Source organism: Hetaerina americana, unplaced genomic scaffold (genome assembly GCF_022747635.1).
Source record: "Hetaerina americana unplaced genomic scaffold, ioHetAmer1.1.p SCAF_4, whole genome shotgun sequence".
In the NCBI taxonomy this organism is placed as follows: Eukaryota; Metazoa; Arthropoda; class Insecta; order Odonata; family Calopterygidae; genus Hetaerina; species Hetaerina americana.
Window position 1 is genome coordinate 76,788,759 of NW_027286985.1, and position 72,089 is coordinate 76,860,847.

At 40.5% G+C, this 72,089-nt stretch overlaps 2 protein-coding genes across 2 annotated transcripts in view; both read left to right on the forward strand.

The window, feature by feature from the left end:
• Window positions 1-350: 350 nt before the first annotated feature.
• Window positions 351-51,372, forward strand: LOC139692483 (skin secretory protein xP2-like). The gene is made up of 3 exons (XM_071590700.1): window positions 351-586; window positions 49,548-49,997; window positions 51,290-51,372. Exons 1-3 carry the CDS (start codon window positions 412-414, stop codon window positions 51,370-51,372), a joined length of 708 nt encoding a protein of 235 aa, XP_071446801.1. The 5' UTR covers window positions 351-411.
• Window positions 51,373-63,994: 12,622 nt separating this feature from the next.
• The window catches only part of LOC139692623 (E3 ubiquitin-protein ligase HECW2-like), a 172,927-nt gene continuing 164,832 nt past the window's right edge, over window positions 63,995-72,089 (forward strand). The window contains exon 1 of the mRNA XM_071590916.1: window positions 63,995-64,588. Coding sequence (XP_071447017.1) covers window positions 64,384-64,588 — 205 coding nt within the window. The 5' untranslated portion in view covers window positions 63,995-64,383. The remainder of the gene's footprint in view (window positions 64,589-72,089) is intronic.

The window sequence follows — 72,089 nt, forward strand, 5'->3', positions numbered from 1 at the left end:
AAATATGTTACTGACGGGATCGGAATCCGGGCCTCTCAATTGCCAGCCGAACGCTCTTCGTACTGTTACGCATTTTTCTGTCTAGTGTCAGATCCGTTGCGTTCCGTCACATTTTCCTAAAATCAATACTTTCTATACCTTCCTCTGTACCTGTTTCCTATTGTGTTTAGACATAATATTAAATATATTTTTTACTTTCCCAATTGTGCTCCCGCAGCTTATTTAGTGGACGAAGGAGCACCATGGCGCGTTGAGGAGGGACCCCTCCGGGGAGGGGGCGGGACGGGGGGGGTCGTAGGAGGGGGGCCGCAGGAGTGGAGGGAGGAGGTGGCCTAGCGGGAGAAGGAGCCGCCGCCGGCAGCAGCAGGGGGGGCGGCGGGGGGCGCCAGGGGTCCCGAGGGGGAGCGGCCCATGTTGGCGGAGCTGCCCGCCGTCCCCGCCGCCGCCCCACCACCGCCGCCTCCGCAGGCCTCGGGCGCTCCGCCGCTCCGTCCCGCCGCCCCCGAGGAGGACGATGCGACCACCGCCGCCCTTGACCACGGCGTCGCCGCTGCCCCCGAGGACGACGGGGAGATATCCCCTTCAGGTTGGTGCCTCCCACGGCGGGGCAGGGCCGCCGGGTGATTAATTCCAATCGATTTGGTTCCCTCCGCGTGGAGTTTGGGAACCATGGGGGGTGTGGGGATCGTTCACAAAATGAAGGGGGGAGTGGAGAGAAGGGGACAAAGGGCCTTTTCAAGAAAAAAATATATAACTTGGCTACACATTATGTGGCTAGCTGAACCCCACGAGTGAGGTGGAGGCCCCCGCTCCCCGAATATCTAATATAATCATCTGGGATTTTTTTTATCATCTTTTGTGTGGGGGTACTCCAATGGCGTTAAACGTATCAATAACTCATTTTTTTAAGCGATATCCCTATTTCAACAACCCTTTCTGCTAACCTATTCAATCCGTCACCTTGTATTCTCATCACTTACGACCCACCTTTCTCCCACCTTGCCTTTCAAACCCCGAAACTTTAATTAAAACCTTACTTTGTTTCGATGTCGTAATTTTTTGTTAATTTGCAGACCTAAAGCTGTCCATTGAAAGAGGTAATGAGGGCTTTCATCACGTTCTCCTGGCTCTCTTTAACTTTAGTAGATAATTATTCGACTATTGTCGTCGGTCAGTATTTTGTGAAAGTGGCTTGTAAGAACTTTTTCCGCCAGATGCCATGCTTTGAAAATTTTGTCATGCGTGAAACTAAATGGTCATTATATATTCGTGGGAAACCATAACCGGCAGAGGGTAAGGCACTGGCCCCCTACCCAGATGTGTGAATTTCAGGCACCATTGGGCTTAGTACTGGGTGAACTCTACCACCGACCTGAGGGTTGATTATTGTGTTTATGGTTATATATATATATATATATATATATATATATAAATATAAAATATATATTATATATATAAATTTATATATTTATGTATATATTATATATAAATTTATATGTATATATATATATATATATATATATATATATTCATTCACATGGAAATAGATATAAGGAAAAGGGTTAGGAACGCATATAAAGGACGAACATAGGAGAGGTGGCGAAGGCTGAATAAGGCAAATCACAAGAGCAAAAATATTTCCCTAAATAAAAATTAATTTCTAATATGTGTTCCTATCCCTTCTCCTCATATCTATTTCCATGTGAATGAATGAATATTTGTTCGCAATATGGTGGAATTTCGTGTTTGAATGTGTATTTGGCCAGTGTGGCTCGTCTCTTTCTTCTGGCAAGGCTTGCCACGAAACGCACTGTTCCTATCCTTTATGATGTTGTATGATTGCTTACCTACTTTCCTTCCTCTTTTGGCTCGTGTTTTTCTCCTTTGGTGGGTGAAACTGCCCCCTGGAGCCATCTCTTGGCCAAAGAATCGGGGAATTTGGTTAATATATAAGACCCGCAAATCTCAGTGTAAATTGTTTCCTCGATAGCTCAGGTGGTTCGAGCACCCGCCCGGCAAGTGGAAAGATCCGGTGTTCCAGTCCCAGTCATGGAAATATTTTTACGCTTGTAATATGCGTTTCCGCTTTCCCCACCTCTCCTGTGTTCGTCCTATGTGTCCCTTCACTTTTCCTTATACCTATTTCCATGTGAATGAATGAATATATATTATATAATATATCATATATCTATATATGTATATATAAAATACATATTATATATATTTAATATATATATATATATATAATAATATCACTAATTTAACCGGAGAAACGAGATGGCGCTAGCGAACAAAAACACGGAGACACACATACAAATTAAACGCACGTATTCCGAATTTTCGGAAGGACTCCTCTCCCTAGTGAAAGTGGTTTCATTTAAATGTCTCTCTGTGTTTTTGTTCGCTAGCGCTATCTCGCTTCTCCGGTTAAATTATTGTTATTATTATTCACAACCGTGAGACTTTCCTTCGCTAGATATATATGTATATTTTTTTAGAGACATTCTATTGGCATGAGAAAAGGAAGTACGCTCATGGGCACATCATAAATCCATGAACGATTTATAATTCATCGGTTTGCACGTTAACAGATGTCTCAGTCTAACCGTTGGTGCCCGTGCCTCGGCGAACTTCCCATCGTTATTGGTGAATGACGACGATCAGTTATCAATGGCGACGCTACTAACTGATTGCGTTTCTTATTTGCGAATCTGTGAAAACAGCACCTAACGATGTTAAGTGAAAGATATATTGGCACACATGAATTGAATGCTCATGCACCTGGATGGTTTCGGATGTGTCCTTTCTTCGTTCGCCTTCTATTCCCCTTCTCATTGACCCCATTGACCCGTGCTTGAGCCACGTGCTCCATAGCATGTCTCTACGAAAGCCGCACGTCCTAAAAAAAAAAGGCTTGACGTCCCAGCCGCGTTGCTTTCCTCCCAATTGATGGGTTTTGATCGGAGCCGTGGTGGCCATTGACCGTGCTGTTCAGAGCACGTAGACGACCGACCGGCGCCAGTTTTTCGCACGTTTTGGCACCGCTCTTATCCCACGGGCGATGGAAAGGTTCCGATCACGTTTCAGGACCGGGAGCGATCGCTCCCGTAAGAGATTAATCGAGCAAATGACTGCACGGTCCGGGAGGAGGAGATGAGCGGGTCAGAGGGAGGCGGGTATCGGTGGAAGTTGGGATTCCGCAAAAATAGAGACGAGCGGGAGCTCCCCTCGCGGCCTTTGATTTTCCTCCGTCGCAGCCTCTCAGCGATCCGCCCGCGGTTTGTTTCCCTTACCCCGAGGGGTAAAAAAAAATCGATTTCCGCGTCCCTGTGATCCGCAACAGATGGAGCTACACGTCGGAGCAATCGTGTGAGTGCCGCGCCGGGGACTACATAAGTGTATGTATGCATTCAGTAGAAGAGGCTTTTGGGTAACCTTTCACTCTTTTCCTCAGAGGCTAGCTCTCGGTGGATACCGTGTGTCTGGGAGCGGTTCCGCGCACTTGGCTCCTTGGAGATTATTCAATACGAGTGAAAGTAACCAGGAAGTTGGGCAGGGTGAAGCGCAGATGAACTTTTCTGCAGTTGAACACTGATGCTTATATGTGGGTAAATAGCACTGTAACCATTCGGCTCCCATAACGTAAACTGCGAGACAGTTGACATCTCACTCTGTAGCGATAGTACTACGCATTCTGAGGTTGAACCAGTAATATGATAGTAGGTCCCGATAATCATTTGATAGTTACTGGCGCCAATTTTTGGCTTGAGAATAATGAATATATGATTTTGTGTCATTATGTATTCTTCAAAGTGTTGGTGTTTATACCAGCATTATTTTTTAATTAAATATTGTGAGAAACTCGACTGAACGCGGAAGACAATCCTGTTGATCTAGTGTTATTTTATCTGGTAACTCACATTTTAGTTATAGTCCTCGTGATTATGCTAGCGTGTGATTTAAACTTGAAAGTTTTTTTGGTTGAAGTTTTAAATAATAAGATACTTAGCCGGAAATCACTCCTAAGCAGAATCCACTATAGTATCTAGAGTGGAATGCTTAATGCACGGAGTACATCGTGTTTGGATCTTCCTTTAAATCCCTTTTATTTACGGTTGTTAATTAGTTGACCATACGTTTTGGGGAAAGTTATTTGCTATAGCAATGGATACAAAGCACATGGTGTGATAGGGATTCTACATAGATTTTTTATCTTTCTTATTACGGTCTGTAATCAATTAAATCTTGCCTAATTTACATTGAGAATTTTGCGAGGACATTTTCAATTGCGGTTTATTTTCGCGTATTTTCTGAAGATTCTGATTTTTGTCGTGGCATTCGTGTGGTAAATGAAGTAATTTCAAAACATATCTCGGGCATAAATCTGAATTTATGTATTCAATTTCAAAGTTAGAATGCCAAAATGCGCTAGTTATATTTGAAACCAAAACAGAACGTATTTTGGCTAAATAATAAAAAATTCGTTGCAATTCTCCACAGTTAAAACTTTATTCCGACCATGGTTTCGATACACTGTATCATCATCAGGATCGATCCTGATGATGATACAGTGTATCGAAACCATGGTCGGAATAAAGTTTTAATTGTGGAAAATTGCAACGAAGTTTTTATTATGTCTCGATTCCACAACATCACGCCTGACTCTTCACTTTTTGTATTTTGGCTACTATTCCATTACCATACATACTATTCTGTGCTTTGTGATTGTCCGATTGTTAATTGGTTGTCGCGGACGAAATTGACGTGTATTTAAAAATATAGAGGCACCTCGTACTTTTAAAAGCACCGATTTTTTCTAGTTTTCTAGTCCCCCGTGTGGTCAAATCGGCGCCACACTATAACGTAATTACTAATAGCCATCATCATCATCTGTGATCATCACCCTTAAGATTAATTTGACGCAGCATTCCACTCACTTCTTCTATCCCTTTGCACATTTTGGCGTCGGTCATCCTAGAGCAGTGCGACAGTCACTTTCCATTATCTACCTATCTATTATTTCTGTAGTATCGAGTATTATCGATCATATCCGGTCGTAAGAGATATCAACTATCGTCCATTAAAGGTGGTTGGATTAACATCGTCCGTATCGTGTATCAACACTATGCTTCATTTCTTTATATCAACGATAATCATAGGCCTTCGATGTGTCGTATCCATAAATTGTTGGCATTGATCTTGTTTCTACAAGTTGTTTATTGGCAATCATTTCATGTAGTTTTGACATATTTTCATATCGCATAGACTCACTTCGGACTTCCGAAAGTCCGCCGACTTTCGGACTCACCGTCCGAAAATCGGCGGACGCACTTTGCTGCTTTATTGGGAACTCCGAAACCTAGTGATAACAAATGAATTACACAAATTTAGAGCAATTTCAATGTCTTGGGAAAATGCTAGCGGTCCATTGAGAAGATCCATTAAGAGATCTTATAGAGAAACTCAGCTGCTCCCTCGAGCGCGCGTCAGTGAATGCTCTCATAGCAAATTCCATCCCCCCCTTCCCACTGCAATGAGGACACCACCTTTCCCTGCATGCTGTATTCCTCAATGTCACTAAAACGGTTGCCAATTGGTTAGGTTCAGCACCACACACACACACGTACGCACTCACCCCCTCCCCAACCCGCGGACATTCTTTCGGGATCCGTGAACACGAAGGTAGAATTTTCCCATCGGGATGGGGAAACGCACGCAGCGCCCTTATTGATGTCATCCGCGAACATCTCCGAGGCCGCCGCGTCTATCAGTGAAGCGGCTCGATACTCTCCAGAATCCCGTGCGTTTTGTGAATTGGAAGGGCAGTTGTGGTTCTATAGCCCTCTCTCTTCTCTCTCTCTATCAATCTATCTATCTCTCTCTAACCTTCGGCTGCAGGAATCTGAGGGTTAGAAAAAAACGGAGAGCGAAATATGAAAGCACACTCTCTGATTATTTTTTCAGAGACCGTACCAATCCTACGTTCTCTCTGTTGAATATCGAATTCGTACCGTGTGGAAAGATAACCTGTCCTCATCCTGGGATACGGCGGGATCTCCGTTGGAGATGACATCGTCGGTCTGGCTAGGTTTGCGGTTCAAAATATAGTGTACTATTCGTGAGTTTCATTTACAGTTGAATACTCTGAAAAGATATAACCCCCGCAATTCATCTTTCCCGTTAAACTCAACACTTAATAGCAGCGAATAATTTTCACCCTAATGAGTTTTCATTGTTACCCTTAAAGGAAGATTTGATAAATTAATGAATATGTGATATCGTGTGTACTTTTCCATGAGTTAATATAAAATGGAAACAAAAATCCGCGAAGAGTTTAGCCCATAAAAATGTGTGAAAATTTTGAAATGTTTGAAAATGTTTAAGTATCAAAAGTGGCTGACATTTTCGCAATTTCAACGACTGTCTGGCTGATGCGTATTCACTTCTCTCGAGCAAAACAAGAAAGTTGAGGTAAAAAATAAATCCGATTCGAGATCGCACCGTGGTCCGTCTGTAGCTCTCTGACATCATTTCAATATGGACGGCACGTCAAAGAGTTTTAACTTCGTTTCCATTCGATGGCGGCGCCTAATTGGGAATTTTTTTATTCAATACGCATCGGATGGAGTGCGGTTCATTGCTGCAAAATTTTGCGCGTCATGGCCTTTTTACCTCGAGGAGAAGCGGGTTAAGGGTTTTCTTCAGAAATGTGGCAACACTGAATACCGTTTCACTGCGTACTTATTTTACGGAAGGTTATGTTATAGCTCAGTTTATCTCGGAATCCAAAAAGTGATTTCGAATCAAAGACACAGTAACATGTCTCATTCAATATGCTATGGTAGTCGTTACCCATGATGCGATTTTTCTCTGTCGAGTTATTTTGTGTTTCGTATCGCGAAATTTGAAGCAGGTTGACAGAATATTCGCAATCCAACGCTTAAATAACGGTATCGACAATGCGAGCGCGTTATGAAGACTCATAACATCCATCGTCCCTGGTCTCAGCCTTGAGCCTTGTGTTGCCATAGAATAGATTTTCCTAAATGGATTCCTCGCTGCGATGTGACCTCAGAGATGGAGACACTAAAAAAACTATTTTTTTGTACCATTCGATTTTGTTTGTGATTTTACGATATGGGAACATACAGAAATCCTAGGTTTGGAAATTGTGCGATGCACCGACGGAACCTGTCACTTCTCTCAACTCTGAAAATCTAATAACTATTGTTATAGTTTTTAGCATGGAAAAATATGGAGATATTATGTGGTTTGACCACTCTTTCTGGAAATCTGTTAAATATAAGGATTTTTGACGATTGGCTGGCAAATATAAGCAGTGGTAATGATCAGAAGGATGTTATGATAAGTTAAGGAACCGTGCACTTAGGCCCAAAACCATACGAATAAATTCCAAGAAACTGTGGGAGATGCCGCGACAATAACTTTTTGACGGAATTCGCTAATATGAATTTAAATGCAACACATAGAGAGTGTTAAAAATCATTCTTCTTGACCGGGATTCGAACCCGGATCCCTCGATGTCCAAAATTCGGAGTGTAAGTGTACGTCTTGATAGCTTAACTAACTAAAGTACTCGGCCGAATCGGTTACTTCCTTTCCATGTTCCACCTGCGATTTTCCAAACAGTCGCCACCCGTAAAATGCATTCTGGGAGATTATCAAGTTTTGAACCCGAGACGCGGGTGCGAGCTATATCCACAGGATACCTACTTATTATGAGCAATTTTAATATGATCTTGGCATTTTAAGTTTATAAGTCTGTGGTGGAAATGTTCGAGAAATTCACTGATGCTGCTCTCACAGCCATACTAATACGTACTTAAACTGTTATCAGTATGTATCGTCTCTGCCTTTTCTGTTAGTATTTATCCATATGTATTTTGTATTGATCAGCATATTTTATTTACACTATTATTACTCATATCATCGATAATCTGCCGATTGAGTTAGGTTTTGGATGGACACAAGCTACCAAACGGTACTGTGACAATGTCCTCGCCTCTACCGACAAAACACAAGTCAACATCCAACACTACAATTAGCCCCTAGTCAACTCCGTATACTTCCTTCCGCACTTCTTTCCGTCCATCATTCGTATCCTATTCCTGCCCCATCCTCGTTTGCCCTCTATCACAACCTTCAACATCCTATTGTTATTCAAAATGCTCTGCAGTCATCTTTCCAGCCTCATTTAGATCACCTCTTTTCCCCCACCATACCTAGTACTTCCTCGTTTGTTTTCCTTTCAGTTCACTTCACCTTTTCCATGCCTCTACACCCTCCCAGTTTTACACCCACATTACATCCAAACACCTACATTTCAAAACCTTTCAATCCACGCCTATCATCCTGCTTCAATTATTAAGTTTCCGCACCTTCAATGAAGTTTCCACACCGTATATAACCACACTCCATGTCAATGTTTTAACGAGCCTTTTCTTAACATTCTTGCTTAAAATCCCTGTCATCAATTCCCTCCTCCTTGTGAAAGCTTCCATGCCTTCTCCTTATGTCCCTAATATTTTGACCATTTTTTTCCAAAACACTTTCGAAGTATGTAAACTGTTCCGCCTGCTCTAATTTTTGCCCTCCTATTTTAACGTTTAACATAGCATTTCCTTTTATGGAAACCGCATTACCGTTGTTTTATTTACATTTATTGTCATAATATACCTATCGCAATGACTTCCCAATGCACTCAGCAATGCTTGCGTTCCTCTCTTAGGACATAGGACATCCCTTGTTTGAACACCCATGTGTTACTCCCCTTCCTAGCACTGCTCATTCCGACTCTCCATCCCCCACTGGCGCATGAGCAGTCGGAGACATATACGTGTACAGATTGCGAATAAGTGTTCTATCCCTCCAGCATACTCCTATTTCCTGGAATTCATTCATTAATTTTTCCCAATGCGTTCTATCAAACGTATTTTCGACATCTATGAAACAGGCATTTACGTCCTGATTATATTCAATGTTTCTCTCTATTAATTACCTCAGTATTGCATTGGCATCACACGTGCCTAACCCCTCCCTGAACTCAGACTGATCAATTCCTAAGTAATCAATTACCCTGCTCTCCATTCTCTTATTGACGATCCTGAGAGTCATTTTAGCTGTGTGCGAAAAGAAACTTATTTTTATGTAGTCCTCTCAAATTGCGGCCTTTACCTTTTTTGGAGTGGGAACTAACCCTGATCTGATGAAGTCCTCCGGCCAAATTTCTCTCTCATGTATAAATATATATATGTATATGTAAATATATGTATGTATATATATATATATATATATATATATATATATATATATATATATATATATATATATATATATATATATATATATGTATAGAAAAAATGTTTCCATGTAAAATGAAGGAATATTCTGAGAATAATTTTTTTTAGAAATTTAGGTTTACACGAAGTGGACCCATTAAGTTGCAGCGTTGTAAAATTATAGAATAGCAATAATTTTTAAATGAGCCAACTGAGAACGTGAATACGTTATTTACAGCTTGTGGACTAGATCCATTGTTACGTAAATCATCATGCATTTATCCGCAACCATTGGTATAGTATGTCACCAGACCTCAAGCTAGCGGCACGAGAAGTTGACGACAGTGCGCGCATTCTACCACGAAACCTATATATCGAAAGGCACGCCCACGGTGCCCAGTCGTGCTATTCTGTAATAATCTAGCTACTAATTGTACCATGGTTAAGGTGCCATTTTTCTTAACTACTCTGGCTGGATCCTGCCAAAGAATGCGTTTCCGGTGAGAGAGTTCCGTTACATGCTTTGATTGATGTCCATTGACCAATCACAGGGTGACGATACGGAATGGTGCGTGGAGTACCCGATTGTGGAAAAATAAAAACGAGAATTGAAATTGGAGGCCCCGTCCCGCGCGACGACTTGTCTCATTGCGAGTTCCACGCTCTTCCACAGGATCAGCAAAGGACTCAGCTCTCCGAAAATACGACATGAGCGTGGAGATAGGGGCGACAGATAGTGGGGAGCTTTTGTCAACGCGACGTGGGTGAATCGGTCAAGGTCGTCTAGGTCGGTTACAGTGGACCCAGATAAAAATCAGCCCGAATAGTGCCTACCCCCACCCAAAAGACTTCTTTTTTTGTAATGACTTTCCCTTTTATTACCGCGAGTATCCTGTTTATCAGAAAATGTCACGGTTGGCGTTCGGCGTCGCGTCCGCCTTCAACACCCCAGACCTCGTCATTAGATATGGGGGGCGCTGTAGTTTCTGTGTCGCAGCCATTGGCGGGTAGGGGGTCGGATTCAGGCATATTCCCTATTCTTCCCTATTTGTTTGTTGATTTTTATAGGCGTATCGATTTGCGGTCGTGTCCCGTACCCGTCCATGGACGAGTTGTTAATATTAATGCAGTTACCGCAGAGTACTAATAAACGATCGCCGTGACCGACGAATGGGTCAGCTTCGACGTGAGATATTAAAAGGGCATGGACGAGTGATGGGGGGCTTTATCATTTTCGCGTGTCAACTTTGTTCGGTTGTATCTACTCGAAATCGTGGCCACCGCAAAAGCGTTCCTCGGCGGAAGGGGGATCAGGATAGTGCGGCGGCTAACGCACTGGCTTCCCACCACGAGGGCCCGGGTTCGAATCCCAGCGGTGGCAGATATTTTTCAGTGGTATCCCGATCCCTACTTGAGGTGCTTTGCGGAGGGTACTTACAGTGATTACGCCGTCTGTCGGATGGGACGTTTAACTGTGGACCCCTTGGCGCCTTTCGTTAAGAGTAGGCCAATACCGATGCCGGGTTTCTCTCCACCCTTCATCCTTTCCTGTCAATCCTTAATGGCGCAGATGACAGCTGTCGGTTTGCTCCCCTAGAAACTACTGCTACTATTCGGGGGAAGTTATGGCCTCGGCCTCCCGCACTATTTGTTTGTAAATATTCTCATGTACATAAATATGCTCTTGTACATAGTCTTACACACACAAATTCTTATCTACATCCTACAGTAATAGGCGTGTTCATGTAAAGCTTAAAATTTTGCCCATCCGAATAAAAAGGTAGGGATGCTTAGGCTTAATTTTTTATGGTTGTGTATCGTGTAAAGGAAGAGCCAGTACTTGAACCTGTAAGTGATCTTCTCTAACTTTATCCTGGTAGTCTAATCGGCCAATGTGATGTGGGTCCTCAATAATTTTATAATTTTTAATACCAAAAGTAGTCTGGTATGTAATCATCCCCCTGCCACACATTCTAGCGGTGGGTTGCAGGATTCTATGCAAAGAAAAGTAATCTTGGGTTGCCTCTACTTTTCTAAAAGTCGTAAACTACTCTCCACGTGACTCAGCAGACTCCCATCCTGATTACTCATGCACCCCTGTAGCACTAACTCTTTTCTCGTAACATTTTTTACGACTCAAACGCATTCTCTTTGAAATTTTTCTAATGCCATAATTCCTCGTATTTATTCAGAATAATTTCCGAACATACCGAATAAAGCGTAGTCACATCCCTCTTTTACATTTTCATTATACTTTCCTGCCTTAATTTGATTTCTGTAACTCATCACTCGGTCGAAATATTCACTCGTGAAGTACTCCGCGAGATTTTATTTTCATGGTATTCTAATTTATTTTAGGGAACTGAATTCGTTAAATATATTAGACCTTTTCCAAGTTGTCCAGGTTTTCCAAGTGATACTGTCAGATATTTCAGGAATGGCAAGTTGGCAATTGTTGGTTTCCTCTAGTATAGGTATTATTCAGAGGTTGAAAATGTTTGTGTTGACTCTCGTATCAGGCAAATTTTTCGGCTGAATTTTCGAAGGGTGGAAGTTGTCGCTGTTTGGGATCCCGAATGCCGATTGGGTGGATTTTTCTCTGCCCAGGGTGCCACATTCCAGAGGTGTTTAATAATTTAATTGCGCTTTTCTTTCGCGAGTACATTCTTACAAAAAAAGAGTCTCTTGTTACCATGCACGGAAAACGCCCACGTTACAGCGTACTCACGTTGTACGCATGAGCATAAAGGTAGGTTAATTTGATCAAATTGAACCGCATCGTCTGACATTTTTATTCTTGTTAGCTGCAGAAATATAATTCAATTTGGTCACGAATGAGCAAATTACGATCAAATACTTCACGTCCTGGGTTGCGGCTTTAAAATAAGAGAATTTAATCTCCGGAATCGTTGGATAGAATTTTTTGCGTTACTTCATAAAGGGAACTTGACACCATATTATTGGGGGAAAATATCTGAACGCATGAGTTAAGATGAGGTACCATTTTGCATTAGCCCACGTCTCAAATGCATCTCAATGCTTTTGGTATCCTGTGTGGAAATTTAAATTTCTTAATTAAAATACCAATAATACTGGCCGAGTTGGCACATTCATCATCACAGAAAAACTTTGAATGAATAGTAAAAACTACTTCCAAAGAAACTGCGGGAGTGTTTAAAAGTTGGCTTTAACTGCGTGGACTGTGGCGCGTCGCGCACGAATACGAATGCCGGTGACATTGTATGTACGGTATTTCGTCACAACATCTTGTTCCTTTAAAAGCCCCAAAATTTCAGTTTAAGAGGACGCCTCGATAGCTTAAGTGGCTAAAGCACTCGACCGGATATTGAGGGATGTGGGTTGGAATCCGTCAAAGCGAATGTTTTGTACACTCTGAAATTGTTGCAGTAAAAACTACGTTGAAAATCACCAGGCGGACGAGGTTATATGCACAAATTTGCCTTCTACATGAATGCAGTTGTTTTACCGAAGTTAAATGTGACAACGAAGAAATACTACTAGGTCTTTAAAAAACTATATTAGAAGAAGAGTAGTTGAAGACTGTTGAAGAAGACATTTGAGTAGCTAAAGAAAGCTGGCTAATATTCAAATCGGTTTAAGAAATTCTTTCCCTCACACAATTCATAATGATCAAAATGAAAAACGCTCTCCCCCAGCCTTAAATTTCTCAAAAATATAATATTACATTGTTGAATACACAAATTAAACGATAAATTTCTCAGTATCTCTTAGTGGTTGTTGATATATCGCCCTTTGCCATAGACCCATGGTATACGCCGATATCTTGCAGGGTAATGTGTTGGCTTAGTGAGATTTCAGACACATTCGGGTTAGAGAGACTGACACAGTGAACACCAAGGTTACTGCCTTCATTTCCGGTCGGGGGTACGGATGTTGTGTCGTGGTTGAGTGAGATGAGGAATTACCCCTGTCGTGGAACCTCTTGAAAATCAGATATATACCTCTGGTGTTTCCTGTTTTTCACCCAGTCAGTTTTGAATCTCATCAATTATTAACGCGTTTCCAACTCGCACACAACTTGTTTGCCGCGAGAGAAATCATATATAGTATTCGATCTTTTCCTTGTCTTTGCCAAGTGGCGAGGCGTGTCCGGTCAAACGTCACCTCGTGGATCATTCGCTCATTTAGATGTTCATCCGGCGTCATGTTTTAACTAATTCGGACGATGTTCCTCGCCCATTCGTGCGCACAGATGATTCGCCTGCGTTCCACTTCCCGAAAGGGTATTCCCTAATTAATTGCGTTGTAACCATCACGGTCAGCGTGATGCCGTTCTTTCGGATCGTCTGTGCGTCGATTTTGATTATCCTCAATTCACACCCTTCCCCCTTCAACCTCCCTACTTGTCAGGTTTGCTGTCATAACGAAAGACCCATCGAGTCGATGGTCGAGTGCGTTATCGGCGATGCGGTGAATCCACTCGAGGCGCATGTGCGGACCTCGAACGAATGGAGGAGGGAGGTACTTAATGAGGAGGGTGTCCGTTGCTGATTTGACTGAGTTTGAAGATTGACTGAGTCCACAGCGTGCACACTGAGGGGGTTGTTTGACGCCCTGAGGATATAGACGGAGGAGAAGGCATATGTGCCATCATTCCTTGCAGTCGTATCTGTACTTGTGCGCGTCACACAGAGATGCTTACCTGAGAAATGAATGCATTTTAATGAATGTAGGCAGGTAGGTATTTAGACTGGTGGGCGCGTGGACAGCAAAGGTCGTTTGACCAATTGTGATGAAATAAACGAATAATTATAGAGAACTTTGCTATGAGTTTTGTAATTGGTGTTTCGAATTATTATGCCCACTATTTGTAATGGGGTTTATCAGCAAAATCAAGTTTTTTAACGTTGAAAAAATCAATATCACCACTTCGAGCGTTTGATTTTCAGAGGACTTTGATCGTATCAACAGAAGCTTTTTTTAATGCAAACAATTTATGAAATGGTACCGAAGCAATAATAGTGACTTGAAGGCAGCCGGTATTATGATTATAGCCTAAGAGAAAAGCCGTTGTTAACTTTTCTTTGGAATTGGCGAATTTTATTTCAATCTTCGTTTTGAGTTCCAGGAATCCTATCCTAGCGCTGCGACTACGGAGGTGGGGTCTGTTGCCAAAGTTCCTCACAGTCCGCTAGCTCGTCCATTAAATGCCCTGAATTTTTGCCCTACCTTTGAAAATTCATCGCATTACTCTCGCGATACTATATTACTATACAGGATATAATTTGAGACGTTGTCTCGAGAATGAATGAATCGATTGTGACTGGGTGCGAAGAAAATAGCTTGGATTGTATCTTTAATTTATTCCGTAATAGGTATTGTTTTCAAAGTCTCGCCGTCGACTTTTGGTGATTAAAACACGTTTTGTTCTGATAATTTCGAATTGAAGGTTTCATTATTAATTGAATATATGCAGCTTTAATGTTTGCCCGATTTTGTAATCTGTCATTTTCTCGTTCCAATCTCTAGGTCGAAGTCCTATTCTAGCCATTTCTCCATCAATATTGTCCTGACATATTTTTCTTGGTCCTCTCTTTGCGTACTGTTGACTCCCCATGACAAGGCTATTTGATTCGGTGGAAATTCCCATTCAGTTTTAGGCTTAAAATATTCCATCTTAGTTTTAAAAGTTAAAGTACCTCATGCCGAAGGTAGAAATAAGTTCTCCGACCTATGTTTTACGTTTCCTCGGAAGAAATGTATTCGCTATCGTGTTGCAACCGTCAAACACTATCTCTTCCTGTTTCTTGAGCAGTGGAAGCCGGGTGTCTTTCGAACATTCTGTTTCTCTGTTTGTCCTTATCCCATAGTGATAGTACGCATTCGTTATCCTAATTTTACGTTCGCGAAAGTGAGCGCGTGCGTGCCGACGTTTTGAGTACCTTTCTGCGAACGTTTCTGAGTCCGTATGAATGGATTTCTTTTTATTTCTTCTTGGATCTTCCGGTGTCCTTTCATAAATTTCAACTCGGCGAAAATTGCAAAAGAAGACTACGTTGGGATTCTTGAAACAGTTATCATCTTTGCTATTGTATAGACGTTGATATGTCACGTACTTGGGGATTACAATGTCCTTAGCGTCCAGCTTCTGTTTATATTTTCGTGGTATTGTCGTTTAGTGTCAACTTGTTTCACGCCGCATCGCTCCTTTGTTATGAATAATCACGCCTTCGTAATAAAAAATAAAGAAAAGCAACCTATCACTTTATGGGGCTGACTTCCTCCGAAAGCAAAATTCTTATGCAATGACTACTTTTAGTGGAATCAGTTGGAAGAAATGCATAATAAATGCCATTTTCTTCGCGTCTTCTAACGTAGCTTTAGGTTGTACTTTTTGTGATCGTACTTAGTTTTCCGTAGAACTTGGATTTATGCCATTTGCTGAAAACGAAAAACGATACATAGGATAATCTATTCTATCAATAGTCATTCCTTGAAAGATTAACTCAGGCAAGTACTCCCGTAGCAACTTTAGCAAAAATGTTACTATATTAACATATTTATCCCATTAGCAAGTAATCATATATTTTAAAAGTTCTAGAAAATAACATTGTGGAAATTCAGTTCGTATCTTCCAATCAAACTCCTAATGATGAGAATACTAAAGCTACAGTTTCAAAATATATTGTGAGATGTGGACATTGCGAAAACTGACGTCATGTATTTACCCAAGTCTTCGACCGAAGATAAAATAATCGGACCTTACTTGTACTCCCAATTTATTTATTTATATGAAATAATGTGCGATTCTACGCCATCATCAAGTGTCATCATCATGTGTACTCGACGTTGTTTATCTGTTGCCAATCCCCTACTCGTTAAAATACACTTAATATTTGTGTTCATAAATAACCTTTACACTTTCGGGGTAGAAACTATCAAAAAGAGCTTGAATTTAGATTATTACAGGGAGTTTATTCTTTTTTCAATTTTTTTGTACCACTCTGCCCTATCTATATATACATATATATCTGTATATACACGCGGTACCCTTGCAGTTGCCGCTAATGTGTGAGTGGCAGGAGGTGATTCCACGTCAGGGATGCAACATCAAAGTGGTGCTTAGTTTATAGTTGCCAAAAATATGCTAAATGATTTAAATAATGTAAATGATTTTATTAGCAACGACACGCCCTACGGTATCTTAGTGTAACACACTTTCCTACACTTGCAATGTTAGTTGCTAGTAAAAATAACTATGAAATATGTTAGATAAAATATTGACGACACATTAGGCTACTTAGGATATTTTTCCTGGCTCGGTCGTTTTCAATTCTGATCTTTATCGTTTGTGGAAAAAATGGCGTCTTAAATGTGTCAGTTCAACTTTTGATCTATCTCTAATCTTATTTTCATTATCTCTCTTACCATGGTACGACGGGGATAGAAATAAATTTTGAGCATCAACGCAAAAGAAATCTGCTTCCAATTTATGCGAGAGATTTAATCTTACAAATTAACCTTCGCTCAGTCAGTCATTCCCAACCTCTTTCTTCTCATAATCTAATGTCGCTGTTACTAAGTTAGTCATAACAGCGTCATACAAATCTCGCTCATACACGCTGCACTCGATATAGTTTGACAATCCGACTTCATAAGAATTCCATATCCTTGCATACATTCTTTCACTTCTGACGCAATCAAACAATGTTTCATACTTGCTCCTCATTCCTTATCTTGTGCCTCTTCCGCCATATTCACGCATTAATTTCTCGAGCTACCCCTTTCCCTCAACGACTTATACCTCTCATGCTTGGCGATGGTGCTTGGTGATTCGACTCACCTCCATTCCTTCAGGACCAAACCAGCTTAGCGCATTGCCTTTTTTCTCGTCTATTACTGGTTCCCCGACACGTTATGCCTCAAAGAAATAAATACGTGGACAGCACTATCTGTGTTTTTCATCGGCTTAATGTTATGACATTCAACCATATCTCGCCTAAGGGGTTTGAATCAATTCGAATGAGAATTTCCGGAAGTAGAAATAGGAGGCGCAGCGCTAAAATTGCTCGGGGAACGTTTAGTTTTAAGTTGAGTGGCATTTCATTCGTGTCGCCGAGCATATCACGTCTTGGATTCCAGTCTGTGATTGAATTGAAATTCTTGCGTCAAGCAGGTAAGGTAAGCAACTTGGCTGGCTAGTCAGCCATTTAAATTGTGACATTTCATTAATCGCATCGTTGGCACGAGGGGCGAGGGTTGTTGGCGTATGGGGGTCATCTTTACACCCCCTTTCGCATCTCAAGCCTCCCGCACGGCGTGCTGTGTTAAATGTTTTGCGGACAGGGATGCGCGCATTTCGAAACAGGAAAGGGAAGAATTGCACGGCACATTCTCGGAAAGTGCTTTTGATTTCATAAAGCAAATTTGCAATTCAGATTTCATCAGCAGAAATTGGCAATACCCTTAGGTGTTAGGAAAATTTTGGCGGACGTCCAGGACCCCGTCCTCTGGACACATCTTACTTTCAAGAACTTATCCAGCGCTTCGAAATTTGGGGCGTTATAAATGTTTAATTATATGGCCATTAAGGTAAAAATAGATGCTTCGAGACAAAATGGTAACTAAGGTGAACACCGAATCAGTCCGTGAATCTAATCTCTTCGAAATGGGGCGAGAGTTAATGCAGCCCATTGTGATTACAATTATCTTGACGTCTTAAAGTTTTAAAAATATGATTTTCCCTGATGTACTCACCGGAATGAAGCCATCGAGGAAATGCAATTGTAGTGCCTACTTGGGATTTCGAAAAAAATATAGACGGCGTTCAAGATATTTCGTTTCCCCGGCCTCCACTTCAACGTTATGCCTTATTTTCTTTCGTAGCGGTAACTCGTGACGTCACGAGTATCCCACACCAATACATCAGGCGCCTTTTTTCATTACACGGTTTACATTCGTTGATTGCCGTTTCTCGACGAGTCGCACACTGTTTCACGAGATATCATGAAGCTCCTCAGGAGTATGTGAGGATTCTCGAGCGTTATGACGAAGACGTTTTTGTTGTACTTAAGTTTCGAAGATAGAGCCGCAGATTCTCACTGTAGAATCATGACTTATCGATTTTTATATAATCAATTACCATTCAGTGTGGAAGTGACTCTGTAAATTAACTCAGTGTGGAAGACCAGTCCGATCTACGTCTTAAAAATCATCATTGATTGCAATGGTATCAACTTTTATCCCGAAATTAAACATATATCAAGTATTAAATAAGGTTGTCTTATTTGATAAATATAAATTATTTTAATACTCGAAACAAAAATAAATTAAAAGCGGGCTATTGACGCGGTTTACGAGTCCGATTAGATCAAATGGTCGAACACACCCGGATGACGACTAGGACGATCGCATCCAAGTATCGAACCCGGCCGCGATCGATAGAGAGCTTTAATGGTGCACATTAAATCTTCCTTCTAAATGGTCTCATATGCGACGCAACTCCTGTATTTAATCCCCTATTCAAGTCTTGCGACCTTATCACAGCTATGATACACTCGTGTATCAATTTTATGTCGACAGTCAATAATTTCTGACGTCCATTTTCAATATCAATCAAATCGGCCTAATTAGGATTCGTAGAAGCCGGCGTAACGGAATACCCAATATGTCGGCGCGACGACTGCATGTAGAATGTATGATTTGTAGTTCCCCCTTTGCTTCATAAATGATGAAGGACGTTGGATATGCACGTCAGCAGCATTGCAACCCTGACGAGAGAGAGATATGATTATTATTATTTGGTGGTCTCTTGTTCAAGTTAAGAGTTTGGATGGACAGAAAATTAGCACCCCCTACATTTCTTAGCCTTGCCCAGCCAGGCACAACTTGACCTCCCACGCCACAATAAAGCCTTTTTCAATTCCGCATACATATTCTTCCTCCCTTCATTCCGTCCAACGTGCCTATTATTTTCCATGCCCTACCTCGCTTGCCTATCGTTCTCCCTTCCATCACGGTCTTCAACCTTCACTGTCTTTGCCCATCAAAACGCTCAGCATCGATGTTTCCTGCTTCCTTTAGATTTCTCCCAGCAATACTCTCTCCTCGCCCACCATACCTGCAACCCCTTCATTTGTTCTCTTCTTCTTACATTAAAATTTTTTCCACCTTCCCCATATTCATACCTCAAAATCCTCCTACGCACGCCTATCATCTTGCTTCAATGACCAAGTTTTCACATCTAACAAAACCACTCTACATATGAAAGTTGTCACTAATCTTTTCTTAACATACTTAATGCCCTAGTCATCAACTCCCTCCTTGCGAAAGCTTCTTTGCCTAACGTATATCTATACAAGACAAAACAATACCAAGAAAGATCGCCCTACTCTAGTTTTGGCACTCAAATTTTAACGTTTAACTTAGCCTTCTCATTCTCGAAAAACTCTTAAACTTTCTTTTGTTTACATTGATCCCCATCCCATGCATATCACACTGATTTTCTATACAGCTCAGCAATAACTGTACATACACACACATATTCGATAAATAAATAAATAAATATATATATATATATATACATATATATATACGTATATGTTTAATATATATAGTGAAAGGTGCAGGTGATAGTGGGCTTCCGTGCCTATCCTACTTGTTGGCTTGTAGACCTGAATAATAATCAAATTTGTTGTTTAAGCTTTACCTATACTTTTAATACATGTATTCTATCTCTCACCTGCGTTTACGTTTACTACGCTCATTATATACCTTGAAGAGTTAAGGTATAGTATATGCACGAAAATTGTCATATACATTTACCATCTTCATCTCGATATTTCTCCAGTTATCGAGTGTTAGTGTGGAGAGTGTCGAGAAACGAATTATGACACAGCCCTGCATCAATTCTCTTAGTAAGTCGAAGCTAAATGCGGGAATTTACAAATGGCCGTCAATTGGTGAGATTAGTGAATACTTCGTAATGGAGCGGTTTTGTGGTATGGATCCAGGACGTGGTCATGGGGACGAACGTTAATCGGAAGATTTGGAGATGTTTGTTTGTCTATGGGTAAGAATGGGAAAAAGCGGTCATAAAAGGAAACAAATGAAGAATGACGGTAAAGAAATGGGAGGTTGTTTTGGGAGTTATTCTACGGAGGCAGGAATGGTGTACCCAGGGAATAATGTGTAGCGATTGAATGCGGAAGGTTAATGGAGGAGATGAATTGGCAAACGAAGGGGAGGAAGGCGAAAGGAAGTCATATTGGATGGAATGAACGGAGTTAGAAAATACTTGAAGCTGGGAAATAATGTTTTGTAATGCGAGTTTGTTAAATTTGTGTTTTTTTTCCGGCGGGGCAGACGCTTAGCGATGCTTAATCCTTCGGTTCATCAAGAACTACCGCAACCGCTTAACTACTATTTGTAAAAATGATAGTTTTTCATTGACGTTAGGACCATAGTCGGAAATCCAGCCCGCCACCATTCCAGTAATCAACTCGGAGGTTGCTTTTAATAGGGAAGGGTAAAGGCACCGCAGAGCCAATTCTCAAGGCTTGTGAAATTCCCGCATTCAGAATAGGGAAAGCCAGTTCCTTTCTCTGTGTCACTATTCGGTTTCCCATGAAGTTTCAATGACTAGAAAATCGCGCAGGAATAACGAACATGTTAGGCATGGAAGAGTGGTTCTTAAGAGAATTGGAAAAATATAATTAATGGTTTCTGGCGTAACTTTATGGAACCGATTCATTATAATTGGAAAAGGAAAAAGTTTGTTTTCTCTCTACCTACTCTACCTGTATTTCCCCAATTTCCTGACAAAGTTACCCACATAGGCACAAGAAAGCGATTCTTGAAAAGCTATGCATGGAGTACTTTTCTGCAGATGTGTCTTGTACGATAGGACCCACTCAGAAAATAAGAGTTGAGGCAATGGAAATGTGGTGCTATATGAGAATGCTGAAAATAAAGTGGATAGACAGAGTAATAAATAAAGAAATACTTAAAATAATGGGTGAAGAACCTATCGGGGACTCTTACAAGAATGATAAGACGGATAATAATTGGACATCCTGAGGTACAATAGCTTAATGAGGGTCATTATTGAAGGAAACAGAGGAGATGAAGAATTATATAGGAGGGCCAAGGATAAGTTATTGGACGTAATAGAGATAATGAAAATGGTTCAAGGAGAACCGTCAGGGAATAAAGGGATTGGCAGATTGTTTGAAGAGCTGCTTCAAACCAATCCTCGTATTGATTAACCTCGCTACCTCTCGTGATTAATTCTACTACTCGAAGAAGCAGGAATAGTGGATGCAGCTGTTGAATTTTATAAGGTTTCTTCCGTGCATATTGTCCGGAATTCGAAACTCGCGGCCGCTCGCTCAGCCCGCTAGACTACCGCGACTCTGTACGCTAGGGATCCATGAGGTGAGAAGAAATGGCTGGTAGTTTTTCTTGCGTTCGAAAGGCATATGGGGCTCTGTAGGGGGATCTCCCGTGGGAAACGACCGTGCGAAAGTGAGAAAGATCGCCCCTCCGCCTATCTTTTAATGCGATTCGTAATTTATGGAGTGACGCGGAGGTCCATTGCGGGCACGTAGCGGACTTTTTTTTCCTTTACGTGTTGCTCTGTAGCCTTTACCAAAAGATGCATTTTAATTTCATATTTACGATAGGCAGTATTTTCTTGTTTCACCGACAGGTGGCCTCGGTTCTCGCGAGTCACGTCCCGCCTGTTATTTATACCAGCATCCGCTTTCTCGTGTTTACCCGTTGAATGGCCTAGTAAACAATGCCCACCGACATTTTTCTCTTCGCGTGACAACTCACATCTCCTCCAGGGTACTCTTCGGTGTAGAGCGAATGATAATTCATTTCTTTATGAAAAAATCTGTCATTAAAATCATGAAGGAAGGTTATATAGCAGAGCGTTATTCGTTCTGTGGTGGTGAGGTTTTAATGGCCCATTCGGAGAATGTTTTATAATGTTTTTTTCAATCTTTGCTTTCTTTTGGCGATTAAGTTTGTATGTCCTTTGAGTTCACCTGCTCGAAATGGGTTTGCTTTGAAATGGGTTTGCTTTGAAATGGTGGTATTAAAATTTATGAGCGAGGTTTCATTTGAATTTATGACTTATTCTCCATATTTCAGAAAGCATTCCCATCTTGCATTCATTTCTTTCATTTGCATTTCAAACCGATGATTAGCTAACGATAGTCCAGATTTCATCCTCATCCGAAGGTGATTGTGATGGAGGGAATTTTCTTATGTGCACCCGAATGAATTTCTTCTTTCGTGCATCCTTCAGCACTTGGTGTGCGAATTTCTTCCTTGGCTTCTCGGTGGACCGTATTTTCTGTTTTCCCTTGCATTAAGCGCCTAAAGAATCCAATGTGTATCAACGTGCCAGTGCGCCTGGTTCTTCTTCTCCATACCATGCTCCAAATGGCTCTTTCTTTATTCATCGCTTCCGAGGTCTTCTTGGTCCCTCACTTTATCGCTCTATTTGTAATCAGCAGGATTCTAAGCCCCAGCTCTCAACAGATGCTGTTCCACTAAGGTGTAATTTTCCAGTAGTCGTGGGTAACGATCTAGATTACAGAGTTTAAAGAAAGAAAAATATACCATGACTTAAGAAACGAAGGCGTGGAGTTCCGGTTGGTGCGGCGGTTAGTATCCTGGTTTTCCACCCCGAGAGTCCAGGTTCGAAACCCGGCGTTGACAGGATATTTTAAAGGTAACTCGACCGCTACTGCTTTGTGGAGAGCGCTTCCATTGGCGTGCGCCGTCAGTCAGATCCAATGTTGTGTTACCCCTTTGAGCCTCTCCTGAGGAATAGATTAATGAACTGGGTTTCTCTTTACCCATCACCCATTCCCTGAACATCCTACCTCTATCAAATTACCAAACTATCCCCAATGGTGCAAATGACCTTAGCTGTCGCTCACTTCCCCCAATAACTACTAATACCACGAAGGCATGGTAGTCATTGTCTGGAATTTAGATAAGCTAGCCAAAAGAGAGCCAAAAAATCCCAGGGTGGGTGGTTTGATAAAGCTCCTGTGAGAAAAAAAAATATTAAGACTCTTAAGGCGGAAAGCACCGAAACAGGACATCTAATAGAGCAACTGGTGGCCCTCAAGATAATTTTGGCTGGCCGGCGGACATTTTTCCGACAACAGGCTACAGATAACCGCAGAAATCACATCGACGGTTAATTAGATAGGCGAAGGTAGAGCTCACCTAATACGTACCAAGCCGAACGGCGTGTGAAATAAACACCTCAAGTAATGGGGACTAGTTCCTTCCTTCCCGCTGCCGGCTGTGTTTTGCTGAGCAGGCTTGGTACCCGATCAATCATACAGTGTGGGTGCCCAGAAGCGTCCCCGGGACCCGGGCTCCTCGGTCAGTAGCCCAACGCTCTAACCAGCAGAACACAACGCACCCGGCAAAAAATATCACACAAATAATATTTTATTCTCAGACAAGTTTTTATAAAATGTTCACAGCTAAATTATGTTATTACCATTTCATATTAATAAAATGTACTTTTGTGATCAATTTTTTAATATGTTTGTACTATTTAAAAAACTCATATTAGCGTTCAGCAGAAATCAAAATTGACAGATTAGTAATCCGTGTGGGCCGTGGCCATTGATACATTGTGGAAAACACTTCAGAGACGATCTGAGGCGAAAAAAACGATCATTTACGCCTCCATAATGCCTCACGCAAGACTTTTAATTTAATTCATAATTCTGGTTGAGGCTTAATCTCGTTCCCGTCATCAGGAATGAGCTGAGACTTGAGTGTCCTTTTCCCATGACGTATGATATTGTTCAACAGACCCTCTTTAGGGGTTATGCTACGTCCAACGACATTGTCCTTAAACCAATCTAGGCAAGTGACACCAACAGCAAGGATATACGTAATACAGCAAAAGTGTGTCCTGGAGTGTAATTGTTGAATATTTTTTTGCCGAGAGTTTATTTTTGCGTTTACTTCTTTATGCGTTTTGTGTAATGAATGGCTACATTGCCTGTCTGGAAGACTAATGCGTGTTTTATATATGTCATGTAAAATGCAATTATAGACTGGTCAATTTCAATTCTTAATTTTCATTTTTAATTTTCATTTTTAACTTTCATATCATGAACCAGGAGTGAAAAGGAATGGAGTTTTATCCGCGATTGGGAAGTTTTAGTACTAGAAATGGATAAAATTGATCGTATAATTTCATTTTTAAGTATTTAATCGTAAAATTTTAATTTTTTCGTGTACCCTAAAAATCGACTCGAATGTCAATCAAGAATGGTGAGGTAGAACCCATCCCGAACTCCATCTATTTTCACGAAACGTTTCCCGATACTTTTTGTAAAAACATTGTATTTCATAAGTCGTCTAAAATGCGCACATTCATGATTGATGATGTACCTTTTCATATGATAGCTAGAGTAAAAATGCGACAGTTTAATTTTCGGTCCTCATTGAAGTGAATTAATTATTAATTAATTAATTGAAATCGTATTCTGAGTGAATCGTGTTGAATCTGGGCGAGAAAAAATCCTTTTTTCAAGAAACCTATATTTTATTTCGAACTCAAAAATTTCCAGGAAAGTATATATCCAAATCGGATTTAGCCTGTTACACAGGCTACTTTGTGTATTACTTTGTGTATTTTTACCCTATTAACGCGAGGAATTAAAGGCAATCGCTCCATTCCCTCTTGGCGTAATGTGTCCTCAAACAAAATTTATTTTCAAATTTATTCGTACACAATTATGGGTACGGCAATATAACTTCCTTTTCTCAAACGCAAAACGTTTTTAAAAAACGGAAGTTATGTTGCCGCACCCTGTGCATGGTACATATACTTGTATTTGTGCCACCGAAACTTTAGCTTAACAGTTTGAATGTCCTTTTTGTTTTTTTCTATATTTAAGCATTTTTATCCAATTGTCATTGTCTACCCATTAGCCTCCAATTTCCAAGTATATTTTGTTTCATGTTAGCTATGGCTTAGGAGTATAGTAATAGGTAGGGCCAAATCTCATGAAAAACCTACCCGCGGTAAATAATGGTGAAACAAATCTTGTAATTGTCCTTATATTCTTTTGTTGTAAGCTCTTGGACGTAATTTTCTTTAATTTTTCACTTCTCGAGTGGAGTTCAAAAAACAATATCATCTGAAAGGGAATGGTTGCTGAAATTCTGCTGCCCGTCAATTAAAATCAAAACTTCGAGCCAAGCTCTTTTAATATCCTTGGCACAAAAGAGACGCAGGTGGACTTATGTGCTTCTGATCCAGCGAAAAATGTTCGGGAAATGGGATTTATGAAGGGGTATTGTTGAGTGACTGCGAGCGATTTGCGCGTTGAATCGCGACTTCAAATGTGCGGATTGCTTTTCTGTTTTAATCGGAGTCACGGTTAATACTATTTTAGTGGAGTTTTCAATTATGAAGAGACTGGAAACTTGACAGTCTAGCAGTGCAATTGCATATTCCGTTTTTAGAACGCTTTGCGTTTTTTTTCTTTTGTAATATTTTTTCTTCCTTTTTGATGTTAAAAAAAGAGGGGAGAAAAGCCAGTTCGGAGCTCGCTTTATAATCCTCCTCCCGGCATCAAAATATCACTTTCACTCATGGAGTTCCGCCTGGACGTAACTTTGAAGGAAAACAGCGAAGTTGACTGCCCGATGTAATTCTTTTTTTATGTGCCGATTAATGAAAAAGAATTATAAAATTCATGCTTTCATGCTATTTAAGCTACAGAATATCATATATTCTCCTTGAGGTCATTTTTCCTCCGAGTGCTGTTTCCATATTCATTAATTCCGATAACCTGTGACCGCAGGGAGTACGAAGCGGAAACAAATTTTATAGTCAAATTTTCCTTTTTCACCATTTAGAGGAAGCAGTTCCTTATTACCATGCTTTTTTATTCTTTCGTGTATTGATATTTTATTGTAATTGTGAAATTTCACTGCGTATTTTGATTAATCGGCTAAATGTAGGGAATAATTCCTATAGCCTTGTTTCCCATGGTGATTTCATGTTATAGTATATCAAATGTACTGGTAACGTTTGGTGATCTAGCATTTTCCCTTATTGTATTATTCTTGAATTTTATTTTTCGCTGTTTCCGGACAACTAATAACCGTACAGTTTTGATAACTAATCACGTTGACGGTAAAGTTTGCATTTCCCTGAATTTTCCATTCAGGAATCCGCTGCAAAAAATTTGAAGAGTTTTAGCGAAATATTAACGAAATAGCACTCGAAAAAATTAAATGCTTTGAAATATTTTAGACTATAATTTTTAAAATAACTCGAGTAAAACTAATACGGGCAGAAGACCAACGTGAACAGTTATTATTTTTTCGTCTCTATTCTGAAAATGGTTATTTTTTATAAAAAGGCTTTTTAAGATTCTTACCATTTTAGCAGGCTTAAATCATTGGATTAAGCATTTATGTCCATTGTGAAAATTGTGCGTTGGCAATGTTTAAGGGCTAAATGTATCTTTTTCTAATAATCCTACACTTCCCAGCTCGGGGAAGGGAATATGATAAAAACCTCCGAGTAATAAGGAAGCACACGCAGTATTAAAGGCAATGAACTTAAACTAGCTCTCGATATAAACATTTGTGGTTTATGGAAAAATATATATCAGTGCAGTGTAAGAAAAATCCGATGCATAACCTCTCTTGACTCTTTGTCCTTTTAAATTTAAGTGTGAATAATTCCTTTTAAGGTTTCGTTCACTTCGAATTTTTATTCTTATTTTTTCACTTGTAATAATTTCATGGAATTTTCCACCCGTAAAAAACAAGGGTTTCCAAAAATTCAACTTTCTGAAAATAAGAATGTCCAAGAATTGTACCAGATTTTTTTCATTTTTCACACCACAAGTAAAGTTTAAATCCACGTATCGATGTTCACAACAAATAAACAGCGCGTGCCATTCAATGGCGTGACAGACTTCGAAAGCAGTGTTAAATTGAAATATTATAATCAACCTACAAGGCGTTTCGGCTGTTATGGACGCACTCATCTACACTGGTTTTTATTAATCCCAATTCACACGTTACATCTCACCAAATGTCTTCCAACGAATTATTTACGAGAAACTTGAAAATAACTGACGTCATGACCGCGGCTATGTTCAATGTATTACTACGATTCAATTTTCATTGAAGTTTTTGTGCAAAAACCCCCCCGCGAGTCTATATAAATTTTATGGTAAACGCGAAATTTAATTGCGTTAAGCCGTGTATAATCGCGAAATTGTCGCTCTCCCCGAATATCCAGGAGTTGCAACATTTAAGAAATATTTTTACTGACCTCAAAGAATTTGAAATTCACGTTTTGATATTATTTCAAAGGATATAAACGTGTTTCAATGCAACAAAATAACTTTAAATGCCGTAGAAAAAACTGGTGATTCAACCCAAGAAATGTAATCCTCCCAATGTAACGGGCGGACTCCGCATTGGCTTTTATTATATGTTTTATCTGCTTATGTAGTTTGATATGAAAACGGGTTGAAGGACCCTACCCTTCCATGTTATTTCTGCCAGAATGTTATTAAAGGCCTAAATGAATGCGGCAAATTGTGCTCATGGGGAGGGGAGGGATCGATATGATAAACCTTGTTATCCAAGGGAAGCCTCTCTTGAAAGGGAATCCCAACTCCTACGCCATCTGTTTGCATTCGGCCGCCTACCCTTCACTGATGGGAATGGCTTTTTTGGCGATAGATCGGCATCCATCTCCATAATTGCACGCATTAAAACCCCTTCCTTGACCTTCGACTGGCGAAAAAAAAATTCAACCACTCTCGATGTTACGTATAACGGTGGGAATAATGTGTTTCGCGATATCTTATGCTACCACGTCGGGTTTGCGATAAGATATTTCGCAATATCTATTATCCTTGCTCATTGGTGAACGTCGATATTTTTTCCTATTGCTCGTCTCGAACGACCTTGTTAAAAGTTCTCTGAGGTTCGTCCCGTTAGTAATCTCTCGCTTGATTTTCCCACCACGTCTCGTGGTCGTACTACTCTCGCGTGATCCCTGCCATCTTATGTTAAGCGCCTTGAGTTATAATCATCCTTCAACCCATTATTCGGAATAAAGGTTTGGAATTTATAAATTGACTAGTTGATGGGATACATCTCGGTATTCCTTCTGAGGTCCCCTCGTGCCTTTGTATGTGTGTGTGTGTTTTTTTTAAACGGCTCTTGCGCCTTGAAAATTCGTTTAATGAACGTTAGTCTTAATGAAGAGCATCGTTAAATCTCAGGGAGTCTCATTGTTAGCGAGGACTCGCGTATGTTTTTTGCCGTGTGTTTTTATTTCTCTTCTCCCTTTGAGTTTCCTTGCGTCCTTTATCCTTCTGTGCACCCTTATCCCCTTTCACCATCAGTTTCCCCCCTTGTCTTTTCCCTTAATCCCCACCTCAAGCCTCCTCCAACCTTCCCTTTTTCTCTTCCTCTCTCGCTCTCTCTCTCTCTCCTTAACTCACCGCTCATTTTCATTCAGGAGAGAAGGAAAGAGGAGAGAATGTGACCGCTGTTAAGCATTCACTCGCTTACTCGGCGGCCACGAAGCATGAGCGCCCTCCTCCAGGCTTAACGCTGGGTGATTTCCTGGGATTTGGAGCGAGGTGCCTCTCGACGAATAATTAAAGCATGTTTCCTAGATGTGCTTCTGTCTTACTAGTTTTTGCGCGCTCCTATGTCATGTGAAGGAGGCCCCTCGGGTGGACCGCATTGACGCCAACGTTGCCGCGACGAATCACAACGGACTACCGTTGAAATCAGCCCTCCCATCTCTCTTTTGTCGACCATCTTGTGTAGTAGAGTATTCAAGGATCTCTCTCTATGGTACTAAGACCTTATGCAATGATGAACATGTATTGAACTAGGGTTAGAAGGAAAAAAAATATTGCTATGATGTGGAGATGGGGAGGAATGGGCTAGCTTTACATTCATGTGTAAGGTTTGTCAGGAAACGAAACGGAAAAATTAAGGGACTGGGTTGATGTGATGGCTAGAGTACTGACTTTCCATCTCTACTTGAGGTGCTTTGTATGCAGCACTTCAATTTGCTTGCGTACGTCGTCCGTGGGATGGGACATTTGATTGTGGACCTCTAAGAGCCTTTCTTTTAGAGTAGGCTGATGCCAAAGCCGGGTTACTACTGTCCATTCTCCCTCCATTCCTTGGACATTTTATCTTACCTCTACCGATTCACTCATCAATCTCTAACGGCGCAAATGACCTCGGTTGTCTCATGAAAACTAGGTGCTAGTATACTTACTGCGAAACCAAATAATAGAGATGCGATAAGGTTGAAAGTGATTCATGTATGGCTGAGATAAAATGTGTAATAAATTTATGGTATAGGTCGTTATAAAACACATAGTTGGGCGTCACCACCACTAGAGAACCACCTATAAGCTTTCAGATACTTCCACTGGCATGAAATATGATTTTTAGTTCAACATTCTACGGTGACTTTGTTTTACGTCGCGATTTGTATAATGTGTACTATTTTGTATGAAACATGATTAAGTAATGCCTGATGGAATAGGATGAACAAGCTACCGTATCCGTTTAATGACGCCCTATGGCAATGCTACCACACACAATGGTAAATGTGGTGAATCAATGAATGTGAAATACGGAAATACAGGGCTGCAAGTCAGATTTTTTTCTACTCTTACTACGATCCTTAACTTCTGTTATTTATCGGCGAATATTGCGTTTCCCGCGTAATGACGATGATTCCTTAAGTTCCCATTGGTTGTAGCTAATAAGTAAATTTTAGGTTGATGCTGATATTTGTTTTGCATTTGAAAATGGGTACGCAGCTCCTTGTTAACGTACGAGAATCCGTATTAAAATTATGACGTCTGGCCACCTAATCTTTGTGCCATGTACATGTATGCATTACAATTGGCAATTTTTACTAGTACTACATTTGACCTGAGGGTATCACAGATAGATTTTGAGGCTTTCATTTTTGGGCTTTGGGATAATCGCATTAAAAATATTAAGAAAGAGCAATATTAATAAGCATATGTAATTTTCTATGTTTGCTGCAATTATAACTCCAGAATATAGCAATTTGTATTTCCATGTGCGTGTTTCGAATCATGTCTAGGTTTCCGAATGCTTGTGAATGTTACTGCATGAACTTGTTGTATCGTAATAACATTTTAGGTACGTCTGTCCATCCCTTTCGCAGTAAAGACAACATTCAGTATTTATTTAGTGCAGCACACCGAGAAGAAAATTTTGTATCCGAAACACCGAAAAGTTGTGTTGTTTGTGCCCTATTTCAAATTTTTTAAAAGGGGAATTCAACAAATTTAATGCAGTAAATGGGGTTTTATACCATGAAATGGGATATGTCCGGCCACCGTACGTTAGAGCCATGTATGCGTTACAATTGGCAACTTATTCTGAGTATTATAGTGGAGTATAATGTAATAATGATTGTAAACCATTCAGAAATTATCTAATCATCTTTCTAATCGATGGTTTCCCCCGATACTGAGTATTGGATGGAGGGAGTTTTGCATGAGTGTGTGCGCTGCTGGGGTGTAATTTTCCGTGTTGTTTTTTGCATGTGGTATTTTTCGTTTTTACGGTTGGTGACCTAACACCCCCCGCCACACGCCCTTGCGGCGGCTTGCGGGGTATTATGTAGATGTAGATGTAGATGTAGATATTACCATCGTTGCCTCTCCAAGTTTTGCCAAATTTGAAGTTGGCTCATTTTAATCTCTTCCAGAACGGTAATAATTAATTCTAAAAATAATTAAATGAGTTTTTATGGCCGCATTGACAGTATTTATAAGGTAAAAGTTTTACCAGAAGACCTGGTTAGTTTGCTTTTAACCTAGAACTTGGACATAAGGGAAAAATCTACTAATATTGTGCCACCGGTGACTGCCTGCAGACTTTGGTAAATTATTGTACGCCCTAAAGTGGTTACGGAGGCATGTGAAGAATAGTAGGTTGTAATTTCTGTAGACGTGGAGTTGATAAATTCGGATATAAGTATTCGCGAATTGTAGACCGTTAGAGTTTGTTCAGTATTTTGGAATGAAATGACCTCAGCACCAAGTTAGGAAAAGGATCTAAATAGATGCCGTTCAACTCAACTGGGAAGGGAGGGAGAAAGTAAGCGGTGTCGAAGAATGAAGTGGCTAGAAGTATCAAGTTGTTTGTGCAACTTCTATTGAGATCGTTAGATTCTATACAAGGTCTGTCCCAAAAGTAGTAGGGCTGAGTCGATTTAAAAAATGTATTGCCAGAATTGATATATGCACCCCAAAAATCTTGTAAGTAGCACCCGTGTACGTCCACACCCCGCTGCCAGCGGGTTTTCCACGCCTCGTACGCCTTCTGAAGGCGGTGCCCGGAATGCTGCTAAGCTCCTTCGTCACGGCCAGTTGTAACGCTTCCATTGAGCCGTGGTGACGTCCTTTCAGCCCGAATTTGAGGGGGGAAGAGGAAGAAGTCTCGTGGGGTAACATCACGGCTGTAGGGTGGCTGAGACAGGGTTGCCACGTTGTGCCAGGCCAGGTAGTCCGTTACTCACTACGTTACTTAGAGACCACTCGCGGCACCAACTTCGCACACACTTTTCTCATTCCCATGTCTTCGGCCATAATTCGATGCACATCACTTTGTTCATCAAAAATCAAGCGAACACTTAATCTGCGATGCTTATCCAATTAAGTCTTCACTCTTGCAAGATTTTCGTCATTTTTTGAGGTCGAAGGGCGTCTTTAAAAAATAATTACTACTACTTTTGGGACTAACCTTGCAGAAGACATCGACGTTATATTAGACTTTAAGATGCGTCCTAAACCTCTTTGTGGTCTAACAATAATATACATTTATATTTATTAATAATTTGGCTAGTTCTCAGAAAAATGGTGTTTCCGTTTTTATGACATCCTTATGTCATTTTTGTATTGTGCCTTCGTTAAGACACCGTGCAGTTTGTGAAATTTATTTTAATTTACTATATACCCTCGCATATTATGTACGTATACACATTCTCCCGTTGCTCCAATTTGATGCATTTTGTTAAATGACCTCATAAAAACCACTTGGTGTCCATTTAGGTGAGTGGCATTTTACCCTTTCAGTTCATAACGTGCATCATAAACATTTATTATACTCGTGAGAAATACGAGTTAGTTGATAGTTACGATGTCGCGCGGTTGATGGAAAGGATAATAAAATATTGCACTCATTCTGTGAGTCTTTTACATGTAAAATTTCTAACTTGTCTTACTGTGTCACGACTTCTTCAAAGGAAGAATTCATTGAGAAAATTAGCACTTTTTATTTTCTGTCACCGCGTTCGTGTATATAACGATGATAATAAACAAAGTTCTCAAGATTGGTGATATTGATAAGGTGGAAGCTCTGTCGTGGCGAGATGGAGGGATTTTACAGGAAAGTGATACCGCCATAGGGATTCGCAACGTTCAGCGCTAAAGGTTGAAGCATGATTTTGTTTATATGGACTGAATGCCGTTTAAATTGGCATTTCACTCGTATTTTATACACTGGCATATGTCCTGGGCTTTGGGATCGCAGCAATATGATAATTCGGTCGAAATGGATATCGAAATTCGCTAGACTTGATTAAGGGTCAATAATTACTAGTTAATGAAGTGGAGGGGAGCGCTCCTCTGTTAGCGATCTCTTCTCCATAAAAAATATTATGAATATTCCATTTTTATTGTTTAGTTAATGAGCTTGGCCATTTTACTGGTGGATTACCAATATAGACTCCCACAATACCTTGGTAACATGCATTACGAAATATAGCCGTCGAAGAAGAGAACGAGTCAGTTGTAAGCTAGCTGGGTATCAAGGCGAAGCATCAAGATGTTCGCGAAGAATCTTTTTAACACACGTGGCATCCATCCAAATTTCACCGTACTCTATTGAATTGTTTAGACCTTGGTAAAATATGCCGGAAGGACGTAACGAAGGACGAACATTGGTTCCACGTAAGGAAGGCATTCTGCGTGCCATTGCAGCACGATTTCGAAATAAATCACCTCTTTCCGGCCAAGAATCATTTCTGTCATTTTCAGTAAGACATGTTCTATCCAGGGTAAAATTACAAAATAAATGATAGAGTAATTCAATGGCCAATGAGTGAGATAAAAGCAGGAATAAATGGGGGTAAGATAGGGACTAAAAAAGAAATTATAACTCACCTAAATTTTTGGCCACTGCTCAGAAAAATTGTGAACCTAGCCTTGGTCGATTGTCGGAAGATTTCTACTCTGAGATTTGTAGCAGTGACAAAACTGTTGAACCAATTGTGAAAAATTATTCATGAAGGCGTATTTTGAAATACAAATTAATTTGATCAATATTGGAACAGTTTCACTCCAATTTCTCCTCTGATAACTGCCTTGTTAGTGTACGAGGTCGGTACAAAGTATACATATATAATTTCGCCGTAGCCAATTTCGGTGGCCAATTCACCGTGAAAATTGTTCATCTGTATTTCTCCGTCTGTTGAAGGTTATGTCCCAATGGTTCGATAGATTGTTTTGAAGAAATATGCCGTGTCTTCCGATTTTTGCGTTTACCCTGTTGCGAAGAAGAGTGTTTCCGGTTCGGTTTATTTCAGATCGCTATTCTATTTTGGAATTGACGTCGCAGGCTGTTGTGCGTCTCACGACTAGCCAGTCGAGAAGCCTAAAGTGAGTTGACTCGTATCCCTGAGTGCGTCTATCATCCGATTAAGGGTGTCCGGGAGCTCGGCTCTCATCGACTTGATTGAAGAAATAGGGCAGGAGGATCCTGTTAGTTTTCCTTTTTCCTCGCGGTCATTTTTTTGCATTATCATGCATAATTTTCCGATCGATTCATCGTATTTTCAGCTATACCCCGGGAATTAAATGCACAACAGTTCCGTGAGTGGTTATGGATTTTTAGTGAATCGTGCGATTCTCGATTTTGAGTGTAACAATGAATTGTAAATTAAATAAATAAAATATTCGATGCATTGAGGAAGCGTTGAAGGTTTTCAGAATCACAATTACATCGCATTCGCATTTGCATCACTCTGTTCTAATCGATAGCCAATTAACCTCTTTAGGATATTTCGACATGCTCCATTCCCGTTTCGGTCCATTTATTTGGAATACACGAAATCCATGTACGCAGTATAATGATATAAGCATTGATCAATATACCAGAACTATGTTTTCAACGTCTTACTGTGTTAAAAATTGAGAATCGATATTTGAATTGAAATATCGCGCAGCTCAATTCCTAGTCACTTCTTTTAAAACATTTCCATTCGTAGTCTATTCATCTCTGCATCTTATAGACCTAATTTAATTGATTTGAGTTAGCGGTTATTTATGTGTTCGGTCTTCGAAAAGATTCCTATCACCAGGAACGATACAATGTCTGTAATCTTTTCTATCTGCCTACATGGTACCCTGCGACTCCAGGATAGGGTGCGTGGCAGAGGGTGTATACACACCAGGCATGCCTCATAAAAATAAGTGTTTCTTAATTTTAAATATAAATGCTTAAGTTACTTTATGTATGAATCTCTATAACCTCCTCGTCATATTTCCCGGATACTTCTCTAAAAAATTCTAAATTTTTACTAGTTTTTCTATATACTCCTCTAAGATATTTTACCCAGGATAGATCGTAATGGGCATAAGTGTTCCATGGAGTCTACACTTTCTATGTCGTTATTTTTGCTGATCTATGCGTTCAGGAAGGGTTTCTACTGAATTAGATGTAACACCATCAATAACTACCATTCGAACGCGGCCAATTTAAAAAGTCTTCAATCCAGCGCACAATATGTTTATCTATGCCATATGTCTCTAGCTTTGTGAGTAGTTTTCTATGAGGTACTTTGTCGAAGATTTTTTTTTATCTAGAAAAACCGCGTCCACTGGAACATTGCCCGAACCAAAGATAGCATGAACAAAAAGCGCTGTTTTTCTGGATTTACCCTTTCGGAAACCTTTCTGGTTTTTCTCTCGATAGTGAATAACCCTTGACCATCGAGGAGCCTCATTATTGAAATAGCAGTTATTTAATCTATGACCTTGCGTGATATGAATGTGAGGGATATAAGTTTGTAATGACTCGTTTCCTCCCTGCCTCCGTATTTTAATATGCGTGTTACATTAGCCATTTTCCAGCTACTCTCAGATCTCATTCCGTTTGTCGCCAGAAATATTGTTCCTTGCATTTTTTATCTTTGAATTTTAAACGATTTTCCTAACTTCCGTGTTGTACCATCAACGTTCCACATGATTGTATATAAACTTACTTGAACCTGTTGACTGTTGAGCGCGTGAGGTCAAGTGAGTGTTTCCACGTTTCCTCGGTATTTTTGTGTTTACTTACTCTAATTTTACAAATGTTCTCCCTTACACATACTTTAAGCTATTGCAGTCCCCTTTTTTTTAAATGAGTACATTTTTCGTTTGAGATACTTATTTCTGGCTCCATCTAGGGAAAACATAGCCCCCCCGCTACCTCCCTATTACCCCCAATGCTCTCTGGTTACTAATTTCTCTAATATTTTCTATATTCAAGACCTTTTTGGGTACGTTCTTTGCTAAAAAATCAATATACCATTCCTCCTAGTTGGTGAAGTGAAGTACTGTCCCTAAGCGTTTCATAGCTCCTTTCATGGATCGGTGAAGTATCATTGCTCCTGTTTGGATTAAATTTTTTTTTTCAACGTCAAAGCTTCATGGTGATATATCCTGTTATTTGACTTCATGGATATTTATATACCTCAGTTAATATCCAAAGACTTTTTGTTTTTTTCCATGTATGCGGTAGTCCAGGGGTAGAGCGTTGGACTACTGACCGCAGGGTCGGTTGAGGGTCCAAGTCAGGATCAGGTTCGATTCCCTGGCAATACCCAGGCTGTGTGATTTTTTGGGTACCAATGTATTCTGGGAAACTAAAGATGACAATGGAACTGCCCCCCCTGACCTGGTGTGTGATTATCCCACGGCTTTGGGCCTAGTGCAAATGAGCTCTGCCGTCCAACCCATCTAACCTACGTTTGCTTAGGTAACTGCAGTTGGTGGTATAACTTTGATGTTTTTAAAAATTAAAATTACTAATATTTTTATGGCATTAGAAATCTTTCCAAAAGGAAAATATAATGTGATTCAGAAGTAAAATCGGGATTTTGTACCGTAATAAGAAATCAGGTTAGCTATCCTGTGAGGAAATAACCAGGGAAAGAGAGATTTTAAATATTGTGGGTATAATGTATGAAATAATTAATCGTAAGCCACAAAATAAAATAGGGGACGTGTTATTCCAGGGGTAGAGCTTTGGAATACTGACTGGAGTACCCGGATTCGATTCCCGCATATGAGCACCCTCAGTTCCACCCAAGCTGCGTGATTTCAGGTCCTAGATCTTCCTGGGAAACCAAAGGCAGCATAGGGAAAGGAGCTGAACCCCCTACCCTGATGTGTGAATTCCACACTTACTTTTACATTCCCATGGAATTTATGTACCTCCAGCTTTAAATTTTATGCATTCTTATTTAAATTGCAGATTTAGAGCAAGGGTTCCGGATGCGCTCATCCCGCGGTAGCTTTTGGTTTCTGTGTCATTCATACAAAATGGTAATATTTGTGAAAAAATCCGCATAGAAAATACCTAACTAATCAATAAACGAAGCAAGATACGTATTTAGATCAGTGTGAGATATTTTTTTGCGATGAGACCGAGTATTTATGTGCAGCTTGGCTTGTGTTTGGAGATGGACCGCGATTTTCCGCATTGTCCCCGGCCACACGTGCATTGCGACTAGTCTGTCCGGCCGCCATTTCTCATGCCGTGCTCGATTGATCGGCCCAGTGGTTCAGGATACGGATTTTTAAGCGGGTGCATTCGCGGAATGAGGATGCGTGCAGGTGCACGCCTCCTCATTCCGCGAATGGTATGAAAGTAGCCCGTTCCTAGAGCTATTAATTAGGTTCATGTGCATAAATTAGGTTGGGAGCCTCTTGGTTCGCGATGAGAGCAGGCAAGACTTCATAAACTTACAGAACACTAAAGTTTACTTTTGAATCATAGGGAATGCTTATCGTCCCAAATTATATTGGTAAATTAGTCCACCAGGATAATGTAAAGAGTGGTAGACACCTTTAGGTTCAATTATTCGTTCTTCCCTCGCACGGCACACAATCACAATAAAATTGAACCCGAGCAAGCATATATGTCCAAGCATGTTTAATGCATAAATGGCTGATGCCGACACCCCTGCCACACGCCCTTGCGGTGGTTTGCGGGGCAGTGTGTAGATGTAGATGATATACGATTTAGACGAACTTGTTTCAAAGTACGTAAAAGACCATCGTTATCTTTCGCTGGTTAGACCTCCTTTAGAATATGCTGCTAGTATATGGTATCCTCATATAAGAGCTAGATTCGTAAATCATTTTAATGATTAACTGAGCAGCGAATCAGAGTTATTAGAGGAGCTAGGTGGGAGTAACTCACTCACGAAGGTTAAATTACTGATTAAATCTGGTACATAAATTGGAAGGATGCCTCTTTTGCGATTATGTTGGAAATGTATTATTAGCCTCTTCGTAGTACAGTTGAATAGATAATGTAAATAAAATTAGAGAAATTAAGTGTAAAGCAGATAGATTTAAGACACCATTTTTTCCACGAACGAATTTCCATTTTGTCCGACCGCACTAGGGGGGAAATAAATTTTCTGGCAAAAGTAAAAGTTAACTGTGTATAATCAATCCCTGCCGCACACCCTAGTAGTGGCTTGCAGGGTACCATGCATGTATCAACACCGGCCCAAATCCAGGTATCACTCCACCCTTCTTCCCACACTACCTCTTCCCTCTGGGAATCCGGCATCAAACAAATTACCCACCAATTCATAAGGGCACAATTGATATCAGATGTCGGCTGCCACCCCTAGTAAAGACGACTAGTGCTTTGTGGGCTAGTATGGTGGGATATTACCATTCATCTGTGAAATACTGACATCTTCTCGGACTGTAAGAGTATCCCATGGGTTACTTAATTTTATTATTTCATGCACGCCATTCCGATCTTTATGATTGCAACATATAGTATGTACTTGTGAGGGTTATCTCATTATTTTTTTTCACAACAGCCCTTTTCATTTCCGTCATGAATGCCTAGTGCGGTAACGGATTTTCCTCGAGGAATTCCTTATGCGCTTATCAGTATACCGCCATCGAGGAAGTCTGCGAGGGATCCGGCAGGTCGAAAGGCGAGACTCTCAAATCAACGATCTCCCTCATGTGCTTCCGCTTTGCGTGAACCTTAGGGTATGAAATGGAAGAAGTGGATGCATTTGCTGCTGACTCTGATCGTCTGTGAAAATAGTCCCGTTTCGTAAATATCGGCCGAGTCTTGTAGACATTGGCGGTGGTAGGAGGTTTAGAAGTTAAAGACACTGCATCGGTCACGCGATCGAAGGAGGGAGAGCACTTTCTCTCTCTTGAGCGATGTTCGATATTCGAGTTCGAATATCTACCGTCGATTTAAAAGAAATATCGAGATAGGTATAATGTGTCGACCTGGCAGTAATCATCTGGGAGACCGTGCTATCTCAGCATTTTTTTATATATTAAATTATGTCAATATAATACGATGTGGAATAGTTTATGTCGTATTTAGACCGCGAGTCATATCGCATTTCGATTTTGTCGTTTATGTTTATATAGACTATATCAATAAGGAGAAACAAAATATTTATTTGGTAGTTGTGTCCAACCAAAACCTTCCTTAACCGGTAGATTATCTAATAATAAACACTATTTCATCTGTATTGTTTGGTAACAAAATTTTTCATATCGTCATTTAAGCAATAATTATCGGCCCGTGATAAATTGATTCTTTTAACTCATTCATCTTGATCAGATCGGTACAAAATAAAATATAAAGTCATGTATTGGCATTGCATTCAGCCTTCACGAGGAATATTATTTGTGGTCGAGGCACATTTGCATTCACGCTACTCTGTTACCTCGAGGACTAATCTTATCGAACTATTTTGTAGACCACATAATTGAAATCTGAATGACTTTCTTGCAGTCACATAAATAACATCTAATTTGAGCGAGATCTTCTCGGTTATAAATTTTTAGATCGTTTGACGAAACTCAAGAATATGTATATTTAATGCTTTGAATGCCAAGTCTTACAGATAATGAAGGGAGGTTACTAGTGCTTGACGTTTGCGTGATTAATTAGCGGGAGATGGAAATATAAGAATTAGAAGTGGGGGGCGAAGGTGAATTCCGTGCGAAAAATATCGGAATCGAGACTCGTGCGCCATCAGTTGGTTTAATTAGGAGGATATTTGAAGGACCCTGAACCTTGTCATGAAAGAGACTAAAATTTAATTGAATATTTACGACTTACGACTGTTTTGGTGATTTTGCAGCTATAGTTTATGTACCTAGTTCAAGCTTAGAGTCTGTTTATTTACTCCATTAAGATGACTCTTGCACATTTGTTTCATAGGAATCATATTTTCCCTATGCTCAACTGTAGCCAATAGTAATTAATTGTTCCTTCTGCTCTTTATTTGGAAATCAACACGAACTGGTGTACATTAATGTTGCCTTGTTATCTTACCACATTATAGCCTTTAAGATGGTCATCATTGTTCCAATTATAGCTTGTTAAGGAACCATCTTCAACCAGGCTTATGAATGAATATGAATTCACTTCCTTTGACTATATTGGTGAAACTAAATTGAAATGGAGAATTCTGCATGCATCTAATGTCCTGCGAAAAAATGTATATCTAAAATAATTGTTATGTAGCATGGACCACGTGAGCTTCCGTACATTTTCTCTTTGTTCTCAAGTTCTGTTTTTCTGTTCATTGCATTTCTCCTTACGTCTTGAAAACTTCAGCGTGGTACATTACATTTTGTAGACCATTTAATAAAATTTCGTTTCTCGTATTATTTATCTTTTAGTCCTGATCGGTTTAATAATTTTAGAGACAACCTTCGTTCACACGCTGATAAGTCGAGTAATACAGTACGGGAACGGGATGGAAGACTGCAGTCGCGATATTAAATAAATAAAACTTAAGGTAATGGCCTGGATACGAGTGAGCAAAATATTTTTCCATTTAAGCGTAGACATACTTGGAATGGTTTTGCTGTAATGGAAGAAAAATTATAAAATATGTAAGAGGCCAAATACGGACATCAGAACAGTGCACCTAACGACAAATTGTTCTAGATTAAACATAAGGAAACGTTCGTTTAAAAATCATGCGAGGTCAATTGGAAACCTCAATACTTATATATTTTTCATCTCGAATTCTTGAAGACAAAAGATCTCATTCATCATTTTCATTTTCATATGAAGTCTCTGTGGAATGCGATAGAAGCATTCCAGCGCTTCGAAAAGTCCACAGATACCTCTAGAAAATTATAGCTTTGACTTCTGCAAGTATCGCTGGAATCACTCATCGGTGTGCCTTACCTGGCCGAGGGAAATCCGTTACGAAAGTGCTGCCGAAAGTTCCTAGTCCACACATCATACTTGAGTGGTGTATGCACATCACCGTAGTGAAATATCATTCGTCTATGAATCTCGATATGTTTCGTCCCTTAATTATTCAATAACCAAATGAGAGCACCTTGTTTGTCTGCGGCGCATTTGCAAGTGGAGTCGTCATGTTGACCCTAGTGATGCGTCGTATTGTTGTTTCCTGGCATCTTGCTTCCAACTGTGGGACACTCTTCAAACCACTGTTACAAGCTAATATTATGGGGGTGCGGTGTTCCGAAGTTTTATCGTATCTTAAAGGTGTTCACCTGGCTCGCTTACGTCCATGGATAAACCACTATTTTAGGCTTCCTTTCATGAAACTAAGGAAAATCTATTGTAAAAGACCAAAGATAATTCGATTTGACAAAAACTTTAATTAATATTTTCCACCTGTTATTAACGTCGAACGCGAAAACATTGTACCATTAGAAATATTTCTGTGGATTCATATGTTTGCTCCTTGCATACGTAATTTACTGGGGCCTTGTAGTCCAGTGGTTTGAGCGTTGGGCTATTGATCCGGATTCGATTTCGGTTGACCCCTTTGGCTACTCTCAGCTTTACCCAAGCCGCGTGATTTTTCAGGTCCCAGATCTTCCTGGGAATTCGCAGGTGTCACGGGGAAAGGAATGGGTCCCTTATTGTACTGTAACTCTAACCTACGCCTATCTACGAACTCTACCTACGTCTATCAAATATGTTCAACCTTCGGGTTAATTACTGTGGAGTTTATGGAGTTACTCTTCTTGCATGGGCGATGGCGGAAGCTGAGAGAAGACTTGGAGTGATGAGAATGTGATGGATGGACGGCGTATAGCCAGTGAAGGAATTCGAAGAGTGGGCGAGGAGAGAGAGAGAAAGGGAGGGAGGGGGAAGGCACTGCCAAGGGAAAGGGCAAAATTGAATTGGACACATTCCGGGGCGCAGCACTTAACCGAACACCGTAATTGAAAGTGACTTACGGGAGGAAGAACTAGGTAGGAAGGTCGGCGATGAATTACCAGAAGCATGCGATGGAAAACGACAGCGCGGGAGAACTATGAGAGAATAAATGGAAAATTGTCAGGTAGCAGGATAGCTACACTCAGGAGAGACGATTCAATCCAATCTTTGGATTGATATCCCGTGACGGTGATGATGAAACCGAATCGAGATGAGATTGTTGCGAAGATTTCCCATGGTTCCCCCTGTTTGCGTGGTGAGTCTCCCCTTACGGCGCTCTTCCCAATCCTCTCCCCGATCCTTACGCCTATTAATATGCGTGCCGTGCCGACTCGAGTGGGTAAGTATCTTTGTATTCGCTGAGGCTCTCAGTCGTGTGGTGGAAGGGATGCGTGGGTCGTGGCCGCTCGCCGTGTTTGTTGACTACGCGCACGCAAGGTGAAGCGCTTATCTGTGGCACACATTTCGGCGTATCTTGGGATTCGCGAGAACCGTTTTAAGGCGAGAGCGTGAGGATTTTAGCTAAGCAAACAAACAAAAGGACGGTTTCCCCTCCATCCTTCCTATCTCTCTCTCTCTCGAAGCTTCGGACGACGGAATGTGGAAAAAAATTAGTGACTTCCTCTCCCACCCGATCCTTCCCTTCTGTCTCTTCTTCTCCAGTGCCCCCTCCGCGTTTGTGTACTTCCGTCCTTCGAAGGACCTTTGGCGCGATTGTTAGTCGAAGACTGTTTTCAACTCGCCTCCGCGAAAAAAACTCACCGCTTCGGAATGCCAGTCAGACCGCGCCCCATCTCCTTATTCTCGTCAGCAATGGCTTACGAATCATTTCGAGACAGGATTCAACCTTGCGAGTCTGGGAAGGACGCCTCGCGGTTGACGACGATGCTGGGAGATTGTGTAAGCATGTAGTATTCATAAGTTCCTTCGTGCCATCGTTCAAAAATTAGGACTTAATGATCCCGACCGTGCTGATCTGATGAACATCCACTGATTCCACGTATGAATATAGCGGAACCAGTTTGTATATTCTTTTAAATAATATTTCTTCCTCCACGCGTAATTTATACTCTACGTGACGCCACAGATATGTTTGAGACGTGTTCCGATGCCAAAATTATGATTATTATATCAAAATGTTGGCAGCAAAATGTCATTGCGGGTTAAAAAGATGCGTTCGTCACAGGAATATGAATGACTGTACTTAAAAAAATTTAATTGAAAAACCTAAAGAATTATCTTTTAACTGCAACTAAAAGAATTATATTTTTGCTAGTCGCATGCATATTCTGTAATGTTTACTAGATAAAAACGCTTAGAGATAGTGTATCATATAAAAGTTATAATAAATTTTCTAAGTACAATTAAAAAAAGTACATTGCGTAGGAAAATGGAATAGAAAACTCTATGTATTGCACTTATGTTTTTTAATTCTATTTTAGGGAACGGGAAAGTGAACACTAAATTATTTATTGTATTTTCTATACGATAGATGCTTCAGCCTAGTGAAAAGTTCTTTAAAATATTGGATTTATTATTATTTATTAATGAAATTATTGTTTTATAATTACATTTATGAAATATCTGATAACGTTTAAAGGCTGCATTATCTTTACGTTTATTTAGCTTTCAAACATTACGCAATCCTCAGGGTAAGATATATCTAAGGTATATGATGATAATTGACTATAATAGCGTGTATAACATAGGTTAACATAGCGGACGGAGTCACTAAAATGACGTTAAAAGACTCTCTCATTATTATCATCGCCAGTCTTTCCTGGAACATTAAAAGTAATAATCTCGTCGTCATTATTTGTATTGGGAGTTAGTTTTCCTCTAGGAATAAGAACGTACTCGTGAGATATAGTAGCCTAATGTTAGTGAAAGTATATTTTTTATCTACCATTTCGTCTTTTTGAACATTTCGCGCTTTACTTTCTCGGAATTTCCTTTCGCGCTAGTTCATTCCTGCTTGGCCTCCCTCGGAAGGCATTCCAATGAGTAGAATTGCATATTCAATCACTCGTGTACCAAGGATGAGCAACGTTTTCAGTGTGATGGGCATGCTGAAAGAATAGCTTAAGGAAAAAGGGGGTCCTTTTTTCTTGTGGATAAAGATCAAATTCCGTAGCATTTATGGAGAAGTCTCAAGATGGTATTCTTAGAATATATCCAATTTGGAGGACCGCTTCGCGTTCTGTGGTACTCTTTGCTGCCAAAACTTAATGGTTCCAAGAAAACAGAGAGCCGATGTTTTCGTTGCTCGGGACCCTCACCATTTACGTGCGTGAAGATGACGACACCTAAGTTCACTGGGAGGAATGAAGGACATTACATTACTTTATTTGAGTGCCGTAATGCGTAATGTAAATGGCTGCTTGAACGGACAACGCCACGCTCGTAATTTAAGTGAGTGACTTGGGGAAAGGGAGAACGGGGGCATAATTGCACCCACTATGGCACAGTTACAAAGAAAAAGGGTGCGTTGTATCACTTCCTCCGTGTGTTGGACTAATTCATGATGATATCCATTACCTCACGAATTTCTAGCAAAATATGTTTCAATGTATTGAATTAGTTGAATGGAATTGGATTACTAACAATGTGGCAAGGGGAAATGCTTTCAATTTAGTGTGACGTCTTACAATTTTCGAAAAAAAGGGGTAGGAACCATGTAAATCGGGTTAAATGCATCTGCACATCCTTGCTTGACTACATCCCAAATATAGAAGTATGGTTGGCTGGGGATGATTCCACACCAAGCACGTGATCTCTAGTTAATTATTGCTTAATTGTTATTTACCAAAAAATATGTTAATTAGCGACAGCTACATGCACTACGGTATCTAAGTCCGAGCATGCGATACGAGCTGCTTACAGTAAGAAGTACAATATAAATAAGGATTAAATAAATTATTGACCCCTGGAATAAAATAAATATAAATTGTGATAAAATAATGAAATTACTGTTAAAATATCTTGCTATTAAACTACTCATCGTTTAAGTTAACTTAAGGTGTTCAGATAGTGTTCCAAAGAATATTTTATGTCAAATTTTCATTGAAATAATTTCTAAATTATCACTCTTGAGTGGATAGTGCAGCATATTCCTCAATGAATCCGTGGGCATCGCCATTTCAGCAAAAGTTCATGACAGTAAAACTCAAAAAAAATGCACGTGGCCTCTTTAGCCGAACTCTCATCAGTTTTTTACATGCCCTTGGTAAACTACAAAGCCACATATAGGGTATGCGGCAGGGGGTATTACTACATCAGACTTACAGCATCAAATTCCCGTGTTGCATAGCCGCTATTTACCAATAAAAATGTTAATAGCTACGTACATGCACTGCTGTATCTCAAGGTGAAATGCCTATCTACGCATACGAGACGAGTTTTTAGTCTCAAGAACAATAAAATAATGAGGAATACAAGGCTACTGAGAATAAATACATTTTTTCTATAACGTGGTCGTTGGCAGTTGTTCTGATCCGTAATTTTTCACGGAAAAATGGCGTCTTAAATCTATTTGTTCTACAATTGATCTTTCTGTTGACGAATGGCAAATCCATAGGTTGTCGTCACTTTGCCTCGGCCAAACTCGGTTGCGTGATTTTCTGGTCACCATGTTTTTGTAAGAAACCATAGGTAGTAAAGGAAAAGGAACTGACTGAAGCCAGGCGCGAATTAAGCGTAAAATTCGTGTCTCGCACACCATATGGCTTCATGTGAATCGAGATCCAGAGCTTAGCATGAGATTCACGTTGACTTTCGAATCGATGTCAATGATTTTAAATTATTAGCAGTAGAAAACACCCCCATTGTCCCCGTAAGTAAAATGTGTCTGACCAACGTTTAAAATTTTTTACGTAGGCATTTATTTGAAGAGGAGTGGTCGTTTTTATTTTTGCGATTACATGCATTTCACGTATTTCAATCTTTAAACTTTATAAATTATAAAGTGTCCAATTATTCCGTTTTAACCATAACCTTTCTTGAATTTTCATATTTTGATTATGCAAAAGAGCAGGCAGCAAGGGACGTTGGCAACGAAATCATTAAATTTTGAGATAGATGGAGAGAGAGAGAGAGAAATGAGTCTTTTAGCTTTCCTAAATAATTAAATTTTCATTATAGTGTCGTGTTAGTCTAGTGGGCTTGCCTGCCCTACTGTGACAATGTGAAGTTCCCCTAAACTAACCTTTAAGTGGTCAAAAATCACATAGTTACCCGCTGTCTTCAGTTCCCTATTCCCCTCTTTCTTATATTAATCGATGTCTTATCGTAGTTATTAGTAATATATCAAAATATCTCTTACATGGAATTTAGTTCCTGCACCGAATTCGCATATAGAGTCACTACAGATCTTGAGTAAATGATCTAATCGAAATACCTTGTCTAAATAATCATTCTATTCAGAAATATTTGATCAATAAGGCCACCAAGAAAATAAACTTAGCCCACCCTATGCAAAAATTTGGACCCCTGAGTAGTTACAAACTTGTAATTCCGTGAATTATTTAGTATTAACCCAGGGTTCCGGTGATTTCCCGCCCATGATATTAAAATATCACGCCTATAAACTGCAGTTATCAACTTTAAGGTCGTCTTATCGGTGAGCGTCAGTTTCTTTCCCTATGCCGCCTGCGGTTTGCACAGATCTTGGATGAAGCTGAGTGTGTCCAGAGGCGTCCCCGGAAACTGAACCCGGACCCTGCAGATAGTAGTCCATCGCTCAACTCACTGGACTACCACGTCGTCATACCTATGAGTAGTTTTAATATTTTATAAAATAAATTAGTATATTTCAATTGAACTTAGAGGCTCGAGAGAGAGCCATGACCAGTTAAGCGATTGAATTTCGCAGGTTTTATCCTCATTATTTCCTAAAATGGATAATAATGTCCCAAAAAAGTTAGAAATTTTACTTGATGAATTTACGTGTTTGTATGTTAATCTGTGATCTAGGCATGTGAGCAGAATATACATTATCTTCAATAACACATTGAGTTATTTTCCTTGAAATTCTTTTTACAATTTCCTTAGAATTTGGTGGAAAAACCCATAATAATGTCTAATACACGTACATCTCGTATATGGTGGTTTCATTTTTAGTAATAACTGTGGATAAAATTATAATTTTCGGCCCAGAGGTTGTTGGATGTAAATTAACCCTTAAGACGCGTGAAAAAAATAAAAGACGCGTGAAAAAAAAGGTGTTGGCCATTATTACTCGCTGTGCATTAATGGATTTCCAGGAAAAAATCAGAAACCTGAATAATCACGCCCCGGGTTTTGTTCTAGACTGCTTTAATGTATAACCTGGTTATAAATCCGGAACCCTCCAATTAATGACCGCTGAAATTTAGGGAAACTGGCCTGAGATATAACTTTCCAAATGACAAGTTTATGTAACAATTCAAAGACGTCTTTTTTACGAGGTCTTAACTGAAATGCTTTAAATAACATTGAAGCGGTTCCTCTGAAAATTAATGCCTGTTCAAGTTAACGCAAAGCTCTGATTTTCGAATTTTGCTTCCAGCGTAGAGGTTTTTTGTGCTGACGGTTCGGACCTTGGAAATCCTGATCTGAAGCCTAGAAAAACGGCTGCCGTAATAGGATTCCATTTGACAGACGCACGACTGGTGACGTTCGTAAGTTCATACGATAATCGAAAATATTTATTCATCGTTATCAATCACGTAGTATCTCATACTTCACTGGAACTCAATCATCATTGTTTTTTGGCACATTGCTATCCATGACACATTTTCCTCCATAGCTGTTGCCCATTATGGATTTCAAGCTCCAAATATTCCTTTTAGTGCCAGGGATCGTTTTATGTTTGGTTTCGAATGGCGAAATTGGACGAATAGCGACAAAATATTATTTAACAATTAATTATATATTAATTGTTTATGTTGTTTAAAAATTTATATATTAATTATAACAATATCGCGCGTGCGATATGAAGATCCACGGCTGCATCCCCCATATTTTTTGTGAAATGGCCTAAGCTCCCGAGAAATTCCATGTGTCTTTTTTTTGCATATAGCAGAAATATATGAAGATTGAGCACAAAGTCATGGCAGTATCGGGAAACACTGCGCAGCTGGTTCTCACGAGCGTAGAGCAACCTTCGTCACCCATGGGACAAAGAGAGATAAACAGCTTTTTCTGACTTCAGTCTTAGTTTTCCTGTCCTCCAATGCTTGTCCAAATGTAGCAGCAGCGTTTGCGTGAGCCTCATTTACAAGTCTTGATTTTTATTCGGTTTCCAACTTAGTCGTGAGCGTGATTTGCTAGGTTATGTTGCACTCGGGAAAAATTAATCCCACAAATTGTCTTTCCCAACCATTGCAAAACCTAGAAATTGACGCACCAAATACTTCGAAACATCTCGAAATTTCAAGGCATCTGCTGATATCACATCTCTTCAGTGCAGAATGACCAATACAATAAAACTTCCGATGTGTATTCAGATCAACGATACCCTGCCAGACGGTCAAAAAGGTTAAGAAGATTTGCTTGGATCACAAATTGTGTGTGATGAATATTTAAATTTGCTGGAGCACTTAATTAATTCGTCTGTTTCTAATATTTCGCGGTACTTGTAATCCTATTACTTCTCTCGACGGAAAGAAATGGCTTGAGTGTCCTGTAACTTCCTAAAAGTGCATATTGGTCTAGCTTTATTTTTTCATTGTGGAGAGACCCTCATTCTAGGTTCTCATGTAAACTTTTAACCTGAAGTTTTTCCTGGGAAAAATTTATTTCGGATTCCGGCAAGCAGTTTTACATTAAAATTGGCATCATTCCGTAATTAATACTTTCTCGTCCTGTTTTTGACTACTGGTCTCATTTAGATGTTGAATAGCTAAGAGGAACTATCGCCTTTTCTTTCTTGTCCATGACACACCCTGCATTCCAGTTCACCTCTAAAAGGGATATCAAGTGTCGTTAGGGTAGTCCAGAACAGCTTTTTTAATTTGTGCTTCATGAAAAGTTGTGTATAAAAGTGACTTTCTAGTACTTGAACGACGTACTTAACTCAATCCTGAATAATCATGTTTATTGACGTGTTTACTCTTTATTTTAGTCAAAGTTTCATTATTGTACCGTACAAAGATTTGATTGCAATCCCTGTTGTAAGCTATAGCCGAAGTACTGTGCGAATCACGAGATATTCGCCCTCCATCAGTTGAACGCTATTTTTCTCTCTGTATTGCGGTGTCTTAGGGAATAATGTACAATGTTTTTTAAACTCCCTTTGGCAAGCGTTACCATGATAAAACGGCGCAAAGGTAGTTACTGAGTTAAAAATACATTTGATTGTGTTTTCGTAAAAAATGATGTAATAATATTCAGTATTCAAGTAGTTTCATCCTTAAAATCATCAGGTACTTTAACCTCTGTTATCTGATTCATTTTCAAAATGAAAATTTATGTAGCAGGATTATTTGGGACTTCTTTGACGCTGTCTTGCATGAATGACATTACCATAGTGATGCCGTCTCTTGGAGAATGCCGGTCCAGTCGCTTTAAAGTGAAGTACGTGGAAAAGGACGTACGTATCAAGTTTAGCTGGTTTAACCGTGATTTAAGGGAATATTCTCGTTTTTTATCAGTCCTACCGCCGGAGATACCCTAGCCGATAGCTTTTGCATCCTCCAGGTCACCCTGCTCCGGCAGAGGGCGGAGAGGCTGCCGGAGGAGGAGGAGAGGGATCTCCTGGGGACGAAGATGACGAGGACGATCATCAAGAGGACCACCAGCCTCAGCACGAGGAGGACACCCCCGAGGAGCAGCAGCCACCGCCGTCCCAGGGTGCGACCCCCGCGGCGGCGGCCGAGGGAGCCGGGGAGGGAGGGGACTGGGGAGAGGCCGTGGGAGAGCAGGGCGGCGCCGGAGGGCCGGCGGAGCTCCCGGCGGCGGCGGAGGGAGCCATCGGGGGATCGTGCCTTCCCGAGCCTCGGCCCGCCTGTAAGATCTGGGTGGAGCCCCTGCCCGGGGCCGAAGACGAGGAACCCCGCCTCGCACCCTCTCGCTTCCTCCGCCTTCTAGTCTGCTGGGACCTCGCGGGCCCCGTCAGCCCCCGCGATTGGATCGCCCTCTACGACCAAGGTGAGTCCCAGATCCCCCCCCAGCACCCGCTGCGCTTCCGGTTTTGCCCTCGGTTTCCGCTTCCGTCCGTCCTGTTTTTGTGTAAAATGATATCGGTACCCCTCTCTCACCCCCCTCCTCTCTCTACTCGCTTAAATAGGTGGGGAGATGGGGGTGGGGGTGGATGGGAGGCGCCATTTGGTCCGTGTTCGAACGCTCTCCTTGAAAGTGAGTCGATAATTATTGTTCCCAGCTCCTTTGTTTGTTTGCTTAGATCAATCGCTTTTCCGGCCAGGTTCTCCAGTGTGTTCGCGGTCTACTCATCCGGCTCCTCCTTCCGATTTTTTCCATTTTTGAGTGATTAAAAAGAATAGCGAGGGGATTGGGTATGGCGTTTGCTTTATGAATGTAAATCTTCCTAAATGCAATTTTTCTGATCAAGTTCCATCGCATCGGTTGCAATGAATCCGTTTTTTTTTTTACTTTTCCGGAGCGAATACATGAACTGTTTTCGTCCGTACGTGTTGATTTTGTTCCATGCACATGCGCATTTTTTGTGCATCAGTAATCATCGTTCCGGATAAATGAAATTATTAATAAGTCTATTTTAATGGAACGAATTTACCTCCTTCCCGCTAAACGGCCAGTTTGTTTACTCAGCAGAAAACAAATCTTCATTTATCTTTCTGAATTTTACCGGAAGGAACACGTGGCAGGACGTAAGGGTATCCAGCTATTAACGAATGCAGTTGTTTCTCAATCTTTTTGGCAGATGCAAAACTTTTCGCATCAGTGTAATAATTGTTAGGAATTTAAGACCCAAAATAAAAAGTATTAGCTCATAAACATTGCAATACTGGGTTATTTTTTTTATATTTTTTGACTTGCGTATGGGATTGCTGCATCTCTGATCAGAACAAGTGAAGATAATTAAAATAGGTCTACTCTTGGTCGCTTGTGTGCTCGAAAATTCTACCTAAAATGTTTTGTAATTTTTTTCCCTTCCATTTCTCAAAAAAAAGCATCCATCTTGAATTACTGAATCAACTCCTTCGTCAGCACAAATGACCATAAAGAGAATTTCTACCATAATCTTATTAATATAGTATATTTAATAATAATTTGCCTTTGTTTCGGCGTGATTGAGACTGTGGCAGTCCTTTCTTCCATCTATCCTGAGCAGTAACTGTCGGTGATTTTTCTAGAACCAAATATTTTGTGTTCCTTCTTGCTTTTCGGCGTTCGTCAAAAGTAGTTTCACATGATGTACATACACTGCTGAAATTAATGCGCTCTCTAAATATCAAATGCAGGAGATATACCTACTGAGAGGCAATGGAGTGCTGAAGATCGTAATAAAGGGGAGAATCGTGGAAAATTGAGGCAGAGGGATTGAAACAGTAAGCATTTAGATGGAAATAAGGGAGTTAGAAAGTACGCAGAGCTGAAGAATGAGTTGTTGTGACATTATATTTTGTACCCTGCTGGTTAGGGTTTACGACTACTGAAAGATGTATGGCCAAGGTTATTGAAAGACCTACAGAACCTACGCTAAACTACTGCTAATATTAATAATATAAATATGATTCAACCTCACTATATATGTTTAAGTGTGCACCGGCCACTATGCGAAGATCGACCGTGGGTCGATATGCGAAATCCCTGTTTAATATGTTGAGGTAAGTCAGCAAGTCAGTACGATTCAACATTTTAACCGTCAGACCGAGTTTAGACCGAACCAAGATCACCTGGCGAACTCAAAGAATCCTTTGAGGATCATCATTATCATTTCATCAGGCCGAAATGAAAGGCGACTGCTTACATTTGAATGCACCTCGGGAAGAAGAGAGGATCGGAATGGTTCTGTCGGCTCGGAGTCGTGAATAAAAAACCTGGGACTTCCCGCTTCCGCCCTCTATTGTGGCTGGTGTGCGTTTATCCGTTTCCGGGGACCTCGCGAGGAATGGCCGACATGCCCAAATGGCCGACGAGAAACTCACGGGACGATCGAAAAGAAAGAGGGTACGAGAATCATGCAAGAGTTTCATTCCCTAAATTTTTAAGGAGGCTGCCTCAGGTTTTTACCTGGTGGAATTTCTTCATTATAAGATGAAATCTAACCAGGAATCTGCATAAGATAAAAATCTGCCAAAGCTGAAAATTATATATATATATATATATATATATATATATATATATATATATATATATATATATATATATATATATATAGTACAATACACAGTAACACACAATATAGAAACACAAAAAAAGAAGAACACTCACACGTTATTTCTTGATATTTCGACGGAAACAATCCGTCTTCCTCTGAAGATATAGAAGTAATGACTGCTGGAGTTGTTGAGGTGAGGGGTGCGAGAGAAAGGGAAGGGGGCCAGGAGAAGGGGAGAACGGGAGGCGAAGGAGGGGTGAGGGTGGGCTTCCACAAAGTAACAATTTTAGGCCACTCCCATCAGTGAACGACATTGAGGCCCGGATGCTGATAGGCCATACAGATGTAAATGAATGCCATTTCAAGTGTTTTTAATTGTATAGGGTTATCGGATGTGGGAAGGGAGGCCAGGACGGAAACATTGTAGCACAGGTTGAAAGGGGTATTATGATGGGAAGCATGTTTAGGGATGGGGAGACCCGCGGACGGGGAGGAGGGATTGCACGAGGCGCGGTGGTTATTAATCCTAATGTTAAGTGGTGTGGAACATTGGCCTATGTAAAATGACGGGCAGAGTTTACAGGTAAGAAGATAAACTACATTCTTGGAAGTGCAAGAGGAATAGGGGAAGGGCGGGATATATATATGTATATATATATATATATATATATATATATATATATATATATATATATATATATATATATATATGTATATATATATATATGTATATATATATATATATATATATGTGTATGTTAATGAATATATATATATATATATATATATATGTATATATATATACCATAATGATCAAAGAGGCATGGGAAGAACTGGAGGTGGGAATGAAAGTGGGCGGGGAATTCGTAAAATCAGTTAGGTTTGCTGATGACCAAGCTGTAGTTTGTCAATCAGCCAAGGGGTTGCAAGCATTGCTGAGTGAATTGGAAATTCAGTGCGACAGGTATGGGATGAGAATCAATATTAATAAAACAGAGGTAATGCGATTTTCTAGAAAGGAAAAGGCTAACCTAAACATTAAAATACGAGGGCAAAAACTAGAGCAGGTAGAACAGTTTACGTATCTGGGAAGTGTTTTGGACCAACTCGGTCAATGTAGTAGGGACGTAAGGCGAAGAATTGCGCTAGGCAAAGAGGCTTTCACAAGGAGGAGGGAGTTGATGACAGGGACGTTGAGTAAGGATGTTAAGAAAAGACTCGTAAAAACTTTAATATAGAGCGTAGCTATGTACGGTGCGGAAACGTGGTCATTAAAGCAGGAGGATAGACGTAGATTGGAGGCTTTTGAAATGTGGGTGTGGAGAAGAATGGAGAAGGTGAAATGGACAGAGAAGAAAACAAATGAGGAAGTACTTGGTATGGTGGGCGAAGAGAGGGGTTTGTTGGGAGCAATCCTATGGAGGTAGGAAAAGTTGCTGAAGGGGGTATTGACCGGCAGCGGGATGTTGAAGACTGTAATTGAGGGGAGAATGTTAGGCAAACGAGGAAAGGGAAGGAACAGGATAGGGATGTTGGACGGGATGAAGGGAGGAAGAAAGTACTCAGAGCTGAAGAGGGACCTGATGTAAAGTAGGATGTTGTGTTTTGCTAGTGGTCACTAATTATTTGATTAGTAATTACGTCCATCCAAAAACCTACCTTAACCGGTAGATTACCTAATAATAATAATATATATATATATATATATATATATATAATGGGCTGACACAATATAACACAAATAGAATAGAATAGCAACATTTAAAAGGACACTCACACGGTAAATTCTTCGAGCTTTCGGCCCTCTCAGAGGCCTTCTTCAATAGAGGCTGACATATATATATATATATATATATATATATATATATATATATATATATATATATATATATATATATATATATATATAATCAGTGTTTCAATCCTAGGATTGGTTTACTGCAGCCCTACATTCTACTCTCTTAAATGTCAATGCCCTCAATCCTTGATATCCTCTCTATTTTACGTCCTTCTCAATTTGTCCTATGTAATTTGTACATGTGTCTTGGTCTTCCTCGTGGAATCTTCCTTTCTATTTTTCCTTCTATTATATTCCTAATCCATCCACTGTGCCTCAATGTGTGTCCAATCCATCTATTTCTTCTTTGCAGTAGAGTTCTCCATATGATCATATCCTCTTCTGCTCTTCTGTATACTTCCTCGGTTATTACTTTGTCTGTCCATTTAATCTTCAGCATTATCCTCCAGCACCATGTTTCAAAGGCTTCTATTCCTCGCTGGTCCGCAGAACAGAATTCTGCCCCGCTCTTCCTTGAGAAAGGTGGCGTGGACCACCGCAAATTCGAAACCTAGTGAGTTTCTTTTCTTTTATTGTGTGTTGCTGTGTTTTTCCTTTGTCCACAAGTGCTAACTTCATATACATTATATATATATATATATAATGTATATATATATAAATCGTATATATAATACATATATATATAATACATATATATATAATACATATATATAATACATATATATATAATACATATATATATAATACATATATATATAATACATATATATATAATACATATATATATATATATATATATACATACATACATATATATGTACACACACATACATGCGTCAAAGTGCATAAATAAGTACACAAAAATCTTCGCTGAACATTTTAAGCCCGTTTCACATTTCCCCTCTTTCATTGGGGCTATTTTAAAATGTTCATATCAAACGTAAATGAATGTTTTCATTTCAAATAAACCCCTCTGAAAGATGGAGCATGTAAATAGGATTGAAAATATTCAGCGTAGATTTTATTATATGTACGAATCAGTTGCAATTGAATGAGATACAAGCGGAAATAAAATCTCAAAGGGAAAATCTCTCAGATAGCCTGCCTTTGATTTAGGAATAGTTTTTTGATTATAACACTTATTAATGATTAAACTTTTTCTTTTTTAATTACTGCCGTTTCTGGACTGGTATACATATGTAAAGGTAAATTATTTAATCAAACTAAATTAAAGTTATGCCTTTCATGTTTTTTATTGTTCCAAGGACGTCCAAATTCACTGCTTCAATCTGTCTAAGATATAAAACATCGAAAACTTCCTGGAAAAAGCACATAATCCTCTGCCTATCCGCGTTTGCAGGGCTTTTCTATAAATAGAAAGCTTAATGTTATATGGCCAGCCCTTTAAGAACATACATGAGCACAGAAATCTTTACTCGGGCTTCTAACCGTATATCATTTGGTAAAATAAGATTGAAAGGGTATACTATATACATTATGATAAATCGGTATGGCGGAATAAGGAATGGTGCCAAACAATATTATCTTTGGTACTGTCATCGATAATCTGCTGGTTAAGGTACGTTTTGGATGGACGCTAGCTACCAAACGTCATTGGAATAGCAGCAGACAAACACGTCTAGCATGTATCGTATAATGTATTGGTGGTAAAGAAAATTTATTGATATAGAATTGTGGTATGGTTCGCCGCTATCATTTATTGAATTTATTCAGTGAAAGCGTTAACGGATTGACGAATTTTGTCTGGGGTTAAGAGATGGACATTTCCTATCTATGCGTTTCGGTTAAAAAGGCGTTCGTCGTTGTAAGTTTCGAATGTCAAGGATTTAAATGGGTTGGAGGAGCACGCGAGTGCTAGTGGATCTTCTTACCTCGAGTGGGTCGTCGTTATATACGGCGAATCATAAAGAATATACTACCATTTTTCTTCAAATGTCGCGTTGCGAACTCCAAGAGAATATTCACTAAACACTGAATTTACGACGGTAGATCTACGATCGCACATACCGCTGGATAAAATCTCATTTTTGCACAGCGACGAAGCTGCATGAAAAGATCCATAATCGGTTTCCTGATCAGTGTTCACGCTTGGAATTCGATGATAAAGAACCCTATTGTACTCAATACTCATATATGTATGTTTTTTTATGTATATATGCATATACATACATATACATGCATATCTATAACTAAAGTTTCTCATCTTTCCAAATATCAATTGCGTTATTTTTATCGGGCCTCGAGTAGAAGAGCGCTACCAGTTCATGTACACTAATGTAAATATGCCAAATTATCAAATCCGCGTTCAAGTTTCATCATATTTAAATTCTGGCCATAAAACGTGTTACTAACACACTCATACTTCTTCTACATATCCCCTCGTCGTGCACTAAACAGTGGATTTGAATAGTTACCGCAAACCAATGTAAAGGTTTGAAATTAAACTGACAGCATTTTCCGAGGCACGTAGCGAAATAGCCGAAGTGAGGAAGCTCCACATTAATGAATGGTTCTGTTACAAGACTTCAAATCACCTTATACAAATATTGATCCCCTTGGAGTAAAATCTTGAAACTATGTCTAAGAAAATCTCCTGTATAATGGCGCTGAAGCGATTTGTTTGGATTATCCTGGTTATTAATAAGGCGACCATTTTCCAAACCGATTTGCCCCGGCTAGAAAGTGACTTTGGCCCGCTTTGCGCCATCGTTTCCTCAGTATGTTCATATTTTCCTGCTTCAATTGCGAGATGAATTTCGCCGAGTGCACGCCTTATTCGGAAGACCGTGATAATGGCACCACTCCCACACACTTGCCCACACCATGTTGTGCTCTTAGGTATTAATTTTCCAAAATCGACCTTTCGATATAATATTAATATCAAACTGACGATTATTATTCGATTTGAGGTAATTTCGTCAATGTTGCGTGTATCAAACAGTATCAACTATATGTTCTATATCGAATTAAGGAGCTCCTCAGTTGATGTGGTCGAATACTGCAGGGATAGCGTTTCCTTTATCCTCACATTTCAGGCTACCACAATTATATAGGTGTGTAGCCCCAGAATGTCGCCAAATCGTCTGCATAGTACATCTCGATAACATTGTGTGTATCGTCTTGACGTCAGTAATCGACCCTAGACAGATCGATTTCCTTATATCATCCATATCGACCTGGTTGATGTAAAAAAATCGTTTTCGTTTCGTTATGTTGCAAAGTGCATTCCCGTTTGCGACTCGCGAATCGTCGGATGGAAGCTAATCGTGTAAGAAAAGCCCTCCCCACTCGTGCCCTCCTAACATCACCAAACGCCATCCGTCTCCCTCACTCCCGCCCGCAGTTGGATGACGCGGGAGCAGTTCATCTGTCAAAGAGTCTAACAAGGTGTGGCCGACGCGTGACAGCCCAGAAAGGAATTCTAATGTGCGTGGATTTACGAGAGGGCTGTTTTTCTTTTTTTTTGTCTGGAAGGAGGGGGGTCGTGAAGAAGAAGAAGAGTGTACCCACGTCCCTCCCTCCTACCAAACACTCCCTTTAAGGGCTTGCTTCGCCCCCACTCCACCATCCCAAGGGGATGCAGGGAGGTGGGCGGAGGGGGGGGGGGGTGATTTTTGAATGAGAAGAGGGGAAAATTGTGACGCCTCCCACTTACCCCAAACCTCCCCTCCCCCTGAGAGAGTGTCGCGGGTGGGGAAGGCAGGGTCTGCGGGAGGAAGTGTGAATGGTAGGAGGGGTTCCCGGGTGCTTCCGGTGAGGGGAGCGGAAGTAGAAAACGTATTATTCGGGATCGAATAACGGGTGCCTTATGTCGAAAGGTTTTTGCACCTCTCTCCCTCCCCCTCTCACCGTTCGGCCTTTCCCCTCCCCCCTCCCTCTCAACATCCCCAACAACAAACCTCTCGCCCCTCCCGTCCCTCATTTTAACTTACTTCCTCCACTCATCCTTTCCACCACCACCGCCGTGTGTGTGTTTTTCACCCCTCCCGCCACGACTCGCCTCCCCCACCTCTCATCGACTTCCCCCGTATCTATAACTAGAGATCGAACTTCCTTCCCTCCCTCGGCCGCGAAGCTTTTATATAAGTCCGTTGATGATTCCGAACAGATGTATCTCCGGAGGATGTGGACGTCCCGACTAAATTTAGTTATTTGTTTTCACTCAGGCCGAGGCGGAAGGGCTAGAAAGGAAGGCGGGGAAGGCTTTGGAGGGTATCCAATAGCGTTTAAGTGGGAGGGGGGAGGGTTTATTTGGGGGTGAGGTTTGTTGCGATAAAGGGGCTTATAGACGACGTGTATTAATGTTCGGGTGCTGCGCGTCCACATCCCGCGGGAGAACTTCCCCGCCGTTTTCAATTTATGTATTTCTTTTTTTCCCTGCAGGAAGTCAATTAATCGCCAAACCGAGAGGAAGCGCGCCCACATTGACATATAGGTTTAGAATAGAGGGGCATAGCGTGATACAGCATTTGGTTCTGTGGTATAATTCGTTTAAGCTAAAATTCACATAGTTTGTTTCGTAATATTAGTCGTCTTTTTCTTTAAAGAAATTCCGTGCAATTTAATTCTCGTTTTAAGTATGCCTTATACATATATGGACGTTTTATTTATGTGACGTATGCAAATATGAAAACGTGTAAGAGATGAATTACGCACAGTTATACATTATAATTACTTCATTAAGTAGTGATAATCCTCGTTATAGTCAATGCACAAATGTTAGTTATACACCGCGACTCATTGCATAGTAATGTTTTTGTAAAGCTCGTATAACTTTTGTGGGGAAAGTGGTAGAGCAGTGGGTAGAGTTTGGATTATTAATTGGAGGGCTCGCATTCAACCGCTGGATACGCCGCTGGGCACCCTGAGCTGTGTGATTTTACGGGTACCAGATCTTCCCGGGAAACCAAAGACGGCCCACTGCTCCCCTTGTTCTGGTGTATGAATTTCACTCGCCGTCGGGCTTAGTACTGGGTGAACTCTGCCCTCACCCATAAACCGATATATTTGGTCGATAACTGCTGTCAGTGGTATAACTTTAAAATTTAAAAAATTCTTAAAAACTAATATTTGTATGTCATCGGAAATCGGGCAATTATCCCATGTGGTACCTGAACTTTCTCGTAAACCATAGGCAGCATAGGGAAAGGAATTGGTCCCCCTGCTCGGATATGTGAATTCCACACACCGCACCGTTGTGCTTAGTATTGGGTGAACTCTATCATCATCTATCCAGCGGATCTTAGGATCGATTACTGTAGTGTTAATAATATTATAGTATTATAAAATCAATCGTTCCGTACAAAGCAGCAATACCATTGCATATCGTATGCTGGTAATACCGATTGTGGTTCAGAGGAAGCGCGGATAATACGGAATCTAATGTGTTGCTGTATATTTCTCAACATACGTAAATATTGTGAAGGTCATTCGGTAAGGTACGTACAGAAAGTCATGCCAGCAGCATGTCAAGCAATAATAAATGTAATGTCACGTACATACATTTACACTGTACCTTCCTGTACGTATGAATCGGACCCGTATTGATGGACTGCAGAATTTCACCAGTTTACATAAACTTCGGATAACTGTATCCGCGAACAATGAGTGAGAGGTAAGTGTGCAACGCTTTTTGTTACACATACATATAGTGAGTGATAACTGAGGAGGACGCATATTCAAAAAGTTTCCGCGGGCATGGAAATAGTTGACGCAGAGAAGGATTTAAATTGGTTGAGGTCGAGGAAGGCGACTGAGAGGGAGTTTTCGGAAATATGGGAAGAATCTTTTTAAGTGCAGTCGAAGGCAAAAGGTTTCTCCGCGTCGAGAATGAATGACATTCCAGGGGCTGCCATTTCCTGCCATCCTTTAAATAGTTAAGGACAATTCCTGACGCTCCACGACGTATTTCATTCGATCCGTTTTATTTAATTTCTTTTTTTTTTTAAAGCCTGCGGGATAATTGTTATGTGGTTGAACTTACCTGGAAATCATGCTTCAGTGAATTGTGAGATCCCTGAATATTAATATTCCATTAGACGCGCTTCCTTCGTTACCAGGAATGGGGACGGTGCATTAAGCATTCTCCCCCTCCCCGCCACTTTTCTTTCGAGGGCTCTTCCACCATTTCATCCCCGCTCGACGAATCCTCCTTTTCGTATGAGCGCATTCCTCACCGATTGCGTGGTGCCGATGCGCAGGAAAACCACTTTTCCCGGGAAGGAAGCGGCGTGCGAAAATCTCGCCGTGCTACGTAGGTATATTTGTCGTCTGACCGGTGGCGACGGCGGGGCGCTCCTCGGCGTATTAAGCTGCGTGATGGCTCGTGGAAGGAAGGTGTGTCGGAGAGTTCCCTTCAAACTGCCGCGCAGATATGCCGTGCCTACTTGTCAGCATGTCCGCGTTGCTGGGCATTACCCTGTCACTTCTAAAATCTTAACTATTTGAGCGACCCATTGTTTGGCTGACTCTCGGGAATTCTGAGAGAAGCGAAAGCAATAATCGTTCTGCGTCCGCGCATGGTTGGACGCCATTTGTCAGAATGTTCTCGTTATTTATACATATTTTCTATAGATTATATTTGTTGGTTATCAATAATCCGTCGAGTCAACATATTTTTGGAAGCGGGTTGTTTTTTATCAAGAGCTGAAAACTAGATTTGAACCTCATTGAGCCACTTAAAGGGAATCGGAGAATGGTTGTCATAATCCTGAATTGTTACATTTAAATGTCATTATTCTCGGCTTAATATTATAGTATATAATCCCTCATTTTGACTGACCTTCATTGCGAAGATTGGTTAAAAGCATTATTACATTCTTCCTTATCCAGTTATGATTCTCTTGCTTCCTGATAACTCAGATAAAATTAATTGCTCTAGATATATTTTATTTGGGCTTTTTTAGGGACGTTCCCATCTGCCCTGTTTCTAATGAATGCATTTACATTTCATCTGCGTTTTCTTTTACGAGTGTTTCCCCGTTTGAAATTTTCCTCCTCTTACTTCCTCGTTTCTTATTTTATTTGTTCACCACTCTTAATAATCTGAAAAAATAAAGTGAAATCAATACTTATGGCATCACTTTTTATTTTAAAACATAGTTTGACACATTTGAAAGATTGTCTATGTGTACATATCAGTCGAGTGTTGCTTTAATATCCGTAAGACATGCCAGTCATATATTTAACCGCATGCAGAATAATAAACACCTCTTTTATTTTACCAATTCCGACCATCGAAAACTGATGGCTTGGATTGTGTTTTTCTTGCATAGATGCAATTTGCTGAACGTGCGTCGATTTTTTTACTTTTCCGGTTGATAATGTCAATGCGTCGGGCCACTTATTTATTCGCAAAACAGTAAGTGCATGCAATTTTCCACGAATAAAATGATTTATCACTACGCAGGTTTCCCTTACGTGCCTCTTCATGTGGCAATCCTAAGCGGCAAGCTACTCGTCCGACCCTCCCGTCTCCTCCCCCACCAAAAGTGTGTGTTTAATCACGCAGTTGTTACCAATTTCTTGACCTGAAGGTGATGCAACGTCGACATAAATAATTATATATATATATATATATATATATATATATATATATATATATATATATATATATATATATATATATACATATATATATATTGGTGGATTGCATATCTCAGTATCTAAAATAATTAAATCATTAATTTGTAACAACATGTTTAAGGTTTAATTCCACTCATTGTCGCCCTAATCTTCGGATTATGTGCTGTTACTCATTTAATTCATGTTGGCAGACCGGGATCGTGAGTTGCAGAGCTACACTCAATGACGAAAGTTCTGTGTATTTAAAAATAGCTGAATTATATTTCGAAAATCTCGTCATGGCTCCTATATTTTTTTGCGCACACTTTTTTTTTACTTCTAACGGCTATTACTTCATTTTGTGAACTCCGGGAGCAATTTTCACACCCAGAGAGCTTTCGCCTCCGGGTATTGTTCCGTATTCGCTCTCCGTCCCGTAGTTCCCATCGAGCGGGTTGGAAAGCCGGTTGGTTGTTACGAGCCGGAATATTGAGAAAAAAGTTCACTCATTAAATCTGCGAACGCGCTCTCCTCATAGTCATCATCACAGATTATCTATCGTACATGTAGACTTAGTTTTTAGTGGTCCTCCAAGCCATCCTCTTCCCCATCAGTTACTTCATTCCTCTGTGGCTTCCCCCGCTGATGTTTTCATCACATTTAACATTAAGTTGCCCTTGGCCTCCGCCTGAAGTTCTTCCCATACATGGTAACATATACTTACGTGCATATATATATATATATATATATTATATATATATATATATATATATATATATATATATATATATATATATATATATATATATATATACTTCCCATTACGGTCGTCGGTTAAGTGTTGCGCCTCGGAATGTGTCCAATTAGGTTTCCTCTCCGTCTTGACTGAGCCCTCCATAGGATTTTCTCCTTGGACGGCCTTCTCATTTGTAAATCAGTTTATAAATTTTATTTTCATCCATCTTTTGTAGCACTACATTTTCATCGCTTACATTCTGCCTTTCTCTAACGTCCACACCTCACAGCGGCAGATGTTCAAATGCAAAAAAATCCAAAATGGGCTTCTTTTCTGTGGTTAATTGGATTTTAAATAGCCTTGGTGTTATCGTTAATGATTTAAGTAGAAATAAGATTAACCACTCAGAACGCCGACTTCAGGATGATCTCTGTTTGAGAAATGGCCGATATTTCACGTAAGTTAATTAGCGTTTGCGAATGGTACAGTAGATGCTCATTTATTTGTTGTTATGTGGACTGAAGTCTCGCCGGATAACACGGTAGGGTTTTTTTGCGTAATTTTTGTCCGCATGATATTTTCCTCGTTCTTGTCAGTATGGCTAAAGTAATGACACAAATAATTCCAAAAATGCTTTCGTAAACTTAATATTTTTTTCTTTGATTAACATAAAACATGTCTCTTGTCTAGCTGCACGACGTTTGCTTGGCTGAGTTGATCTTAGTGCAGTGTAAAAAATATCAGTTTGTACGCAATGTAAGTACACGTGTGAATGGCTAAATTCCTACATCGAATTACCCGGAGTCTCAATAAAGCGGGACTCTTCAGCTTACAGGAATCTATGAACCACTTAGTTTTATTTTTACTTAGTACCCTGCGAGCCACCGCTAAGGTGTGTGACAGGAGGTGATTACAAACGAGACTAACCTTGACCCAAACGCCTTTCCCTCCTAGCGCTGTTGGATGAAATTTATTTTATTCTGATTCCTTATCGTTCTTGGGAAAAATGACATCTTAAAACCATCTGTTCTGCACTCAATCTCTCTAATTTTACCGACATGATCTCTCCTGTCGTAGTACAATAGGGCTAATAAAACAATTTCAACATCATTGCCAAAGAGACATCATTATGTTTGAGCTTGTACCCGTTGCCGTCTGACATTGCCTATTCTAATAGAAATTCATTCGCTCGGGCTACTGCGCTCTCCAACTCCCTCATGCTTTTCCCATCCCCGATGACCCCGCTGCCCAAAGTAGCAATATGTCCTCCTCCTATGGAAAACAATGCCGCGTGTGTGCCGTGTCAGCCACGCGTGGCGTAGTTTCGCCATCTGTGCTTTACGCACATCCGCCGATGCCCCTCCTTCGCACGCTCACCCCCTTGCTCCTCCCATTCATGCATCCACTGCTGCCTCTCCTCCCCTTAAAAGCGGAGGCCCCCATCCCTCCACTCTCCTTCCCACACCACCTCTCCGCTCCCGCCTTGAGCTCTCCCCCGTCCACTTCCTGCCCCACTACCGTCCCTCACCTCCGTCGCCCTCCACTTCCCCTCCTCACCTCAAACCTACTCTCTCTCTTCCCCCGCCTCCCGGCCGACTTCCTGCCCGCGTCTTCCCCCACCGTTCCCCAGTCCTTGCACGTCCCCTTCCCAGAGGGCCCGTTTCACGCCGTGGACGCTGCTCGCACACAAGCCAGTAGATACCAGTCATCTCGCCGGCAGTCGGAGAGCTCGGTCGACGACGTCTCGCTCCTTTTCATCACGGAGTGGAAGAGAGGAGGGCACGTTTTTGTCTCCCTCTCCATCTCTCATTAAAAGTCCCAGAAGTGTCGTCGTCGTCTTTACGTGTGTTCAGCTCTCTCTAGCCCCCTACGGTTGTGAGAACGAAGGAACGTCGACACTCCTCGCCGTGCTTCAGCGGCGCAAACGTTCTCCGGAGACAGTAGTTACTCATCTGTTGGCCGCAGTCTCCGATGCCGCCGCTCCTACCAGAGTCGGCGCACCCCCCCGTGTCCATGAGTCCCCCTCGGTGCCCGTGAAGGACCGTCGCGTGCCATCCTCGTGTGCTCCGCGGGAGGATTTATTCTTCCCACCCCCAACACCGCGTCCCCCCCTTTGATGGCCGGTGTCCTGCTGGACAGAAGGCCCCCCCTCCTTCCCCGAGTGCCCTCGAGGAGGGCGGTGGCGGGGTTTAAGGGCGAAGGATCCCCACCCCTCTCGTCGCCGGCAAAGGACGACGGCGCCAGGGGCGGCAGGTCAACGGCGGCGCCGGCCTTAGAAGTCATGGCCTCGGCATGTCCTCGTCTTCCTCCCCGGGCCACAGGTCAGCAGAGTTCCTTAACAGTTTACCGATAACATCATCGAAGACGTTATTTTTTTTACATGTTTGTCGAAGATTGTTTAAAAAAATTAGCATGTCAAATATTGAGTCAAATCATATAGGTGGTTGTATGCATATTTGTTTAAAAACGATGAATGGTTGTTTCGTACCCGCGAATGTTATTCCTGTGATAATCGCGGGTCCTATCCTAAATCTTACATCTAAAAACATCAAATGTGATGCATTTGATGTTTTTAGATATAAGACTGTTGATAACGCAGTCATTAATTTGGAGGAAATGATTTATCAATTCGAGTATTTCCGCCTAACCCCACCGATGAAACTAATTTTTTTAAATTGGTGTAAGTATCGAAACTCAGTTTTGACTTTCTGATGGAAAATATTGCCATGCCGAGTATACGAGTATTGTTGCATTGTATAACAAATGAGTTAGGCTTAAATATTTTGCGAGCGGCGTATGTTACATGACTGCTGATTACAGATGCTAATGGTGAAACACTTTTTCATAAATACCCTTATTGTCAAGAGCAGAGAAAAACCAGGTAACAAGAAAATGTTTCAGCGTGCCATTTTTCTCTATGGTGCAATTTATGTGACGTAGAATAAATATGCATGTGAAAAGTGATGTGATGATTTAAATCATTCTAGGGAAACAATTAATAATTGAAAGCTTCGCCGGACATCAAAGTGTATCAACATGAAGACGTAATTCTAGGATATTTTTCGCAAAAAATGACCGTCCCTGTGTCCTGAGCACGCTCTCCTCTCCTCTTCCCATCCGTTATTATGGCCCCAACAAATGTGTCTTACCTTTTTTCTCCTTCATGGAGAGGTAGGCGATGGAGTAATTAAAACTCTACCACTCGTAGGGAATACCTGTGATTCTCCGTCTCATTACCATGCAGTTGTCCATGCGGTATGCATCCTATGTTCAATACCCATTATGCGCCCGGCAAATTATTTTCTTCTAGTCTTAGGCCATTAGTCGAACTTTCATCAGGTGTCAGCGAATAGTCGCATCCCCTCCGAGGGGATTTATGCGTTTTGTATCGACAGTTCGGCACGTTTTGCTTTACGTGATGCTTTCAAGTGTGCATCCAAACTTGATCGCATGACAATGTAGCATACGGTGCAAGCGTGCATCCAAACTTGTCCAAACGTGATTTGGAACGGCAGTGCTTTTCTTCGGTGGGAAAATCTTATGAAAATAAATTCACAGAAATAGGAACTTTACATGCGCATAAAGAGACAATTAGAACATGCTCTGAAATGGATTATATCGTTCTCAATTTTCCCTTATGAATAATGTGCAAGCATTGTTATTATTGTTGCGAGATAATTTTTATCTATAGCACCATGGCCGGTCATGTATGCTAATTGGTGTGCGATAAATGCGATGTATTTCTCAAAGTTCACGAAGACGCATGCATTATAATGCTGGTGAAAAAGTAAGTAATGTGAAGCGGCCTTTAAAAAGAACAGACCGTGCAGTGTATGGCATGTGGACTTGCAACTGCACGAAACGGGTTTCGAGTGTCGTGGGCTTTCTTGTTCTTTCGGAAAGTGAAGGGATGGCCTTAACCTCCTCCTAACTTCAGTGCCCCACGATTTTTGGCTTCCCTCAAGGCAAGGCCGGTATTTTTCAAGTGGTGGTACACTCATCAATAATAGCCTAGTTGTCCATGTTGATGACTGGTACCAGACATCACGTGTGATATATCGGATCTTGAATTTGATTTACAGGCCTCGTTAAACCAGGTTTAAACCAGATTATCATAAATCGGTCGGTTTGGCTTGTTGTATTAACGTTTAGGCTCCCGTAAGCATGGAATACTCATCCCTTGACCTCCGTCATGGTTTTAGAATCGGTTCGCGAAATTTATTATCCTAGATGAACGGATAAAAACAAAAAATGCTTTTAGTGTTTATCAAACGATGCATCTATTAATTTTGAATACCTTGAAATAACTCCTCGTAATTACATTTGAATGACCTTAATCATGCATATAAATGACTTGCTCAGAACCGCGATGATGTTGTCAAATATTGTTGGGAAAATTTAATAGAGCCATTTAAGCTAACCCTTTTTACTCTAAAATGCAATCGTAAACACCTATAATCATTAAAAGACATTGGCCATAAGATGACAGGCGGTGAGAGAAAAAACTCTTTTAATCGAACTTGGGTGATGTTTACTGTGCGTTTAAGATGAAATTCGTCATTCCGTCGTTGAACCATCTCGGACCTTGGTGGAGTGCGCGTCAGCGGTTTCATTTTGAGAATTCCGGTTTTTGTGGCATTGACATGGGCGAAATTTTCGAGCAAAAAATGAAGCCAGCGTACGGAAAGTCAGAGAATGAATGCCATGCCGGAAAGAAAACGTAACCTACATTCACCATTTTCCGGCTCACCAAGCATTGTAATCCCATCAGTCTTTCGGTTATCTGGCCTGTTTAATCATATTGCTCATTTTTTTCGGTGTATCCAAGGCTGAAATATTTTCCAGCCGCGTAATATATTTAATCCATTTTCCCATTGCCCGGGTCTTCAAAACGATTTGAACTCTACGGTTAGTGGTTCAAAAGGGCCAACATATGATAACCTCAGTAAATTGATGTCCAAGGTAACCTAAACAGATAGCGATCCAGTGTTTCTTATACTTAATATGTTGAGCATCTGTTAAGGAAACGAAATGAAATTTGAGCCTTTTAATTTTGTCACAGCGTTAGGGAAAAATCCACTGTTGACATTTCTTATTCTTGAAAGTATGGGTCATTCAAGAATCTTTAAAGGACCCTGCCTTCATGTATATCTGTCAATAGTAAATGAGGAGGTTGGTTTCGCGGTAATCGAATCATTCTTAAGAGTATGAATAATAAGCCTTTGCCGCTTTACCCTTATACTTGTAGCCGCCGCGGTGGTTCTTGAGTGAGAGCAGATGTCCCAATATTCCTAGTCGGCAAAAGTTTCATTTTTAAGCGAAAAAGATAATATTTCTGAATTCGCCGATTCAAAATTACATGTAACTGAAATTTGAAATTTATGTTCGCATCAAATGTGATGCTTTTTATATTTCTACGAGATACCTGTCAGAAAGGAGTCATGTGTCTCTACCACTAAAGAAGTATGGCCCTGTTTCTTAAAAATATATTATTTTCGTGTAAATGATAAGCTCTGGGCTTCTCATATTCTTCTGGAGGTTGGGAATTTTATATTAAAGATTCTTTTTATCTTTCTCATCGCTCCCTCCGATGGTAATGTATCCAACCCATGTCGAAACTCATTAACCGTCGCTTGGATGTTTCCCCAACCTATTCGAAAACTTCGATGGGTTTGTGAAACGTCAGACCGATTTTACCTCAATTCGGGGATGAATTAAAGAGGGAAAACAGTAAAAAAAGCCGCGAGGGATCATTTGATGGATTCCGTAGATCGCAGCGAAGAAACCAGCATTAGTTGTCTCTTCCTAACGTGGGGCGCGCCCATAGATGAAATTTTTCTGGGTTGGCCCCCTACTCGGAGGAGGAAAAACGTTGGTAGCCTTCGGATGCCTCTGAGCAGTGAGCTAACGGGGCGTGAAAGCCCTCCCGAGAATTCCGTGGGTGCTTCGGGAGGACTTGAAGCCAGAGCCACTCACACATTCATCCGCAGAGATGAGGTTGGGAGGATGGCTCTTCTGAAATTAAATCGTGACGAGGGTGCTAGAGGAAGGAAATTTTTATTCCTATCTCAATTCCGCTCATTCCCATTCCTAGAGAATAGGATTCCGATCCACGTCCTCAGTAAACTTCCAATAATGTCACTGTTAATGTAGGCGCTACTACAATACTTCATCAAGGTTTTTGCATAACTTTTTCTTTACTATTCAAATTTATATTAGTTTTTAAATAATTTTTATCATGTATTCTTGGGTATGGGGAAGAGTGGCGTAGTATTATCCCGACCCAGTCTCCGGGTGAAAGAAAGAATAGTTTCCAAAGAAATAAATTCAATTGCCCAGAAGAATATATTTCCTCTTAATTCGTTGTGTGTGTTCGTCTTTAAGCGGGGAAATTCATATTTCGAAAATTCTGAAATAATTGGAGTTCAAACTTTCTTCCTGTCGCCGCGCCAAATTTCATTACAAGTGAGTCTGGCGGAATGCCAATTCTCTCTCCCCCAATTTTTTTTTATTTGACATCAAACTGCGTCCTCAACTGTACGCAGGGTGAGTGAGTAGGTGTAAAATGGGAGGAAATCCGATTTTTCGAAAATTTGGTGTCGTTTGAGCATGCATCTCTCTCTCAATGAGTTGGCATTTCCTCCTTAAATTAATTAATGTCTAACTAACTACCCGTCGCGAGGCTGTGCGGTACGAGGTATTAAAACATCTGGAATAATGAAAAGAGAGGATTCTGGCGCAAGTGCTATAAAAGAAAGGTAAAAAAATTAGAAAGGGAGTTAAATTCGTTCCTTATCTCCTGCGACTTGGCTCTTTTCGAAGCACTCCTACCTCTGTGCATAAAATTGGGGAAACTTTGACACAGTTTATCATGGAGACGAAATAAGGAGTTTTAATGTATTGAATAAGTCGAAAATCTCCAGAGATAAAAACTGGCGTATAGTCGAGGACTTAAAACCTATTACCATCGGGCGACAGTAAAACCTAAGTAAAAGCTTATTTATTTTTTTATTCCCATTTTAAACGGATTTTCACGCTCAGTAGCGCAGTAGTGATTAGTTCCTTAACTCAGCCAAGACCAGGGGACTGGTTTCAGTAATGATAAAGGAATTGTTAAATTATATGCCCTTGTTTTCAGCTTTAATGTAGGCGATCCGTAACCCCTTTTTTGTTTCAAATGATGCTTGGAAATGGATGAATTTTTAAATATATTGTAATAGGTACCTATGATATCAAAAAACGTGGAAATTTCTAAATTCTCTGGAATTCCAGAAAAATCCAGATCATTTCACCTTCCAATTTCTCCCGTCGTCAACCTCCAGGCCTAAATAAAATCTCCTCGATATTTTAATGTGTGATATCAATGGCTTATCCCATTGCAGTTTAGCGATACCTGTATTCATGCGTGTGCGTGATTTTAATTGCCAACATTGATCCTCTTTATGAAAGCATTGTTAAGGTTACGAGTGGGATCACATAAATCTCATGGATATTATCCGTAAAGAGATGACGGGTGTGACATGGGCTAGGCTTGTCGGTATCTTTGCACTTGGAGAATGTGGCAAATCGTTCACCATACTGTGTATGAATTGGGCCTTACTCTGGATTCAGTTTATAATGCATTGTGATTTCGCAGATTCCTTACAGATGCTGACCCTGTCATATAATTTCAATGATGCATAAATGGGGGTTGTTAACATATGACTGTGGATAATATGACACATTGACACTATGTGGATATATTTTTTCATAATAGCCTGATCGATATGAATAATTTTCGTTGCTGAGAACTGATTTATGTATATACACACACATAATAATATGTATGTGTGTGTACATATATATATATATATATATATATATATATATATATATATATATATATATATATATATATATATGTGCATAAATTTATTTATATAAAGGTAGTGCTTTTCGTTAAGAGGGGCAATCAAGTATTTTTTTAAATGCCCAAACTTACCATAACCGGTAGAATACCAATATGAGAATGTAGACGATAGTTTTGAGGAACACAGTGGACGATATTGCTTTATATACCTGATTATTATCGCCATCATCGATTCATCGTCAGTATTTTGATGTGTCAACTGTATTGAGTGTCGATAATGTAAAATGTATATCCATCGACGCTTCCAGGTTTGCCCTCCGGATGAACGTCGAAATGTAATCGGCATCCGATCTCGCAGCGAGCCGGCGTTTCCTGCCGGGTGAGAGCGGTAAAAACGGGTGTGCGACAACTCGTAAGGCGTGTCCGTTTACATCCACGCTCTTTTTCGCTCCAGTTGCGCTCGACGTCTCTCTCTCCCTCTATCTCCCGCCACCACCCCACCCCACTGTTTCCCTGTCCACTGTTTGTGTACCACCGTCGGCCGAGTGCTCTTTCTCGGTCGCCGAGTGCGGATTTCCGGTCAATCGGCTTAATTCCAGGGGTTGTGCAAGCTACTGTTTGAAAGTAGCACCGCCACCGTTAAAGCCGCTCGGCCTGAGGAGATAAAAGAAGGGATGGAAGCGCAGACAATGACGACTGGATGGAGGGTCTCTCAGCCCGGAGTCCTTTCCACTGTTAACCCTTGTCATCCACCAGGGAAAAAATGAATGGAGAGAAATATGTAAAGAGTTCAATAGTTAGATTGGAAAGTGAAGTGTAAGGCACCAACATCTTCAATTGAAAATGCAACCGATAAAGCAGCGTGGTGTGTGCCTACGGTATTGCAGTTGCTCATTACCCTGCTGCTGGTTTTTATGTTTATTGGACATACTCGGGGAGTATTTTCCATTACTTTTCAGTGTACTTAGGGGCGCTATTTCAATTATGTAAGGCCTTTTGGAGGTGGAGAGTGTACTGTTTCATTTCGTTTTCTTCGGCGGTTGAAGGGTAGGTTCAGGAAGGATCTTACGTAAGGTATACTATTGCGTTATTTCAGCCATTGCTGTTGAATAATTAATTTTCCTTCATCACCCTTTGATCACTCTATGTTCAAATTCTCAGCGATGAAACGTTGCTTTCAGAGTTATAATAAAATTTATTAATTATAATGAAGAAACAATGAATTAATGGAGCTATTTTTCCGCGAAAAACACCTAATTGAAGTGATAGTCGCAGGACAAAATTTTCTCGTCAATCTTTCATGCGCTTTCTTCTTTCGTTTAGAATAAGTTCGCTGGTTTGACATAGGTATTAATTAGAGTGCAACTATTTATATCGTAAGATCGGGTAGAAAAGGGTTAACAACTTACAGATCCTTACTTGGGGTAAAGTCAAAAGTGACCTCTGATGTAATTTAAGGACGGCCTCCTATATGTTTCGAGTGAAAGGCCGGTTTACTGAGAAATTTATTTTGTGGTGACTCCGGTATCAGGTAATGATTTTTTGAATTTGTTGTTAAAATTTTAGATTGAGGGAACCCATTTCACTCAATACATATCGATCGAAAATTCTCGAAATAGAATCCCCACCTGCTAGCGAAAAGTGGCGAACTATCGCTGGAGTGATATGCTGTGGTGACGTTACCGCTCATCATTGACTCCAGTTGCAGCCATTATTTCGCACTTTCTACGCTCGCGCACTCAAACAATATGCCCCTTCCGCTCGCTTCTGGGTTTATTTCCTTCCTTCGTCGACGCAGCCGTCAAGTGTTTCGGTCATCGTCACCAATAATCACAGCGTGAGCTGGCCTGCATGAGTCGTAAAATCGTCAGAGCTCGAGCGAGACAAGAGGAATTTAGGGACCTAGCCCGATGGCCGCACGTTATGTCTGTTCTCTTTGCGTTTCTAGTTCTTATATGGATTTCGTTGGTATA

What these genes read in the sequence shown, in the direction of transcription:
- LOC139692483 (XM_071590700.1), top strand. Translation starts at nt 412, where the DNA reads ATGTTGGCGGAGCTGCCCGCCGTCCCCGCCGCCGCCCCACCACCGCCG. An exon ending in CGGGGAGATATCCCCTTCAG is followed by an intron (nt 587 to 49,547) that starts GTTGGTGCCTCC and finishes TGCATCCTCCAG; the next exon opens with GTCACCCTGCTCCGGCAGAG. An exon ending in GATCGCCCTCTACGACCAAG is followed by an intron (nt 49,998 to 51,289) that starts GTGAGTCCCAGA and finishes TATCAAATGCAG; the next exon opens with GAGATATACCTACTGAGAGG.